The sequence below is a fragment of the Rattus norvegicus genome, chromosome 16 (assembly GCF_036323735.1).
Source record: "Rattus norvegicus strain BN/NHsdMcwi chromosome 16, GRCr8, whole genome shotgun sequence".
NCBI classification, from domain to species: domain Eukaryota; kingdom Metazoa; phylum Chordata; class Mammalia; order Rodentia; family Muridae; genus Rattus; species Rattus norvegicus.
Window position 1 is genome coordinate 16,000,897 of NC_086034.1, and position 72,089 is coordinate 16,072,985.

General features: G+C 38.3%; 1 protein-coding gene and 1 pseudogene across 1 annotated transcript; one reads left to right on the forward strand and one right to left on the reverse strand.

Moving 5' to 3' along the window:
• Nucleotides 1-31,382: 31,382 nt before the first annotated feature.
• Nucleotides 31,383-38,689, reverse strand: Hspa8-ps3 (heat shock protein family A (Hsp70) member 8, pseudogene 3; annotated as a pseudogene).
• A 117-nt stretch (nt 38,690-38,806) lies between these two features.
• Nucleotides 38,807-40,859, forward strand: Entr1l2 (endosome associated trafficking regulator 1 like 2). Its single transcript, XM_006252792.4, has one exon. The coding sequence runs from the start codon at nt 38,890-38,892 to the stop codon at nt 39,967-39,969; it is 1,080 nt and encodes a 359-aa protein (XP_006252854.1). The 5' UTR covers nt 38,807-38,889; the 3' UTR covers nt 39,970-40,859.
• Nucleotides 40,860-72,089: the final 31,230 nt, after the last annotated feature.

A 72,089-nucleotide genomic window follows, 5' to 3' on the forward strand; every position in this document is an offset into this window, starting at 1 on the left:
AATGGAAAGGAAGTCATGGCTTCTCTAAGACATGATTTTGTTTTTTCTTACATAGTCTTTTCATCTGGGAAAAAAAATAAGCCAAGACAGAGACATATTGTTTCTTAAAACATTCTTTCTCGACATGTGATATTGGAGCTAAACACAGCGATATGTGAGCTATGTAATTGGACAGCAGACTCAAGAAGACCAACGGAACTGTGAGGGTTAAATCAGTGACCTCCTCAGTACAAATATAACAAATAAAATGTGGTAGCTGGGTTTTATGTCAATATCGCACAAGCTAGAGTCATCTGAGAGGACAGAACCTCAGTTGAGGTAATACTCTCATAAAATATGGATTAAGCAAATCTGACGGACGTTTTCTTAATTAATGATTAATGTGAAAGGACCCATAGGTGTCCTGGGTTCTCTGCGAATGAAGGTTAAGCAAGCAATGAGGGGCAAGCCAGCTGATGATGCTGATATGAAGGGTTTAGAGATTTTTTTTAGAAAATGGAGTGTTGTTAGAGGACATGGTCATGGTGGATGGGGGGGATACAGTGTTATTACAAATATAAATTTTTGATTAATATAGTAAAAATGGCCATTTTACCAAAAGCAATCTACAGATTCAATGCAATCCCCATCAAAATACCAATCCAATTCTTCAAAGAGTTAGACAGAACAATTTGCAAATTCATCTGGAATAACAAAAAACCCAGGATAGCTAAAGCTATCCTCAACAATAAAAGGACTTCAGGAGGAATCACTATCCCTGAACTCAAGCAGTATTACAGAGCAATAGTGATAAAAACTGCATGGTATTGGTACAGAGACAGACAGATAGACCAATGGAATAGAATTGAAGACCCAGAAATGAACCCACACACCTATGGTCACTTGATTTTTGACAAAGGTGCCAAAACCATCCAATGGAAAAAAGATAGCATTTTCAGCAAATGGTGCTGGTTCAACTGGAGGGCAACATGTAGAAGAATGCAGATCGATCCATGCTTATCACCCTGTACAAAGCTTAAGTCCAAGTGGATCAAGGACCTCCACATCAAACCAGACACACTCAAACTAATAGAAGAAAAACTAGGGAAGCATCTGGAACACATGGGCACTGGAAAAAATTTCCTGAACAAAACACCAATGGCTTATGCTCTAAGATCAAGAATCGACAAATGGGATCTCATAAAACTGCAAAGCTTCTGTAAGGCAAAGGACACTGTGGTTAGGACAAAACGGCAACCAACAGATTGGGAAAAGATCTTTACCAATCCTACAACAGATAGAGGCCTTATATGCAAAATATACAAAGAACTCAAGAAGTTAGACCACAGGGAAACAAATAACCCTATTAAAAAATGGGGTTCAGAGCTAAACAAAGAATTCACAGCTGAGGAATGCCGAATGGCTGAGAAACACCTAAAGAAATGTTCAACATCTTTAGTCATAAGGGAAATGCAAATCAAAAAAACCCTGAGATTTCACCTCACACCAGTGAGAATGGCTAAGATCAAAAACTCAGGTGACAGCAGATGCTGGTGAGGATGTGGAGAAAGAGGAACACTCCTCCATTGTTGGTGGGATTGCAGACTGGTAAAACCATTCTGGAAATCAGTCTGGAGGTTCCTCAGAAAATTGGACATTGAACTGCCTGAGGATCCAGCTATACCTCTCTTGGGCATATACCCAAAAGATGCCTCAACATATAAAAGAGACACGTGCTCCACTATGTTCATCGCAGCCTTATTTATAATAGCCAGAAAATGGAAAGAACCCAGATGCCCTTCAACAGAGGAATGGAGGGGTTGGGGATTTGGCTCAGTGGTAGAGTGCTTGCCTAGCAACCGCAAGGCCCTGGGTTCGGTCCTCAGCTCCGAAAAAAAAAAAAAAACAGAGGAATGGATACAGAAAATGTGGTACATCTACACAATGGAATATTACTCAGCTATCAAAAACAACGAGTTTATGAAATTCGTAGGCAAATGGTTGGAACTGGAAAATATCATCCTGAGTGAGCTAACCCAATCACAGAAAGACATACATGGTATGCACTCATTGATAAGTGGCTATTAGCCCAAATGCTTGAATTACCCTAGATCCTTAGAACAAACGAAACTCAAGACGGATGATCAAAATGTGAATGCTTCACTCCTTCTTTAAATGAGGAAAAAGAATACCCTTGGCAGGGAAGGGAGAGGCAAAGATTAAAACAGAGACTGAAGGAACACCCATTCAGAGCCTGCCCCACATGTGGCCCATACATATACAGCCACCCAATTAGACAAGACGGATGAAGCAAAGAAGTGCAGACCGACAGGAGCCGGATGTAGATCTCTCCTGAGAGACACAGCCAGAATACAGCAAATACAGAGGCGAATGCCAGCAGCAAACCACTGAACTGAGAATAGGTCCCATATTGAAGGAATCAGAGAAAGAACTGGAAGAGCTTGAAGGGGCTCGAGACCCCAAAAGTACAACAATGCCAAGCAACCAGAGCTTCCAGGGACTAAGCCACTACCTAAAGACTATACATGGACTGACCCTGGACTCTGACCTCATAGGTAGCAATGAATATCCTAGTAAGAGCACCAGTGGAAGGGGAAGCCCTGGGTCCTGCTAAGACTGAACCCCCAGTGAACTAGTCTATGGGGGGAGGGCGGCAATGGGGGGAGGGTTGGGAGGGGAACACCCATAAGGAAGGGGAGGGGGGAGGGGGATGTTTGCCCGGAAACCGGGAAAGGGAATAACACTCGAAATGTATATAAGAAATACTCAAGTTAATAAAAAAAAAAGTGATTTCTGCAAAAAAAAAAAACAAAAAAAAACAAATATAAATTTTTGCACAGTGTTATTACAAATATAAACTATCACAGGCTGCATTTTTATTTATGCCTATATCATAATTTTATAAATTATCAAATATCATCAAAAAAGCATAGATACCTGGCTCCTAGAGGAGAAAAAATACAATATGCTATTGAAACTTCCAGTGCTATTAATATAAATATGTGTTGGATGTTATTCATAGAAATACCAAAGTTAGTAAGAGGGGATCTCTGTGATCAAACAGAACTTGGTAGGTTCTTATACACTGCATATTCTGGAGGTGTAGGGCATTTGTCTCCTTCCTTGAAGGAATGTACGTTATTGTGCCAAGTACATTTTATTAGCATATATGATAGCAGTTCTTCAAACAAATTAAATTTAACATTGTTCTTCAACATGTGTGCATGTACACGTGCATCTTAATGCATAGGTGTGCATGAACATCTGTAAATTCATTTGCAGTCCAGAGGAAATCCTTGGGTGTCATTCTCTGGTGTCATCCATCTTGCTTTTTCTTTTCTTTTCTTTTCTTTCTTTTTTAGGCAGGGTCTCTCATTGGTGGAGAACTTGCCTATGGGTTAGACTGGCTGGCCAGTGAGCCTTAAATATCCTCCTACTCTATCACCTCAGTAGTGGAATTGCAAGCATTTGTTAATCATTTCTAGATTTTTTTGTTTGTTAGAGAGTCCCCGTGCTTAGAAAGAAATCACTTTACTGTCTGATCAACAATGGAATGACTGCCTGGGACTGTTATACCTATCAGAGGGTATTGTCAGTACTTTCAGTGCAATATAAACATCACTACATTTTTTTTAAGAAAAACTACAAAAGACCGAGTAATTAATACTTTCCATTCCAGATTCTTCTAGGAGGCTATTCTGGTCAATGAGAACCATCGTGTCATTTGATTTTTATGGTGACCAAATATCTGACAAGAAACAACTAAAAAAAGTAAGAAGATTGGTTTTTTGTTGTTGTTGTTTTGTTTTGTTTTGTTTTGCTTTGTTTTTCCATTTGAGGGGAGAGAGAATATATCATGTGGGGAAATGTATCAGAAGGAGCAGAAAGCAATTAGTCACTGCACACAAAGACAGGAAATAGAAGATTGACAGAAAATGATTCTACACTGTAGAGAGTATCTCCTGTGACTGTGTGTATGTCGATTAAAGCTGATTGGCGTGTAGCTGAGGCAGGAAACAGAAGGAGGGACATCTGATAGGCAGAGAAATTTCTGGGATAGAGCTAGGTGAGGGATGATTGCCCTGCCCCTCCGCCCCCCACCCCCAGGAAAAGGAAGATAAGCTTGGAACCTGAGCAGAGGTAACCTACCAAACTGCAGAACTTACAGAAAAAAAAATGGTATATGAATTAGCTGGAGAATGATCCAATACTTATGGCCTTGGTCTCTAAATATAATTTGAGTCACAAAGTCATTATTATGGATAACGTTGGATCAACAGAAATAGCCTGAAACACTGTAACCCTGCACACAACCCGTCCCCTGTGAGCCACTTCCTCCAACAAGGCTACATTTTCAAAAGATCCTCAAATCCTCCATGTCCGCATCATCAGTTGGGACACAAATATTCAAACAATGAGCTTAAGAAAAAAATTCAAATTTAAACCAAAACAATTGTCGTTAGGTTCAGTTCATAAATTAGTGTTGTCTGAAATGATATACCACTCATTCATGAGGTGACTTTTGACATTGACCAGACAGGTACCCTCTCTACCTGGTCTCTTATACCTATACCTTATTTCTTACAGGATCCCTTCCATTGGCTCACTTTCGTTATATACATTTTATTAGCATCATATTGGTTGGCCTCTCCTTAGCATCTCTTATTCTCAAATGCTATTTTGAATTGCTTTTCTTATTTCATTCAGTTATTTGTTTCTGCTCCCTTCACACACACACACACACACACACACACACACACACACACACACATTCTTGTACTTTTTGTGTTATTTAAACATATTTGCGATCATTATTTTGAATTCTTTGTTTAGAAGTTATTCCAAGTCACTCACATTGGCTACTATTACTCGGGGATGGGAGAGTCTTAGAGTACACAGGCAGTCTTGATGTATTTATATTGTTTTTGTTTCTGCTCTAGAATTTACAGAGCTAGGATTAGTTTTTTGACTGAGTTTTTTGTTTTTGTTTGTTTGTTTGTTTTGGGGGTTTGTTTGGTTGATTGTTTTTGTTTTTTAAGTTACTTTTATTCAGTGGAATTATTTCTGTCTTTATTTCTGGCTTAATTGTTCTGGAAAAGCTGGAAGTTCACATATAAAAGAAGGATAGGTCTCATATTTCACAGTGTAATTATCTCTGTTGCATTAAATAATAAAAAGCAATCCAGGCTAAGGCCAGCTCCTCTCTGCCCCCGGTGGTCTCGCCACCTTCATGGCCTCCAAGTACCCATGCTATCACTTCAGGGCAATGGCGGGCCTGGCCTGTTCTCTCACAGAGACTCTCTGAGCTGGTGCTCCAAAATCTCTCCACCTAACTCAGTACATTCTCATGGCGGGTCACTGCCACACCAGCCCCACACATTCAAGTTCACATGGCTGGCTGGGGTGCCCTGCCACCATACCTTTCTTTGGAACTCAGAAGGAAAACACCACATAATCTTAGTTTAGAATCAACAGGTAACAATCACTGAGTGCAACATCTAACATCCTAATTTGTAAGCCGTTCGAAGTTAAATTCTCCAGTGGCAAATCCTGGAGGATCCGCCATCTGAACCGGGGGCCTCCAGTTGGTTATATTTTTCCTCCAAGCTTTCCTTGTCCAAAAGCGAGTCCCTTTTTCTGCCTCCTCTCTTCCCTCTGTCCAATTGAAAGTCCCGCCTATTCCTCGCCCAGTGATCAGTTCTTACAAATCTTTATTCATGCATGGAGTTGTGTCAGTGGAAGGTTGTGTTGATTTGATTGTACAGCAAGTCTGTGCTTCAATCCTGAACTGCACAAAAAGGAGGAAGGTCCCCGACCACTACTCTTCACATCCCTCTGCTTAACTAGGCACAATGGGAGCTTCTTGCCTTACGCTCTTGCCAAGAACATTTCCACACTATGACAGCTACAACCTGAAAACGTGAGGCAACGTGAGGCCTGTATCCCGTAAATTGATTAGGTCAGAAAATTCTTCATAGCAACATAAAATATACCTATAATAGCAGGCAATAAAAGAGAATAAAGTAAACTAAGAGGACTAGCATTGTTAGAAAAAGTCTAAAAATTTTGAAAGTGTAGGGTAAATAAAGTACCATGAACGTCAGATAACAGTGTTTACATTTCAGAGATTCACCTACAATGACGTGAAAGAATGAAGAAAACATGAAGCCGTTGCAGCCATGAATGTGCTCATTAGTACCAGAGTGAAGCTGGAAGATGAAGGAGTGGGGTCTGCATTGACAGGGATCACGTTTCTTTCCAACCTTCAGCACAATATTATACAGAGGATATTAAAAGAATACATCTGAGATATATATCACTATCTTGATGGAATAAATATTCTGTTTAACAGTTTTTAAATCACCTTTGTTAAATGATGTTACATACTAGCAAGGTACAGAAATTAGAAAATCAACAAGTAACATTCTTTGCATTTTCTGTGTATCCAAGGTTCCTGAAACTGAAGTTACAGAAGGTTATGAGCCAGCACCGGGGTGCTAAGAGCCAAATACAGGTCCTTATAAGACCTTCTTTGGTTTTAAATGCTGAGTCATCAGTCCAAACCCTAGCTGATAGCACTGTTGTGAGAGGTAATAGCCAACATTCTGTAGTTAAAATTAGAAATGTTATGACAAAACGTACATTTTTCAGGTGCATAATTTACAAAAATTTACTGCTTCTGGAAGTCCTCTGGCCCCTCCCCCACCACACACAAACAAATCTGAAATGTTAACAGTAAAATAAAGATTTCTAGATTTCTACAGTTAGGAGAAGAAAACAGGGTGAAAGACAATTTAGTGACATGCAAATAAATCCACAACAGCGCAAAAGCAGTAAAATTTTCTGAGGGATTAAAATAATTGGAAGGAATTATGCAACTATCTCCAGAGTAAAACACGTAGAAAGCAAGGAGGCATGAAATTAATAATTATTTTCAAATGCCAAGATATTGAATTCATTTTAAAGCCTGCCTTTAATAAGAAAACTAAAAAAGAACATTTTTGCACAATTAGATAGTAATAGAGAATTGGTAAAATACCCATTAATAAAATGTAGCAAAGTGAATATTTTTTAAATGAACATTAAAAACCATTAGGTTGAGATAAAATTATTTTAATATGATGAGGGAATTATCTCCCTAATTTGACAAAAGAATTTATTTTGAAATAGCAAAGTAAGGTAGAACAAGACTGCAATAAGGAAGAGCACAGACTGTCTGGTTCCTTAGCCGAATACACTAGCCTACTGTGTAAATTAATTTATTAAAGATTTTAATGCAAACTTAAGTATTAATGTAGGAAAAGTTACAAAATTGGGTGCCCATAACTATGTCTAAGCTTGAGTTTGTACACATTCAACGTATCCACAAATACTTACTGTCTCCCAACAGTATTGGATGTTCCAAAGCAACAAACATAGGAATTTTAGTTAAATGAACACACTTTGTTCTCTGCCAGAATATAGATGCTTCAAATATTAGTTTTTCGGTTGAGCTTCCTTGAATAAAGTAAGCTGGTTTACCTACCTTCGTTTATTGGATGTGACGTCTCAAGTCAAGTCTACCCCAAAATAGATCTTCATACTTTGCTTCCTATCGCCCCATTCTGTGTCCTTCAAGAGACACAGAAAGTGTTTATCAAGAGAACCTTAAAACCACATGGTTATATCCATTTGAGAGGAAAAGGGTGTTTGCTGCAGTTTTGTAGAAAATACTTTCAATTTACCCACTGAAAACTTTATTTCCAGTAAGTTTGAAAGTCAAATTAATGAAAACCATTCAAGCAAAAGCTTGTCAGTTACAAAAATTGCAGACAGAAGTCACTGTAAGTCAATGAAACTGGTTTTAATAAAGTGTCAAAGTACTTTGCTGGTCACTGCATTTAGCCTGCTCCCTTTCATTTATTGACCTTTGTCTTTAAGCAATGTCCGTTGATGTCTTTTGTCCAGTTAAACAGAGTACACGTTTTATTGCTGACTGAGAGTTTTAAAGTTTAATCTAGGTACCCATCATTTATCTGATATATGAAGTACAAGTACAAATATTTCTGTATATAACAGTCTTGTTCTTATTCCTCATATCAGAATAGCCAAGAAGAAAAAATAATTTTGATATCCAAGTTGTTACTGCTTTGTTTATGAACTGTTCGTGACATGTGTGATAACCTTTGCTTAGCTCTAGGTCCTAAAGATTTTCTTTGCCTTTTGTTTCTTCTCCCACTTCTATGTGTATTTTGTTGACATTGACACTCGTTTGTGAACAACACACCTAAAATTTCCGAGTATATGAGAATAATCGGAAGGATTCCCTTACTTCCATCACATCACCTACCTATCAACACGCATGCTCATGAACTGGGTCGTCGTCACTTCTTATTTCTCATATGCATTGAAGCACTGCTACTCTATTTCTAGTTAGTGTTCCCTCCCTCAAAATTTGCACCTTACCATTTCTGATGGTCTTTTCGATGAAGTCATTTTTTTTTATCCTGCAGAATTATTGACCATAAGCTGTTACTCATACCCTTACCCATGATAAACTCTAGCATTCTATAAAAATATTGTCTGTTGGCCCAGTACCAAATGTACTCTTCCTAAATATAAAATAAAATGCGGCAATACATTTTGAGCAATTGTGGGAAGAAAAACATTGAAGTAGTTGGGTACTGCAACATTCTTATAAAGTTCAATAACCATAGTGATGAAGAATATATATACATATTCCTGCCTCAGAAATAGTATTCTGGTTGTAGGTGAGATCTAACAAATAAAACAGTACATTTCAAATAGCAAGAACCTTTCCCCTTCTGTACCAGTATTCAGCCATAAATTCACTAATTTTATCTTTCTTATCTTCTTTCACATAAGGATTTTAAAATGCCAACAACAAGGCATGACAAAAACATTTTCATATCACATAAATTAGCAAAGAACTCAGATAAATATGTGTAAAAACCACTGAGTCCGTCTTCAAGTATCACTTTTCAAGTGAGTAGATAGAAGAGGTTTGTAGTTTCATTCGTACATGAAAAGAAACTTCAATTGATTTCATTTTCAGAGCCAGCTCAACCCTTTGACTATCATTTAATTGATACCCAATATGAAGAACTAATCAATATTCACTAGTACCCATAAAGAAAACAACTTTCTGGATCAACTACTAACATCTAGAAATTATAAGATATTAAAAAAACCTAACCAATCTTCTTAAAGGTCAGAATCAATCAGCTTTTTAGACACCCTTTATGCAAATGTTAAGCATATATTTTCTTTTGCTTTCCAGCACCATGATCACTGACCCTTGGAATTCTAAATACACAGTACTTATTCAAACTCAACTTACCACCAGACAGTTCAGATAGCAAGTTCCACAGAGGGGAACAGATAGATAAAAATAAAACATGGGGAAGTTAGGAATATTTGGCATCAAAACTGTCTCCGTAGGATCCAAATAAGTTAAGCATGGGGTGAAATGAATTGGAACTGAATCTATTTGCATTATGGATTGAACATGATGTGCTCAGTAGGGAAGCTTGAAACACTTCACTGAACAATAGAAAAATAACTTGAAAATTTCAGCAGTGTTCCAGAATTCACAAGTGAACATCAGATGTAAGTCCCATTTTGGCCATTTTATTTCTAAAGCTAGGGGGGCTTAATATAGCTTTTAAATCATATATTTCTACTGACTTTAAATGTAGCTATGAGTTCTAATGCAATTGAAGCTTTGCCCTGGATAACACCTCTGTTTGCTAGTTTTGTGTTTATTATTATTATTATTATTATTATTATTGTGTTTATAGTTTCTTGATGTTAATATGTGCTAACTTTTCATTTCTGCTGTTCTATTTGGTTCACTCTGGAGGTAGGTGTGGTCTGAAATATGGAGCAGGTCCTAGATCTTTCAGGAAAATCTATGTCCTTCTGTGAAACAATTAACTTCAATAATAACATTTGGCTTCACGGGATTTACTGTTTTGTTTGTGTGTATGTATGCTGGCTAAAAAGTGATATAGCAGGCTGGCTATTTGGATAGGAAAGTAACAGACACTAGATGTCAAGACAGAGGAGCTGGCAGATTGATAATCTAGAACCTTCTTTTCTTCACTGGAAAGCAGCCATGTTTTCTGTGTCCTAACTTGATTTCTTTTCTACATATTGAGGCATTAACTGATAGTGAAAGACATTTCATTTCTTGCTCTGGCTTCTTTGTGAGCATACTAGTATTCATGGACATGTGTCACATGCAGACAACCCTGTTGTCTTCTTATTACCAGGGTACCCAGTTATGTCACACAATATCATTGAATATTTTTATAATTAGTTTTGACATTACAATATAATTTAGAATATTTCTTCCTTACCTTTCTTTTTTCTAAATATTTGGAGTTACTAATTCTAGCCGTCTTTCAAACTATAGCTCCTTTTAAAAATTAATTTTAATACATGCATATGTGTACATATATTCATAAATATAATTAGCTTAGTCAGAAAATAAAACTTGTTTGTATATTTTCAAGGCTAAGCACAAAGAATATCCTAGTTAGGGTTTCTATTGCTGTGATAAAACACCCTGACCAAAAGGAACTTGAAGATGAGAGGGTTTATTTCAGTTTACAATTACACATCACAGGAGGTCAGTGCAGGACCTCAAGGCATGAAGTTGTAGGCAGAAACTGAAATAGAAACCATGGAACAATTCTGTTTACTGGCTTGATCATTATGGCTTGCTAGCTTGAATTCCTATCTATCTAGGACCATGTATTCAGTGGTGGTACCCCCACCCATTCCCATGATCTGGGTTATCCAACATGAAGAGTTTATCCAGAAAATATCCTACAGACTTGCCTTAAGGAGTTTTCCCTCTTCTCAAATAACTCTTACTTCAGTCAAATAGACACAAAACTATTCAACACAAAGGTTTATTTCCAAATACAACCAATATTTAGGTCATTGAGATCTAGAGTTTTCAAACATAAATGGGAAGGAAAGGAGCTAGTCCAGTTTAGAACTATTATTAGATATTATCTTTTCAAGTAAGAGAAGTATAAAATACAGAATGATAGTGGACAAAACATTCAAGGATTTCATGAACAATCTGTGCTTATGCTTATAACCACCTTGTTTAGAGTTCTCATCCAGGCCTAGAATGAGAGGTCAGAGAGTGAGAGCCATTTCAAAGCATGAGAACTTTAGTTTAAATACTCAGAACCCATAAAAATAAACAAGCAAGTAAACAAACAAACAAACAACAACAAAAATCAGCCAGTGCTGAACATTCCTGTGATGCCCTGAAGGGGGATCTTGAAAGTTCACTGGCTAAGCAGCCAAGAGGAAAAAAACAAGCTTCACATTCAACAAGAAACCTTGTCTCCAAATAATAAGGCATTGAGTGATAGGAAAAGGCATCTCATTTCCTGCTCTGGCTTCTGTGTGTGCATCCCTGCAGACATGGACATATGCCACACACACAATATGCAACATACACACACTGGCAGTCTGTGGAGAGTTAGGCCAAAGAAGTTGCAGCATAAAATTTAAAAAAAATACACAAAACAAAGAACAGATGTTAAAAGCAGTAAGAAAAAAAAAGGTCAAAGAAACATATAAAGAAGAACCTACCAGAATTGAACCACACTTCTCAACAGAACACAAATACCAACCCGGGCTACTATATCCAACAAAACTCGAAATTAACATAGATGGAGAAACCAAGATATGCCATGACAAAACCAAATTTACACAATATCTTTCCACAAATTCCTCGGTACAAAGGATAATAGATGGAAAACGCCAACACAAGGAGGGGAACTACACCCTAGAAAAAGCAAGAAAGTAATCTTGCAACAAACCCAAAAGAAGAGAGCCAGACAAACATAATTCTACTTCTAACAACAAAAATAACAGGAAACAACAATCACTATGACTTAATATCTCTTAACATCAATGGATTTAATTCCCAAATAAAAATACCTAGACTAACAGACTGGGTATGTAAAGGAGACTCAGCATGTTGCTGCATACAAGAAATACACCTCAGACACAAAGACAGACACTACCTCAGAGTAAAAGGCTGGAAAACAATTATCCAAGCAAAGTTTGGTTGCAAGAAGCAAGGAACCTACATTGATAAAAGAAACCTTAATAAAGCTCAAAGCACACACTGCACCTCACATAATAGTCGGAGACTTCAATACCACACTCTCATCAAAGGATAGATCACGGAAATAGAAACTAAACAGAGACACAGAGAAATTAACAGAAGTTATGAAACAAATGGATGTAACAGATATCCATAGAACATTTCATCCAAAAACAAAAGAATGTGTTTTCTCTCAGCACCTCAGGGAACCTTCTCCAATATTGACCATACAATCAGTCATAAAACAGGCCTCATCACATACAAGAAAAATGGAAAAAAAATCCCATGAACCCTATCAAATTGCCAGGTATTAAGGCTAGATTTCAATAACAATAAAAAAGGCAGAAATTCTACAACGTTCTACTTACTAATAACTTGGGCAAGGAAGAAATCAACCAAATAGAAAAAAAAAGAACTATACAAAGAATCAAGAAAACCAGGAGCTGGTTCTTTGAGAAAGTCAACAAGATAGATAAACCCTTAGCCAGACTAACCAGACGGCAAAAAGAGAGTATCCAAATTAACAAAATCAGAAATGAAAAGGGAGATATAACAACAGAATCTGAGGAAATTCAAAAACATCAGCAGATCCCAATACCAAAGCCTGTACTCAACAAAACTGGAAAATCTGGGTGAAACAGACAATTTTCTAGACAAATACTAAGTACCAAAGTTAAATCAGGATCAAATACACCATGTAAACAGTCCCATAATTCATAAAAAAATTAAAAAAGTCATTAAAAGTCTCCAAACTGTATGAAATTAACTTAAACAAATCAGTAGCCTTTATCTACTCAGAGGATAAACAGGCTGAGAAAGAAATTACAAAATGACACCCTTCACAATAGTCCAAATAACATACAATACCTCAGTGTGACTCTCACCAAGCAAGTCAAAGATATGTACAACAAGAACTTCAGGTCTCTGAAGGAAGAAATTGAAGATCTCAGAAGATGGAAAGACCTCCCATGCTCAGGGACTGGCAGGATTAATATAGTAAAAATGGCCATTTTGCCAAAAGCAATATAAAGATTCAATACAATCCTCATCCAAATTCTAATTCAGTTCTTCATTCACTTAGAAAGAGCAATATGCAAATTCATTTGGAATAACAAAAACACAGGATAGTGAAAACTATCCTCAACAATAAAAGAACTTCTGGGGGGATCACCATCCTCTATATCAAACAATACTCTAGAGCAACAGTGATAAAAATTGTATGCTGTTTGTCAGAGACAGGCAAGCAGATCAGTGGAATAGAATTGAAGACCCAGAAATGAACCCACAAAAATATGGTCACTTGATCTTTGACAAAGTAGCTAAAACCATCCATTGGAAAAAAGATAGCATTTTCAACAAATGGTGCTGGTTCAACTGGAGGTCATCATGTAGAAGAATGGAAATCGACCCATTTTTATCTCCCTGTACAAAGGTTAAGTTCAAGTGGATCAAGGACCTCCACATAAAACCAGATACATTCAAACTAATAGAAGAAAAAGTGGGGAAGAGCCTTGAACACATGGGCACTGGGGAAAATTTCCTGAACAGAACACCAATGGCTTATGCTCTAAGATCAAGATTTGGCAAATGGGACAACATGAAACTGCAAAGCTTCTGTAAAGCAGTTCTGTAAGGTAGTTCTATGTCCAATTATCTGAGGAACAACCAGACTGATTTCCAGAGTGGTTGTACCTGTTTGCAATCCCACCAACAATGGAGGAGTGTTCCTCTTTCTCCACATCCTCTCCAGCATCTGTTGTCACCTGAGCTTTTATCTTTGCCATTCTGACTGATGTGAGGTGGAATCTCAGTATGGTATTTGATTACATTTTGTTGATGACTAAGGATATTAAATATTTATTTATGTAATGCTCAGCAATTCGAGGCAGCTCAATTTTTGGAACCAAAATTTGCTTGAAAAATTATTTTCCAGTGTTTTACTTTGAGGTAGTCTCTGTCTTTGTCACTGAGGTGTGTTTCCTGTGTTTAGCAAAGTGCTGGGTCCTCTTTATGTATCTAGTCTTTTAGTCTATTTCTTTTTAATGGGGAATTGAGCCCATTGATTTTAAGAGATATTAAAGATTAGTGATTTTTGTTTCCTGGTATTTTTATTGTTAGAGGTGAAATTATGTTTGTCTGGCTCTCTTCTTTTGGGTTTGTTACAAGAAGATTACTTTCTTGCTTTTTCTAGGGAGTAGTTTCCCTCCTTGTGTTGGAGTTTTCCATCTATAATCCTTTGTAGGGCTGCATTTGTGGGAAGATATTTTGTAAATTTGCTTTTGTCATAGAATATCTTGGTTTCTCCATCTATGTTAATTTCAAGTTTTGATGGATATAGTAGCTTGGGCTGGCATTTTTGTTTTCTAAGAGTCTATATGACATGTGCCCAGGATCTTTTGGCTTTCATAGTCTCTGTGGAAAAGTATGGTGAAATTCTGATAGGTCCGCTTTACATGTTTCTTGACCTTATTTTCTTATTGCTTTTAATAGTCTTTCTTTGTTTTCTGCATTTGGTTGACTATTATGTGACAGGAGGATTTTCTTTTCTGGTCCAGTCTATTTGCAGTTCTGTAGGGTTCTTGTATGTTTATGGGCATCTCTTTATTTGTCTTTGGGAAGTTTTCTTCTATAATTTTGTTGAAGATATTTACTGGCCCTTTAAGTATGGAATCCTCCTTAGGTGTGATATTGTCACTGAGTCCTGGATTTCATGCATGTTTTGAGTTAGCAGCCTTTTACCTTTTACATTTTCTTTGATGTTTGTGTCAATATTTTCTATGGTATCTTCTGCCCCTGAGATTCTCTCTTCTATCTCTTGTATTTCGTTGGTGATGCTTGCATCTGTGACTCCTGATCTCTTTCCTAGGTTTTCTATCTTTAGGGTTGTCTCCCTTTGTGATTGATTTATTGTTTCTATTTCCAATTTTAAATCCTGGATGGTTTTATTTCAATTCCTTCACTTGTTTGGTTGTATTTTCATGTAATTCTTTAAGGAATTTTGTATTTCCTCTTAAAGAGCTTCTACTTGTTTACTTGTGTTGTCCTGTATTTTTTTATGGGTGTTATTTATGTCCTTCTTAATATCCTCTATCATCTGCATGAGATGTGATTTTAAATCCAAATCCTGCTTTTCTGGTGTGTTTGGATATCCAGCATTTGCTTTGTTGGGAGACTGGGCTCTGATGCTGCCAAGTAGTCTTGATTTCTGTTGCTTAGGTTCCTGCGCTTGCCTCTCGACATCAGGTTGTCTCTAGTGTAACAGTGCATCAGGTTGCAACTAGTGCAAAATCAGGGTACAGAGAGCTTTGTCACAGGATCAGCTCCGAGCACAGGCAGAAACTGGAAGGATTCTGTCCCAGACTGCTGCTGGGTCCCTGTGTCCTGAGGGCTCCAGGTGGGTCCCTCCAAATAGAAGTGGTGTCTTACCTCTGCTCTCAAGTTTGTCAGCATTATTGGAAACAGACTTTCAGCTCTGGGCGCAGGCAGACACTGGAAGGATCCTGTCCCTGACTCTCCTAGGTTCCTGTGTCCACGTGGCTCTAGGCGGGTTCTTTTTGGTCCAGGAATGTGAGCAGAAGTGGTGGTCTCCCCTGAGCTTTCAGGATTATCTGCACTTCCAAGAGTCCAGCTCTCTCCCCCATGGGATTTGTGTACAGAGAGTTGTGGGACGGGTTCAACTCTAGTTATAGGCAGAAACCTGAAGCAATCATGGAGTCAAAAAAAAAAGCTTCTATTATTCAGGCTCTTACAAAAGGTTTGTTTATTGCCATGATCTCCTCACTACCTGATTTTGAAAAACTAATATGCTTTCTCTGTAGTTTATGTGCTACCCAGGTAAAAATTAGATGTTAATCATGCCTGTTTAGAATCCTCACTACATTAAGAAGCATCACCAGTTCAAAACTTGTTTGCACTAAAGACTACCTGGCTGACCTAATCCTTTGCTTTGACTCTATTGTATTTGTGCGTGTGTCTGTGTGTTGTATATATCCATATAAATTCTATAATCTGTATGCAGAAAATATTGAATCACATTATACAGAGATACATACATATTTCTAATCATATAATACCTGTGTCTGACCTCCCAGAATATGTTATGCAGATTCCTTATAATGTTCATAAAACACATTTAAATGTCATTTGGTAATCACATAGCTTCTGCATTTAATCTTTATTTTTATATTTGTATTGATTAAAGTGTATTTTAATGTTCCACTCTTAACCTTTCTTTAATACATGCAGAAACAGAAGTCCCTGCAATATAGAAACACATGTAAAAGATAAACATTAAACAAACAAACAAAAACAAGCACACTGCAACTCTTCACAGTTTCTCTACTCCCGAAACTTTCTCATCGATGTGTGTGTATATAAGCATTTGTGTATCTGTTTGTGCATATGACTTCACAGACTCACTTTTCATTACAGGATTAAAATAACCCTTGGTTGCAAACTTACCATTTCTTATGTTTATTCCTACAGACTGATTGACATAGGCAGTGTCAATTTAATGTTTAAACAGTTAAACAGTTGTCCTTTAATGTTTTCCACAAATGTGCCAGCATTCTCTCCTCCAATGAGTACACTGTCTGATCTTCACCCATAGGTCAGTCTGGGTCCTTTGCTTCTAGTAGTGAAGTGTGAATATCTGTGACTTGTCTAGAAAACTTTGGGAAAGAAATGATAACTTTAGAATATGCTCGCCTTCCTTTTGCTCTGACAATCTGCACATTAAAAAGGGAGAAACACTCTGGATATCTCTGATGACAAATCATGGGGACAAGTAGGAAAGGCTGTTATTTTAACACAATGAGACTTGTAGATTGTTATGGAAGAGCATCAAGTTTATTCTGTGCCAATGCAAGCAAGGCAAAGCCATCTATTTTTAATATTGCATGAGTAATTTACAGCCATATGTCTATTTATGTTCATTTTTTGAGTGCTGGAATATTCTTCAGGTAACAGGCAGATATATATATATATATGTATGTATATATATATATATATATATACATATATCCAATATTTCAATTAGTGCAAGACATCATTCATGGTTTTTTTTACACTCCAGATTTTATTCCCCTCCCAGTCCCAACCCTAAATTTTCTGGGGCCTCTGGTCTCCTGAGGGTAAGGTGAATCTTCTCTGACTGAACCCAGACCCGGGACTCCTCTGCTGTGTATGTGTTGACGGCCTCATCTCAGCTGGTGTATGCTGCCTGGTTGGTGATGCAGTGTCTAAGATATCTCAGGGGTCTAGGTTAATTGAGACTGCTGGTCCTTCTGTAGGGTTTCCCTCCTCCTTAGCTTCTTCCAGCTTTTCCCTAATTCAACCAGAGGGGTCAGCAGCTTCTGTTCATTGGTTGGGTGCACCTATCTGCATCTGACTCTTTCAGCTGCTTGTTGGGTCTGTGGAGAGCAGGCACGGTAGGTCCCTTTTTGTGAACACCTTGTAGCTTCAGTAATGGTGTCAGATCTTTGGGCCTTCCCTTGAGCTGGGACCTTCTTTTGGCCTGTCGCTGACCTTCTTTTTCTCAGGCTCTTCTCCAATTTCATCCCTGAATTTCTTTCAGACAAAAAGAATTATGGGTCAGAGCTTTGACTGTGGGATAGCAACCCCATCCCTCACTTAATGCCCTGTCTTTTTGCTGGAGGTAGATTCAGTAAGTTCCCTCTCTCCACTGTAGGGCCTTTCATCTAAGGTCTCCCCACTTTGAGTCCTGAGAATCTCTCACTCCCCAAGTCTTTGGTACACTCTAGACTGTCTTCCCAACCTCCGTCCTCCTGAGGTCACCTGTTTCCATTCTTTCTGCTGGCCTCCGGCCTTTTCCCTCACACAATACCAGATCGTGTTTCCCTCTCTCTCCAACCCCAACACCTTTCCTCTGTCCTGTCCCTCCCTCTTCCTCCCCACTTGTTGTTGCTTTCTTCACCCTCACAAGTGGAACTGAGGCATCCTCACTTGGGTCCTTCAGCTTATTGACCTTTTGAGTTCAGTGGACTATATCTTCAGTATTCTGTAGGATTTTTTTGGGGGGGGGTGGCACAGATAATGTCCACTTCTTAGTGAGAACATACTGTGCCTGTCCCTGTCCTTTTAGGTCTGAGTTACCTCACTCAGGATGACATTTTCTAGTTCTATCCATTTTCCTGCAAAACTCAGGATGTCCTCATTCTTAATAGCTGAGTAGTATTTCATTGTGTAAATGAACCACATTTTCTGTATCCATTCTTCTGTCGTGAGACATCTGTGTTGTTTCCAGCTTCTGGCTATCACAAATAAAGCCACTATGAACATAGTGGAACATGTGCCCTTGTGGCATGGTGGAGCATCTTTGGGGTATATTCCCAAGAGTGGTATTTATTTCCAATTTTGAGGAACCTCCAGATTATTTTCTAGAGTGGTTGTGCCAGTTTGCAATCTCACCTGCAATAGAGGACTGTTCCTCTTTCTCCACATTCTCGCCAACATGTGTTGTCACCTGAGGTTTTGATCTTACCCATTCTGACTGGTGTAAAGTAGAATTTCAGGATCATTTTTATTTACATTTCTCTGATCACTTTGAATGTTTTGATCATTTTGAATACAAGGACTTAGAGCATTTCTTTAGGAACTTCAAAACCATTCGAGATTCCTCTATTGTGAATTCTTGGTTTAGTTCTTTACCCCATCTTTTGATTAGGTTGTTTGGTTCTTTTGGTGGTAAGATTCTTGAGTTCCTTATATATTTTGGATATTAGCCCTGTATCAGATGTGGGGTTAGTGAAGATTTTTTTCCCAATCTGAAGGATGCTGATTTCTCCTTTGCCTTACAGAAGCTTTCCAGTCTCATGAGATCCCATATATCAATTCTTGATCTTAGAGCATGAGACATTGGAGTTCTGTTTAGGAAATTTCTGTCTATGCAAATAAGTTCTAGTCTCTTTTCCACTTTCTTTACTATTAGATTCAGTGTTTCTGGTTTTATGTTGAGATCCTTGATCCACTTGGACTTGAGATTTGTGCATGGTGACAAATATGGGTCTATTTTCATTTTTCTACATACAGAGAGTCAGTTAGACCAGCACCATTTATTGAAGATGCTTTCTTTTTTCCACCATATATTTTTGGCTTCTTGTCAAAGATCAAGTGTGTATAAGTGTGTGGTTTTATTTCTAGGTCTCCAATTCTATTCCATTGATCAACCTGTCTGTCTTTGTACCAATACCATGCAGTTTTTATCACTATTGCTTTATAGTAGAGACTGGGGTCAGGGATGATGATTCCACCAGAGGTTCTTTTATTGTTAAAATTGTTTTCTCTATTCTGGGTTTTTTGCCTTTCTGGGTGAATTTGAGAATTGCTCTTTCCATGTCTTTGAAGAACTGTGTTGGGATTTTGATGGAGATTGCAATGAATCTGTAGACTGCTTTTGGTAGGATGGACATTTTTGCTATGTTAATTCTGCCAATCCATGAGCATGGGAGATCTCTCCATTTTCTGAGATCTTCTCCTATTTATTACTTGAGAGACTTGAAGTTCTTATCAGAGACAATATTCTTAAACGAGACCAGGTTTATCTGGAAACTCTAAGGCAGTGGTCCTTAACTCAATAACTCTTTCACAGTGGTTGTCTATGACCAGTGGAAACATAGATATTTACATAATGATTCATAACACTAGCAAAATTATAGTCGTAAAGGAGCAAAAAGCAATTTTATGGTTGTGATCACCACAACATAAGAAACTGTACTAAAGGGTCACAGAATTAGGAAGGTTAAGAATCACTGGTCTAAAGTGTTCTTATTGTTGACAAAAATGATATTTAGACATTAGAAGGGATGAATATATCACAGAAACATGAGAGATAATGATAATTAATGTATTAAATAAGTATAAAACCCAGAACACTGAAATTTATCATGAAACCTGTCCAAGTACCTGTTTAATTACTTTGTGTTGTGGGATGGCTACTAATGCACACCCCATTTCACAGGTAACTTTCATAAGAAACAAATTAAGAATTGATTTTCCTGAAGCAGCATGACTCCAAAGGAATGAAGCTAGTGAATTCAAGCAGAAAGAAATCAGAGTGTATATCCACATAGACCTAACCTCACATGCACATGCAAGTCCTCACAGATTCACATACTCTCCTACACACACACACACACAGACACAGACACACACACACACACACACACACACACACACACACATACACATATATAAGCTATTGTCCTGATAATAATTTTTCAGCAATGGGCATTATGAATGAGTAATAAAAATGTGGTATATATGCTCCATGATGTTTTACTCAACTGTAAAAATATAAATTATGAAATTTGCAGATAAATAGATAAACCAAGCAATTCTCTCTGAAGAAATGCACAGCAGATCCAGAAACACAATTGCCGCATGTTCTCTCTTGTACCTGGATTCTAGCTTTGAATCTTTACATGTCTGTAATTAACTTGGGGGTACCTAAGGACATCAGAAAACTAGATAAGGCCATTGCTAAGTGGGTTGGAATGGGGTTTATTCTAAAAGAGGATGATTTCAGGAAAGACTTCAGTGGCAATGGGTTGAAAGGAGAGGAAAGAGGACAGAAAGGGCCAATAACAAACCATAAGTATGTTTGAAAAGCCATCTTAGATCCTTCTGTTCATACGTATGGGTTTATGTGGAGATGCCTCACGAAGAGTGAAGTGGAAACTTAAGTGTTCTTTGGAAAGTCAGTTGTGTTGGTAGGTATTTTGAAGGAGCAAACATGAAGGAGTGTTTTCCTGAAATGAACACAGGTGAAACACTAAGGCAGACTCAGGAAGGAATGTTTCATTGAAACAGACACAGGAGAAAGATTTTCTAGTAAAGCAAATATGTGAACGTAAACATGAAGAATTCTTTGCTAAAAACATGGATGTATTGGTCTGCCTTACATTTTGTAGTTGGGCTGCATTCGTCAGAACTCCATAGAGAGAAATGCTCCAAAAATAAAATAAAATAAATAAATAACAAAAACCTTCTGGTGGTATGCCACAGTTTCTTGCTGCATGTGCTGAGGCAAGACACATAGAGGACACTGATGTTTGGAGAGAATATTCAAAGGACTCTAATGACAGTGATGGAGGCTGGGCTTGCTTCTGAAGCCAGCTGTGCAATGCTCATAAGTCTTGCATCTTCACAGCTGAGAACTTTTCCTGTTGGCTCTGGTCCTTCCTGCTGTCTTGAGCCAAGGCTGAGGCCTGGCTTTCTCTGCTACCTAGTAACACTGCTGGTGATTTGTGTTTGCTATCCGAACTCTACTGAACCGAACTGTCAATGTATCCATGAAGTGTTTGTGCAAAGTGGATCCAGCTGCCACTGCTGACCTGAGAACTAAAGGTTAATTATCAGACAACACATATGGGAGTTGCTCCAAAGAACCTTTCTAAACAGGTCCATTCCCCCATCCCCACTCCCATATACATTCGTTTTCCTATCTCTGGTGGGTAGTGGGCTAAAAGGGAGGATAAAGCATTTTCAAACTATCATTAAATATAAGGTTTGTAAAAGAAAAAGGGATTGTACCTTTCTTTAGATTGTAGGTTATCAAACAAAATCCCCAGTGCTAGGCTTGGAATTTTGCCCTTCTACCTTTTCATCAATGGGCCCCAGAGACACCCAAATAATATAGCTTATTGCCATTGTTCTTGACTGGAAACTCCCTTTCTACTAGATGGCTTTTATAGTGATGAAAGGTACTATATAGGCTGCTGAGGAAGAACGTAATCAACAATCTTACTCATCTTTGCATCCTGTGAGCTACAATAATTAACTCCCTGAAAATATGTCCGTAAGTAAAATAGTGTGGCAAATTTTATGAGAGTAACTAACCATAGTCTAATTGAATTTAACTTTTGATCCATAGAACAGAACTCTTGACTGGTACCATAAACTGGCCAACAACCCATAGCTAAGAGATCATAAACTTGAGCAAATAATCTACTGCTATCATTTTGCTAAATGAAAACATTAGCAATATATCCATAGATTAGTACTCAAAAATCATCATCTTACAATGAGGGGCAACTAATACTGGGAAACCTCAGCTAGTCAGAGTATAGAATGTGAGTAACACTGAAGTACTCAGCCTTAAAAAGGACATCTTTATCATGCCCCCTCTTCATGTGGCCGAGGGAATATGGTAAAAGAAAGGGTAAAGATTTTAAGAGTCATTGTTAGAGAAGACTCTTGATAACATTGTCTTCTGGTTGTGCCATGGGCAAATTGCTCTTGTGAGCTCATAGTTTTTGTAGTTACCTTCACAGGACCTACACGAGATCAAGACAGCAAAAGTTCTTGCATAGACAAGAGAGAGAGAGAGAGAGAGAGAGAGAGAGAGAGAGAGAGAGAGAGAGAGAGAGAGGAAGTTTCACCACTAGTCAAGAACCTTTGACAGCTGAAGGCTGCTAAAACAAGGTGAGTCACTTTTCTTCAAGAGAGTGGTCTCTTGGGATGTGCATTATCCTGTGGTCAAATGTCTATGCACAGAAGGAAAGCACTGGCCAGACTGGTGGAAGAAGAAGGCAGTGGACATCTGAGAGGATGCTGAGGCGGGATCGAAGGGCAATGTGATCAAAACCCCATGTACAAACTCTGAAATTCTCAGGAAGTGTAAACGTCTTGAGGCAAACAGCCCTTTGAGTTTAGTGTCTTTCCATACCCACTCCTCAGCCACAAATCTTGGTCCTCGTTCTCCCTTAGAAAAGGTGTCAATTTATGAATAGGCTGAGGATCAGAATTCCTTGTGTATATAAAATCAAGCTGTATCAAATATATAGAAAATGTACAGAAGATAAACTTGTATGAATTGGGAGATGGTTATGAAAATGCAAATCCAGGAAGCAGGTGTTACGACCACTGCTTTCATATTGTTTTATTATTCTGTGGTGAACGTTTACTATTTCAATACTTCTTAGCTAGTGTTTCCTTTTACTTCATGTATATGTTGATTAAAACAAACCACTGTTTCTGTAGCATCTTTAGAACCAAACACTTGACAGGGATCATTCAGGATGCACAATTTTCCAAAACTAAAAATTCTTTTACTGTTTGAACTAATTTACTATAAGCTACTACATTTAGTGGTTTTACTTTTCTTTTTTTTTTTTTTCCTCCGGAGCTGGGGACCGAACCCAGGGCCTTGCGCTTGCTAGGCAAGCACTCTACCACTGAGCTAAATCCCCAACCCTACTTTTCTTACTCATGATTATACAGCTGTTACCTGGAATGTTTTCTTTATTATGCACTGCATTCAGAAGTAAATTACCTATGCGTTTCTGAGTTACATATTTTTATCTTTATTAACTTGGATATTTCTTATTTACATTTCGATTGTTATTCCCTTTCCCGGTTTCTGGGCCAACATCCCCCTAACCCCTCCCCCCTTCTCTATGGGTGTTTCCTTCCCCATCCTCCCCCCATTACCGCCCTCCCCTCAACAATCCCATTCACTGGGAGTCCAACCTTGGCAGGACCAAGGGCTTCCCCTTCCACTGGTGCCCTTACTAGGATATTCATTGCTACCTATGAGCCCAGGGTCAGTCTTTGGGTAGTGGTTTAATCCCTGGAAGCTCTGGTTGGTTGACATTGTTGTTCATATGAGGTCTCAAGCCCCTTCAAGCTCTTTCAGTCCTTTTTCTGATTCCTTCAATGGGGGTTCCGTTCTCAGTTCAGTGGTTTGCTGATGGCATTCACCTATGTATTTGCTGTATTCTGGCTGTGTCTCTCAGGAGAGATCTACATCCGGTTCTACCATCCACATATTTTGTATAAGACTCCAGTTTTAAAAGTTATATATAATTCAAAAGCACTTAGCAATACAAATCAACATTTTAATGTTTTATTTTTAATTTATCTTTTGTGTATGGGTGTTTTGCCTTTAGCAGTCAGAAGAAGGTATCAGGTGCTATGAAACTGGACTTTTATATGCTGATGAGGAGTGGAACCTGGTACTCATGAAAGACAATAATTTTTTTTAACTACTGAACCTTCTTTGTAGTTCCTCAATAAATATTGTTAATTGAATAAACTAATTTACTTGATTTTCATAAAATGATATGACTAGTAAGATGGCTCTGTGGGTTAAGGTACTTTGCCACTAAGCCTGAGAGCTTGACTTTGATCCCCAAGACTCCTATGATGATAAAGGAGAACCAATGAGAATCAATTCTCACAGAATTTCCTCTGTCTTCCACATGCAGAAATTTATGTATGCATTTACACACAATTCATTGTGCATGCACACACATACAAAGGTTTTATAAAATTTATAAAGAAAAATACTTAAATTATGAATTGAGAAGAGATGAGTAGACATAATAAATTACTCACTAATCAATTAATTAATTAATTAATGCATCCATGAAAGAATAAGAATGGAGAAGAAACTTAACAGAGGCAAAGAGAATAGGGTCGTTTCCAAGGCTCTCATGTAGGACTTTCACTGTCTCATAATAGAGGCACAACGGGTTTCACCAATCAATTGGTACATAAAAACAAACGAGAAAAGAGGAAGCTTTGGAAGGTTAACTCTATTGCCAAAAGCCATGATAAAAATGTAATAAATCTTGCTTCCAAGCTCATGTTCATTTTATCATCCCAAGAGCCACCAAGGACTAAAATATAATGCAAGCTATAATTTCAAGAAGGAAAATAACACCAGGGGAAAACAAGGCGAGGAAAGGACAAGAAACTGTCTGTATATTTATAGTGTCCAGGACACTAGGACTTTCTGAAACTCTCGTGAGAGGAGGCTGATTCTGTCTCACTTATGGAGATGAAAGCAGGAAAATATATTGCAGAAACTGCTCTCTGAATCATCTCTGTAGAGGGTAAATAAGAAAAGACTCCCTATAATCTGCACATTTTCAGCATGTATCAGGGAACCAGCTTCAGCCTGTTAGGAGACCAGAAGTAGAATAAGTGGGTCTTTTTTTTTTGAAAAGTAGGGCACCAAGATTCATGTGGGTACATACTGCATGCGTTTATTCAAAGATTTTTACATGCTGCCTCCAACACTCCGTTTCCAGTCATTGTATATATTCATAGCCATTTTAGTGTAAAAGAAAACAAATATGACTATGCACATTAAAGAAAAAGAGTTGTCTAGGTAAAAAGTAAAGCTCAATAAATGACAAATTGTTAGAAAAATTTAAATTTGAATTAAAGATTAACACATTCACATGGATGCAAACTCATACACACACAATTGCATGGGTACATTTCTTTCCATAAATTCTTTTTTTTTATCTTTATTAACTTGGGTATTTCTTATTTACATTTCGATTGTTATTCCCTTTCCTAGTTTCCAGGCCAACATCCCCCTAGCCCCTCCCACTCCCCTTCTCTATGGGTGTTCCCCTCCCCATCCTCCCCCCATTACCTCTCTCCCTTCAACAATCAAATTCTTAATAGAAGTTAAAGACATGGGTTCAGAATTTAATTTCCTGCTTCACATTGATGCTTTACCTACCTAAATGATTTTAAACAAGTGAATAAACATCTAAACAGGAAGACAGAAAATGCACAAAATTAAATTATCATGCCTGTAAAAGCTCGTTTAAAAGCAAATTGATGCTACATCTATAAATCTAAAACAGGATAATAAGCGGCATAAAAAGATACAGTTACATTCGTCTCAGGAAAATGCAAATGCAAGTGCTAAGAGAAATCTATCTCTCCCCTTCCCACCATTGGCTGTGATGTGACCAACCGCAGGCTCCCACCGCTCAGCTGCTGCGCTTTTCCCACCCTGAAGCTGTGCTCTAAAATAAGTCCTTCTCCTCCTGAGCTGCTTCTTGTCAGGTATTTTTGGTGACATTAACAAGAGAAATAATAAATATTAAAAAATCTGTACTGAGAAATAGAGGAATTGCTGCGACAAATCTTTCCATATGCTTTGTAGGCATTCAAAACTGGTTTGTAGGAAGGACTGAAAAGGGTATGGAACGGTGGACTGAAGAGACGTTAGAATGCTGTGGGTAAAGCTTAGCGGTTCGTCTTCATGGGTGTGGAAGACTAGAATGCACTCGGGTAGGTAAAGAGGAAGATTGTCCTTGAGAGAGCAACAATAACCTCATTGGAAATAAAGTAGGGCTATTTTGCAGCTTTTGGATATGAATGCTGGCTACAAGGCTGGAGGTATAATTTACTTGCTAAGAGCATTTTTCCTCTTCCAGAGGACCCAAGTTAGTTCAACTCCGAGAACTCACATCATAGATTGATCACAACTCTAACCCCAGGGGACGTGATTCCCACTTCTGATCTCTGTGATCACCTGAGCACATTTGTGTGCACACAGACAAACACATACCTATCAATGTATTTTTAATCCAAAGGGAGAAAAATTAGATATAGCTGCATTCTTTCTAAATCCTTTTAAACAGAGTGAAACTGAATTTTAAATTAATGGACTACATTGTTCAGAGTGAGTAATTTTAAGATAAAATAACATATATTTATCTTCCGTTATTTTTTCACCATATTTAGTGACCTTTATAATGAAAATCGAAGGCAAGAAATTTGTGTGAACAGAGTATCCAAAGTGCATAGAGGTGGAGGTGGGTAAAGTGCTGTAATTGCCAAAGAAATCGAAACTGATAAAGAGAAATTCAGCACAAGATTTTTCATAGTAATAATGGGAATTGTGCCTTGAGAGCAACACACATGTACTAAAGCTACAACTTCATAGAAGCAAAGGGTGTGGGGAGGAGACCAGAACTGAGAAGGTCACTGCAAGACGTCCATGAGCAGAAAACCATGGCCATCTAAGGATGTGAGTTCCCATCATCCATAGGGATTCATTGTGGTCATTGCGGATAAAGGTGCCAGGCTCCAACTTGAGCCAGGAGTAGAACTTGGCAGCACTGTCTGCAGTGTATTGGTTTCTGAATGCCTGCAAGTTGGCAAAATCAAGGTGATAATAGAAGAATGCACCAAAGTTCCAGGGAGCAGCTCAGGCCAGACAACGTGTGACAGGATCAGATTCCAAACTAGAAGGAACGTTGAGGCCATTGCATTAGGCTGTGAAGGTGAAGAACACACTAGAATACCTGGACAGTAAGAATTGGCTTCCAAGAGTATATATGAGACAATGTTGGGTGAGTAGTGAAGGGGGTGAATTTGGGAAGAATTTAGGGATCACGAATCTCTCAATGGACTAATAAAAACCTGAAGACAGGTATATTAATTCCCTAACAACTTACAGATCAAACCTTATATGTATAGACAGAACATTTGTTAAGGGTACAGTGCAGCTAATCCTACTTTACATTAAACAAAAATACCTCACTAGTGTGCTGTTCATATTTCGATTTTAGTTAATTCCAGATGAAGTCAAGCTGACAAACAAGAACAGCCACAGAGTATGGCTAGAGGCAGTTCATTGGTTAGGGACATCCACTGCTCTTGTTGATGTAAGGTCAGATCTCAGCTCTAATGTTGAGGTCAGATCTCAGTCTCATGTCAGCTAGCTCACGACAAACTCTAACTCTAGATCTCGGGCATCTGAGACCCACTTCTGGTCCCTGAAAGCATTACACTCATGTCCATAAATAGCGTCCTTCCCATATATACAAATATTCAAATTTTTTACCTAAAAATCTGTTGTTAAAACACAAAGTTACATCAAGCAGTATTACAGAGCAATAGTGATAAAAACTGCATGGTATTGGTACAGAGACAGACAGATAGACCAATGGAATAGAATTGAAGACCCAGAAATGAACCCACACACCTATGGTCACTTGATTTTTGACAAAGGAGCCAAAACCATCCAATGGAAAAAAGATAGCATTTTCAGCAAATGGTGCTGGTTCAACTGGAGGGCAACATGTAGAAGAATGCAGATCGATCCATGCTTATCACCCTGTACAAAGCTTAAGTCCAAGTGGATCAAGGACCTCCACATCAAACCAGACACACTCAAACTAATAGAAGAAAAACTAGGGAAGCATCTGGAACACATGGGCACTGGAAAAAATTTCCTGAACAAAACACCAATGGCTTATGCTCTAAGATCAAGAATCGACAAATGGGATCTCATAAAACTGCAAAGCTTCTGTAAGGCAAAGGACACTGTGGTTAGGACAAAACGGCAACCAACAGATTGGGAAAAAATCTTTACCAATCCTATAACAGATAGAGGCCTTATATCCAAAATATACAAAGAACTCAAGAAGTTAGACCGCAGGGAAACAAATAACCCTATTAAAAAATGGGGTTCAGAGCTAAACAAAGAATTCACAGCTGAGGAATGCCGAATGGCTGAGAAACACCTAAAGAAATGTTCAACATCTTTAGTCATAAGGGAAATGCAAATCAAAACAACCCTGAGATTTCACCTCACACCAGTGAGAATGGCTAAGATCAAAAACTCAGGTGACAGCAGATGCTGGCGAGGATGTGGAGAAAGAGGAACACTCCTCCATTGTTGGTGGGATTGCAGACTGGTAAAACCATTCTGGAAATCAGTCTGGAGGTTCCTCAGAAAATTGAACATTGAACTGCCTGAGGATCCAGCCATACCTCTCTTGGGCATATACCCAAAAGATGCCTCAACATATAAAAGAGACACGTGCTCCACTATGTTCATCGCAGCCTTATTTATAATAGCCAGAAACTGGAAAGAACCCAGATGCCCTTCAACAGAGGAATGGATACAGAAAATGTGGTACATCTACACAATGGAATATTACTCAGCTATCAAAAACAACGAGTTTATGAAATTCGTAGGCAAATGGTTGGAACTGGAAAATATCATCCTGAGTGAGCTAACCCACTCACAGAAAGACATACATGGTATGCACTCATTGATAAGTGGCTATTAGCCCAAATGCTTGAATTACCCTAGATCCCTAGAACAAAGGAAACTCAAGACGGATGATCAAAATGTGAATGCTTCACTCCTTCTTTAAATGAGGAAAAAGAATACCCTTGGCAGGGAAGGGAGAGGCAAAGATTAAAACAGAGACTGAAGGAACACCCATTCAGAGCCTGCCCCACAGGTGGCCCATACATATACAGCCACCCAATTAGACAAGATGGATGAAGCAAAGAAGTGCAGGCCGACAAGAGCCGGATGTAGATCGCTCCTGAGAGACACAGCCAGAATACAGCATATACAGAGGTGAATGCCAGCAGCAAACCACTGAACTGAGAATAGGACCCCCGTTGAAGGAATCAGAGAAAGAACTGGAAGAGCTTGAAGGGGCTCGAGACCCCATATGTACAACAATGCCAAGCAACCAGAGCTTCCAGGGACTAAGCCACTACCTAAAGACTATACATGGACTGACCCTGGACTCTGACCTCATAGGTAGCAATGAATATCCTAGTAAGAGCACCAGTGGAAGGGGAAGCCCTGGGTCCTGCTAAGACTGAACCCCCAGGAACTAGACTGTGGGGGGGAGGGTGGCAATGGGGGGAGGTTTGGGAGGGGAACACCCATAAGGAAGGGGAGGGGGGAGGGTGATGTTTGTCCGGAAACCGGGAAAGGGAATAACACTTGAAATGTATATAAGAAATACTCAAGTTAATAAAAAAAAAAAAAACAAAGTTACAAATATAGCAGAGTTATGGGGAAAAGTCTTTGCACATTATTTGAGGAGGGCAAAACCTAGACAAATTATTTCAGAAAAAAGTCGATGCTTCCTAAAGACACTTATAACTCCTATGTGATCTAGTTAAATGTTCCTTACACATATCTTTACTGGACAAATGTTTTTCAGGTGTAATCAACCAAGAAAAAATTTCTTCTTTTTGATATCTTACAGTGTCTTCTAAGAAAATTTTACTATTATTCAGTTTTAAAATTTTATACTTTTTTAAAAGTATGCACACCCCATTATTGTGGAAATTGGACCATTTTCCCTTATGGTTTCTATGTTTTATTTTACATCAAGCTCTAAATTTTCATTCAGACAAAATAAACCATAGGTATTTCTCATACCATGAAAGAGTTAGCCATAAGAGTTCACTGACCTACACTAAATTACAAAACTTTTAACGTGGAAAAGGAAGCTTGTGGTTTATGCCTCGGCATTTTCCGGGCAACGGGAAAGGGTAAACTAAAAATTTGAAGTCTGTCACTGATAAGAAAGTATAAGCTACAGGCTGTGAAAAATGCATGTCATTTACAATTCTGAGTAAACACTCATGTCCATAACATAAAGAAAACTTCATAGTACACTTATAATAAAAGCTCATTACTGAACATCCAAAGGCACAGATGGCAAATACTCCTCTGAAGACATATTCAATATCATTAATTAGCAGTGATAGGAAGATTAACACAATCAAGTACCAGTACTTGTTCACTAAAGTTGGCAATATTTAAAAGACTAACAGAAGGGCTCAAGAGATGTTTCAACAGATAAAGTAGGCATTTCTCTGGCTGAGGACCAGAGTTTTATTCCCAGCACCAATATTTAGGAGGTTGACAGTATTCAGTAACCCCAATTCTAGGGGACTTAGTGTCCTGTTGTGGTGTACATTGCATGCACGCATGCGTACACTCACTATTATAAAGAAAAATGAAGTCTGAAAAGATTCACAGCATACTTTATTATATGTAAGTTTTCCTATTTAAATTTATTTAAAATGCACAACCTGTATTTTTACATTTTTTTATTTATTTTCATTCTGAAAGTTGCCCCCTCCTCATTCCCAGTCTCCCCTTGCAGAAGACTTTAACCCATCTCCCTTCGTTTTTTTCTCTGAGAGCGTGCTCCTAACCTACCAACCTCATCCACCCATACACCCCTACCTCATGCCACCCCCCCCACACACACACACACATCTCCCTTCCCTGCAGCATCAAGTCTCTACAAGATTAGGCACATCCTCTCCTCCTGAGGCCAGACAAGATAGTCCTCTTCTGCATATGTGCCAAAAGCCATTGACCAGCCCATGTATGCTCTTTGACTGGTGGCTTAGTCTCTGGGAATTCTGAGAGGTCAGGTTAGTTGATATTATTGGTCTTCCTGTGGGGTTTCCATCCCCTTGAGCTTCTACAATTCTTCCCCTAACTCTTGAATAGGAATCTTTGACCCCAATCCAATTGTTGTCTGTAAGTACCTGCATCTGTCTCAGTCAGACAGTATCAAGAACATACTTGACACTTCTGTCATTTTTGGTGCTAATTTATATAGTTTTATTATTCCATGTTACTTGTTTTGGATTCCCGTGAAACAATTCTACACCCTCTACTTGGACAGACTTAATCCACCTCTTCAATGGTGGGGCTGAAGAAGCACCACCAGATGGAGGAACTCCTCCACCAGGGAAGCCACCACTCATTTCTCCAGGCATGCCACCTGCACTCTGGTACTGCTTGGTAATGCTAGGGTTGCAGACCTTCTCCAGTTCTTTCTGTTGATGCTCAAATTCGTCCTTCTCTGAACTCTGGTTCTTATGCAGTCAACTGATGGTTTCATTGTACTTGTCAAGAATCTTCGGTTTGTCCTCATCATTGATCTTGCCTTGAAGTTTCTCATATTTAGTTGTAGCTTTCATGTTGAAGGCATAGAACGCCAGTGTATTCTTGGAGAAAACCTTATCCTTCTGCTACTCATCCTCAGGTTTGTACTTCTCAGCTTCTTGGACCATGCGCTCAATATCTGCCTTACTCAAGTGGCCCTTGTCATTGGTGATGATGAACTTGTTCTCCTTTCCTCTGCTTTATATTTATTAAATATTTTTATTTATATTTCAAATGTTATTCCCTTTCCCAGTTTCCTGTCCATAAGTCCTTCCCATCCCCTTCCCCCTTCTTCAATGAGGATGTTCCCCCTCCCTAAGCCCCTCCCCTTGCCAGTCTGGCATTCCCCTACACTGGGGGGTCCAGCCTTGGCAGGACCAAGGGCATCTCCTCCCATTGGTGCCCAACAAGATCATTCTCTGCTACATATGCAGCTGAAGCCATGGTTCTGTCCATGTATACTCTTTGATTGGTGGTTTAGTCCCTGGTAGCTGTGGTTGGTTGGTATTGTTCTTATGGGATTGCAAACCCCTTCAGTTTCTTCAGTCCTTTCTCTTACTCCTCCAATGGGGACCCATTCTCAGTTCAGTGGTTTCTTTCAAGCATTCACATCTGTATTTGTCATGCTCTGCCTGAGCCTCTCAGAAGACGGCTATATCGGGCTCCTGGCAGCATGGACTTTTTGGCTTCATCAATATTGTCTGCGTTTGGGGGCTGTATATATGCTCCCCAGGTAAAGCAGGCTATGAATAGTCATACCTTCAGTCTCTGCTCAAACCTTTGTCTTCATATCTCCTCCTATGAATATTTTTATTCCCCCTTTAAAGAAGAACTGAAGCATCCACACGTTGGTTGTCTTCCTCTGAGCTTCATGTGGTTTGTGGATTGTATCTTGGATAATACAAGCTTTTTGGCTAATATCCACTTATCAGTGAGTGCATACCATGTGTGCTTTTTGTGATTGGGTTATCTCATTCAGGATGACATTTTCCAGTTCCATCCATTTGCCTACGAATTTCATGAAGTCATTCCATTTGATAGCTGAGTAGTACTCCATCTGTGTAGATGTACCACATTTTCTGTATCCATTCCTCTGTTGAAGGGCATCTGGGTTCTTTCTAGCTACTGGCTAATATAAATAAGCCTATTATGAACATAGTGGAGCATGTGGCCTTGTTAGAGGTTGGAGCATCATTTGGGTATATGACCAGGAGTGGTATAACTGGGTCCTCAGTTAGTACTATATCCAGTTTTCTGAGGAATCTGCAGACTGATTTCCAGAGTGGTTGTACCAGCTTGCAATACCACCAACAATGGAGGAGTGTTCCTCTTTCCCTACATCCTCTCCAGAATCTGCTGTTACCTAGATTTCTTTTTATCTTAGACTGGTACAAGGTGGAATCTCAGGGTTGTTTTGATTTGCATTTCCTTGATGACTAAGGTTCTTCAACATTTCTTTAGGTGCTTCTCAGCCATTTGATATTGCTCAGCTGAGAATTCTTTGTATATAGCTAAGTATCCCATTTTTAATATAGTTATTTAACTCTCTGGAGTCTAACTTCTTGAGTTCTTTGTATATATTAGATATTAGAACTCTATCAGGTATAGGATTGATAAAGATCTTTTCCCAATCTATTGGCTTCCAGTTTTTCCTAATGGCAGTGTCCTTTGCCTTACAGAAGCTTTGCAATTTTATGAGGTCCCATTTGTCGATTCTTAGAGCATAAGCCATTGATGTTTTGTTCAAGAAATATTTCCCAGTGTCCATGCGTTCGAGGCTCTTCCCCACTTTTTCTTCATTAGTTTGAGTGTATCTGGTTTTATATATAGGTTCTTGATCCACTTGAACTTAACCTTTGTACAGGGAGATAAGAATGGTTCAATTTCCATTCTTCTACATGCTGACCTCAATTTGAACCAACACTATTTGTTGAAAATTCTCTTTTTTCCACTGGATGATTTTAGCTCTTTTGTCAAAGATCAAGTGACCATAGTTATGTAAGTTCATTTATGGGTCTTCAATTCTATTCCATTTATCTACCTGCCTGTCTCTGTACCAATACCATTGAGTTTTTATCACTATTGCTCTGACCTACAGCTTCAGGTAAATGATGGTGATTCCCCTGAAGTTCTTTTATTGTTGAGGATACTTTTTGCTATCCTGTTTTTTTGGTATTCCAAATGAATTTGCATATTGTTCTTTCAAACTGAATGAAGAACTGAGTAGGACTTTTGATGGGAATTGCATTGAATCTGTAGATTGCTTTTGGCAAAATGGCCATTTTTATTATATCAATTCTGCTGATTCGTGAGCAGGGAAGGTCTTTCGATCTTCTGAGATCTTCAATTTCTTTCTTCAGAGACCTGAAGTTCTTGTCATACATATCTTTCACTTGCCTGGTTAGAGTCAAACCAAGGTATTTTGGGACTAATGTGAAGGGTTTCATTGCCCTGATTTCTTTCTCAGCCTGTTTATCCTTTGAGTACAGAAAGGCTACTGATTTGTTTTATTTCTTTGAGTGTGTTTACATACTGGATTATGTTGATGGATTTTCATATTTTGAACCATCTCTTCAACCTTGAAATGGAGCCAACTTGGTCATGATGGATGATCTTTTAGATATGCTATAGGATTCAGTTTGCTAGAATTTTACATAGTATTTTTGTGTCAATATTCATAAGGGAAATTGGTCTGAAGTTCTCTTTTTTTGTTGGGTCTTTGTGTGGTGTAGGTATAACTGTAACTATGGCTTCATAGAAGAAATTGAGTAGTTTTCCTTCTGTCTCTCTTTTATGAAATAGTTTGGACAGTATTGGTATTAGGTCTGCTATGAAGTTCTGATAGAATTCTGCAATAAATCCATTTGTTCCTGGGCTTTTTTGGTTGGGAGACTTTTAATAACTGCTTCTAGTTCTTTAGGAGTTATGGGACTGTTTACATACTTTATCTGATCCTGATTTAACTTTGATGCCTGGTATCTTTCTAGAAAATTGTCCATTTACTCCAGATTTTGGAGTTTTGTTTAGTATAGGCTTTTGTATTAGGATCTGATGATATTTTAATTTCCTCAGATTCTCTTGCTATGTCTCCTATTTCATTCCTGGTTTTGTTAATTTGGATGGACTCTCAGTGCCCTCTAGTTAGTGTGGCTAAAGGTTTATCTATCTTTTTTATTTTCTCACAGAACTAGTTCCTGGTATTGTTGATTCTTTGTATACTTCTTTTAGTTTCTACTTGGTTGATTTCAACACTGAATTTGATTATTTCCTGCTGTCTACTCCTCTTGGGTGAATTTGCTTCTTTTTGTAATAAAGCTTTAATTGTGTTATCAAGTTGCTAATGTGTGCTCTCTTCTGTTTCTTTTTGGAGGCACTCGGAGCTATGAGATTTCCTCATAATACTGCATTCGTTATGTCCCAAAGTTTGGGAATGCAGTGCCTTCATTTTCATTAAATTCTAAAAAGTCTTTAATATATTTATTTCTTCCTTGACAAAGTTATCATTGAGTAGAGTGTTGTTCAACTTCCATGTGTATGTGGGCTCTCTGTTGTTTTTGTTGTTATTGAAGACCTCCCTTAGTCTATGGTGATCTGATAGGATGCATGGGATTATTTCAATCTTCTTGTATCTGTTGAGGCCTCTTTTCTGACAGATTATATGGTCAATATTGGAGAAGGTAACATGAGGTGCTGAGAAGAAGGTATATTCTTTTGTTTTAGAATGAAATGTATCAATATCTGTTAAATCCATTTGGTTCATAATTTCTGTTGGTTTCTCCATGTCTCTGCTTAGTTTCTGTTTCCATGATCTGCTCATTGATGAGAGTGGGGTGTTGAAGATTCCTTCTATTATTATTTCAGGAACAATGTGTGCTTTGAGCTTTAATAAGGTTTCTTTAATGAATGTAAGTGCCCTTTTATTTGGAGCATATATATTCATGATTGAGAGTTTATCTTGCTGCATTTTTCCCTTGATGAAAATGAAGTAACCTGCCCTATCATTTTTGATAACTTTTGGTTGAAAGTCATTTTTATTCAATATTTGAAAGGCTACTTCAACTTGTTTCTTTGGACGATTTGCTGGGAAAATTGTTTTCCAGCCTTTTCCTCTGAGATAGTGTCTGTCTTTGTCCTTGAGATGTGTTTCCTCTATGCAGCAAAATGCTGGGTCTTCTTTAAGTATCCAGTCTGTTAGTGTATGCTTTTAAAAATTGAGTCCATTGATGTTAAGAGATATTAAAGAATTGTGGTTGTTGTTTCCTGTTATTTTTGTTATTATTTCCTATGAAATTTTGTTTGGCTCTCTTCTTTTGGGTTTATTGCAAGATGATTACTTCTTGCTTTTCCCCTCCTTGTATTAGAGTTTTCCATCTATTATCCTCTTTAGGTCTATATGTGTGGGAAGATATTATATAAATTTGGTTTTGTCATGGAATATCTTTGTTTCTCCATCTATGTTAGTTGCAAGTTTTGCAGGATATAGTAGCCTGTTCTGGCATTTGTGTTCTCCTAGGGTCTGCATGACATCTGCCCAGGATCTTCTGTCTTTCATAGTCTCTGGTGAGAAGCTGGTATAATTCTAATAGGTCTGCCTTTATATTGTGCTTGACCTTTTTCCCTTACTGCTTTTAATATTCTTTCATTGTTTTCCATGTTTGGTGTTCTGATTATAATGTGACAGAAGGAATTTCTTTTCTGGTCATCTATTTGGAGTTCTGTAGGCTTCTTGTACATTTATGGGCATATCTTTCTTTAGGTTAGGGAAGTTTTCTTCTTTAATTTTGTTGAAAATATTTACTGACCCTTTAATTTGTGAGTCTTTGCTCTCTTCTATAGCTATTATCCTTAGGTTTGATCTTCTCATTGTATCCTGGATTTCTGGATGTTTTTGGGTTAGGAACCTTTTGTGTTTTACATTTTCTTTTAAGCTTGTGTCGATGTTTTCTACAGTATCTTCTGCCCCTGAGACTCTCTCTTCTATCTTATGTATTCTGTTGGTTATGCTTGCATCTATGATGCCTGATCTCTTTCCGAGGTTTTTCATCTCCAGGGTTGTCTCCTGTTTTGATTTCTTTATTGTCTCTATTTTCATTTTTAAACCCTGGATGCTTTTTTTTTTCAATTCTTTCACCTATTTGGTTGTGTTTTTTCTGTAATTCTTTAAGGGACTTTTGTGTTTCCTCTTTAAGGGCTTCTACTTGTTTACTTATGATGTCCTGTATTTCTTTATGGGAGTTATTTATGTCTTTCTTAAAGTCTTATATCATCATCATGTGATGTGATTTTAAATCCAAATCTTGTTTTTCTGGTGTGTTTGTGTATCCACTATTTGCTTTGGTGGGAGACCTGGGCTCTGATGATATTAATTAGTCTTGATTTCTCTTTCTTTGTTTTCTGGAACTGCCTCTCGCCATCAGGTTGTTTCTAGCATTAGCTTGCCTTCCTGTCCCAGACTGTCCCGGGTTTATGTGTCCTGAGGCCTGTAGTTTGTTCGCTTGGAGCAGAAGAGTTGGTCTTACCTCTGCTCTTAGGTCTTTCAGTACTTCTGGTGACTGGTTTTCAGCTCTGGACATAGGGAGAAAATTCCTGTGCTCTTATCTACAGCAGAAATGTTAAGGATACTGTTGACATCAATGTCAAAAATAACCTCAATCTGAGGAACCCGATGAGGTGCTAAAGGTATGCCTGTTAGCTCAAATTTTCCAAGCAGGTTGTTGTCCTTGGTAATGGCCCTTTCACCTTCATACACCCAGATGAGTACACCTGGATGGTTGTCAGAGTAGGTGGTGAAAGTCTGAGTCTGCTTGGTGGGAATGGTGGTATTGTGCTTGATAAGGACAGTCGTGACTCCACCAGCAGTTTCAATCCTAAGGCAAAGAGGATTAACATCCAAAAGCAGCAAATTCTGAACATTTCTCTGACTTATCTCCAGATAGAATGACTGCCTGGACAGCTGCACCATAGGCAACAGCTCCATCTGGGTTTTCTTCTTTTCCTTTGCAGAAGTCTTGCAGAAGTTTTTGAATCTTGAGGTTTCTGGTACAACCACACACAAGACAATATCATGGATCTGTGACTTGTCCAGTTTGGCATCTCAAAGGACCTTCTCTAGAGGGTCTAGTGTACCACAGAACAGATTGCATTCAATTTCTCAAATCAAGTATGGGTAATGGAGGTATAGAAGTCAATTCCCTCATAGAGAGAATCAATCTCATTATTGGCCTGGGAGCTGAAGGAGAGGGTGTGCTTGACCAACTCACAGGTAGTGCAGAGATGCCGGATAGCTCTCGTGCTCTCACTGTTGTCCTTTTTGTGCTTTCTCTTGAAACCAACAATAAAATGTTTGACACTCGGTTGTCAGTCTTCTGCAACCCAGTAGGTGTCTCTAGCTGTTGATTTGACTTCAAAGATTCCATCCTCAATAGTGAGGATTGACAGATCAAAATTGCCACCTCCCAAGTAAAAAAAATCAGCACATTCTTTTCAGGTTCGACTTTCTTATCTAAGCCATAAGCAATAGCAGTAGCAGTTGGTTCATTGGGTAATTCTAAGTACATTGAGGCCAATAACAGTTCCAGCATCTTTAGTTGCCTATTGCTGAGGGTTATTGAAATAAGCTGGAACTGTTACCTCAGCATTAGTAAGAGTCTTCCCAAGGTAAACTTCTGCAATTTCTTTCATCTTTGTCAGAACTTCCTCTGGATAGAAACTTTTTGTCTCCTCTTCGTATTCGACTTGGACCTTGGGCCTGCCTGCATCATTCACCACCATGAAGGGCCAGTGCTTCATGTCAGACTGAACAGCAGCAGCAGGAAACCTACATCTGATCAGACATTTGGCACCAAAAACTATGTTGGTGGGGTTCATTGCAACCTGATTCTTGGCCACATCCCCAATTAATCTTCTGTGTCAATAAAAGCAACATAGCTCAGCATGGTACAGTTACGCTGGTCATTGGCAATTATTTCCACCTTTTCATGCTAGAAGACACCCACACAGGAGTAGGTGGTGCCAAGATCAATGCCAACTTCATGTCCCTTAGACATGGTGTCTTGAATGTAGGCCTGGCTGTGTTGATGACCAGGCTACCCAAAAGCCCAAGAGTTGGCTCCGCGTTCAGTGAGTGACTTTTGTCATTCTTAAGAGTGTGAAATATTGGCAGGCTTCCGGCCGGCCGCGCCGGATGAGGCAGGGGCTGGCGACGGCGTTGTGGGCCATGGGGCCGCGGCCGGGTTAGGGCGCGGCGATGTCTGGCTACGCGCGGCGGCAGGGCGCGCCCCCACTATCGCGGACGCGGAGCCTCGTAGTTCCCGACGGTGACAAACTTGAAGACCTTGAAGAAGCCAATCCATTCTCCTTCAAAGAGTTTTTGAAAACCAAGAACCTCAGCCTGTCAAAAGAAGACACAGCCACCAGTCGAATTTACCCGAAGGAGGCCTCGAGGCACCCACTGGGACTAGACCACAACTCCCCTGTCTCCCAGCCCATGGGATATGGCCTGGAATATCAGCAGCCATTTTTTGAAGACCCAACAAGAGCCAGCAACCTAGAGGAGGATGAAGAGGACGGGTGGAGCAGAGCCTACCTGCCGTCTGCCGTGGAGCAGACTCACTCCACGAGAGCCACGCAGAACTCATCGCCCTGTGGCACCTACCTTTCCTTCTTTTCCAACGCGTCAGAGCTGGCAGGTCCTGAGTCTTTGCCCCCATGGACACTGAGTGACACTGACTCCAGGCTCTCCCCAGCGTCTCCAGCTGGGAATCCTAATGTAGACTTTGCAGCTCATGAAGAATCCTTAGGGGACAGACACCTGCGGACGCTGCAGTTAAGTTACGAAGCACTGAAAGATGAAAACTCTAAGCTCAGAAGAAAGCTAAGTGAGGTTCAGAGCTTCTCTGAAACTCAAACAGAAATGGTGAGGACGCTCGAACGGAAGTTGGAGGCGAAGATGATCAAGGAAGAGAGTGACTTCCATGACCTGGAGTCAGTAGTCCAGCAAGTCGAACAGAACCTCGAACTGATGACCAAACGGGCTGTAAAAGCAGAAAATCATGTCATGAAGCTGAAACAGGAAGTAAATTTGCTCCAGGCACAGCTCTCCAACTTCAAGCGAGAAAACGAAGCCCTGCGGTCAGGCCAGGGTGCCAGCCTTACCGTGGTGAAGCAGAACACCGATGTGGCCTTGCAGAACCTCCATGTTGTCATGAACAGTGCACACGCATCTATAAAGCAGCTGGTGTCTGGAGCAGAGACACTGAACCTTGTTGCTGAAATCCTCAAGTCTATCGACAGAATTACTGAAGTTAAGGATGAGGCAGACTCTTGAGAACACGACCTGCCGCCGGGTCCCGGCACCTCTGCACCGATGGCACCACACAGCTTCCAACTGTGCTCCTAACTAAGCAGTCCTCACCAAACCATCTCACAGCCTAAGCACGTGACCGGGCACCTGCAGTACAGGGCTCCTTTCCACCGGTTGCACCTAACAGTTTACATGAAGTCCTTTGGGGAAGTCCCACTGTTTGATAGACTCACTGATTTACTGGAAGACATTTTTATAAAACCCAGCAATTTTTAGAAAGCACTAAAGCTGAAACAACAGTTTGGTAAAAAGCTTCTTCCACTGTCCCCTCAGATTTACCTATAGGATGAGCTCGGGCTCAGGGCCAGTTTTACTAAGCAGAACACTAAGTGAGCCAGTGTGGAAGCGAGCAGCCTGTACAGGACTCTTGCTGTCACTCTGCCTCACGAACAGACGTTGACATTGTGGCCTTCACGGACGGCTCCTGCTGTCAGCAGCCTCACCGAGGCAGCACCACTCGGTAGATGCTGCTGTCCTACCAGGACCCTAGTACCAAAGTCACAGACTGCATTGCAGAGCGTCACACACGCACTACTCTGGGCTACCAGCTTCGGGAAGCCATTTGAGGCTGTTGGTTTTGATGAGTGTTAATGTGTCAGTGCATCTTTTGCATAGTGCGGTTCAGACTGGAATTAGAGCACACACCTACCTGCCTCAGGTCAGCACCAGTTCTTTGCGCTGGCTGGCTGGTTTTGAAGGACAAGCAGACAAAAGCAGCACCCTGTGCTGTGCTGAGGGGTCAGGGTTTGGGGACCACTTTCCTATAGATTTTTTAAATTTCCCTCTTCCCCTCCTGTTGAGATCAACAGCTTTCTTATCTAAATAAATCTTGAAGATCATTTAAAAAAAAAAAAGAGTGTGAAATATTTCTGCTGGACAGTAAAATTGGTAGCTGCTTCTCAGGTCAGACCCAAACAAGAGTATTTATAGCACAAATTGACTAAATACAACTTTAAAATCCACACCATGTTCAAGAATTGGAATTTTAAACACTAAACACTCGTAAACCACTAAGACTTTGAGAGTTCCCACTTAACACAAAGGGAGACTCTTTAAGTAAAGTAAACAATAAATACAAAGTTATCATGTAATATTTTGTTGATTGCTATATTAGATATAATCGCTTCTCGGCATTTTGGCTAAGATCAAGTATGGTATATTAGGTATATTCCCCTTAATCTCATCTCTAAGTTACTAAGCAAATGATGATGTGTCAAACATTTGCCAAGATTTTGTTTTCATGATAGCTATGCTCATTTTGCACCCATGGGCTCATGTGAGCAGTTGTATAGTATCTTTCCTAGAATGAAGAACCCCATTCCAAAAACCAAACATGTCAGGAATATGTGATGTTGTCCAGATTTGTAGTATCCTACTACATATACAATTTAAACATTTTCTCCCAGTTTATACATATTGTCTCTGTATGTTTTCACAGTATCTATAGACAAATATCTTTATTTGTTGCTGTGTTTCCTAATGTCCCACACTCTATGTTTATTCATATTTATCAATAAATATGAAAACTTGCATGAGTACTGGAGGGATCATCTTAAGTTAAATTATTGTTAAAAAAATGTATATTAATTCTCATATATTACATTTACATGTTTAGAATTTTACTCATCATACTATTGTTATGATGTGTATAATGAAAGTTAAACATTCTGACTAAACTAACAATTTGACTAAATGGAAATAAATATTTTTCTAGTGACCCTCGAAGTTAGAGTTGATAACCTCTGAAATCTATTCAAGATTTTAAATGAATGTTTTATTTTTCCTTCTCATAGGAATTCAAATGGCATAGAAAAATAAATAACTCTTCATGTAGGCTCTGTGGATAATGCAGTAACCTCAAGACTCAACTTCTGACTTTCATGGTCATCCTCCATACTGGCACAGGTCCAGTTAAAAGGAAAAAAAATGTTATAAGCTTTGGCTAAGCCATGACATCTCTGTCACTTTCCCAGTATAATGACAGAAAGACTTATTGTCAAAGGAAATGAGCATACATTTACATAGTAAATAAATATATTCATTATTCTTTGGAGAAAAATGTCATAGACCACTTATTTTCTTATTTTTAGTCTGTATATGTTTCTCTCTCTCTCTCTCTCTCTCTTTCTCAGTATGTGTGTGTGTTTGTGTGTGTGTGTGTGTGTGTGTGTGTATGCATGTGTGCACTGAATTTGTGGAGATGTTTCTTATAATGTATGGGTATTTACAGATGTGGAACTCAGAACCTACAACAAGTATTTTCTTTATCTCCCTCATTTTTTGTTTAAGGCAGGGTCTCTCAGTGAATCCAGAGCTCAGGGATTAGCTAGATGTGTGACTATCATACTCTAAGAAACTGCCTACCATTCCACCAACACACTTAGTTCAATACATGTCTGCTGAAGATCTGATCTCAGGCTTTATTCACACCTATGAAATACAATCTTAAACCCTACTTATTTTTTTTGAGACACGCCCTCCTCAAGCAGTAAAGTCTGCCTTGGGTTTGCTTTGTCATGCACACTGACCTTGAAACCATGATGACTGACTATTAACAATCTCCAAAGTGTTGAGATTATACTTAGGTACCATTATGAAAGACTCACATGCTATTTAACTGTTTTTAGTTTTACAGTTAATATGACAAAAAATCATAACAAAAATCATACACTTGCAAACCTCTCCTCTTTCTAACTTTATTTTGCTTTACAATTAGAAGTTTCTGTTCACACCGGTTTTCTGAGGTCAAAAATGCATAATTTAGTCCATAATTACATATTACAAAGTCAAAATATGCTATCTCATATTGAAATCCTACAAGAGTAAATTAGGAAGCCCCTGTGGTATCATCAAATTGTAGAGCACTCATATCCTCACAGCAAGCTTCCTAGAACTTAATTTATCATTTTCATGTTAAATAGAAATTACACAAAATGTTTTCTCACATTTCACTGAATCAGGCTTCTCTGCTGCCTTTGCTAACCTCAGCTCCCTCAAAAAACTACTAAATTCACTGTTTACCAACATGTTAATTAAGGGTTGCTCTGACCCTACTCATGAATACTGAGTTAACTCATTATAAATATGTTACATACTGTTATCACATATAGTCAGAGTTTTACTGTTTATAAAAGAATAGTTTCTCTAACACTGTTTTGGTTTTTCTCATGTTTTGTAATCATTAAGCCAACTATAACTTTCAATATGATAATCTTAATCAGTATAGCCAAATTAAAATTCCTCAGTCTTTGTAACATTACAATTCATACTGAAGATATGCATTAATCATCTCAAAGCTATAATACCCTTTACACTTAAATGTTTAACTCCAAGAAAGTTTTGGGGAAAAGGTAATCCAGTGATGCCAGCTTTGACCTAGCCTGAGCCACATGTGACCTCTTAAGCACACAAACATGTCTAACAACTATTTCAGCCAACTATTTTTAAACTACAGAGCTTGAATGCCTTAGAGATCTCAGCACCAATTATGGGACACATAACAATGGGGTTACCCAAGGGAATTCAACTAAAGCTTCTTAGTTTGAGTGCTTTATATACTGTGTGACTAGAAGTGAATTTATTGGGAAAATGCAATCTACTCAACTGGAACAAAACGTTCAACAATTCCTGTTATAGACTGATGGTGAACACAGTAACCTAATTAATCAAGTCTATTCTTCCTCCATGGTTTTCTAATGAGTTGGGTTTCTATGAGCAATCATCCTTGTCTCTGAATTGTCTTGTCACAGAAGATAGCAACAGCATACTCTGCTGTATTGAAGACACAGAGAAGATTTCAAGTGAGATATGTTCAGTATAGTGAAAGGCTGGTCATAATTACTGTATTGATGCCAGTATAGGATTCATTCCACAGGAAAACTTTAATGGGTATATTATGTTTTGTATCCCATGATGGCTCAGAATTCTGGTAGTGCCTTATATAAAGGTGCTTTTTCGTCTTTGTAGAACTATATGGGATATTATAGCAAGGTGAAATAGGCAATAACTTTTGATAAATTGATCAACCAACTAGATTATTAAACATATAAAATTAAAACTAGTGGAAAATATCATTATCAAATTGGGTGTTGAGAGTCAGTCACTGAGTTCAATGAGGCAACCTGAAAGCATTGAGTATCTGAAGCAGGAATTGCAGCTATAAATATGCAGACTAAGAAAGAGGAATATTCAAAAATATGTGCTCTAAGAAAATTTCAATCAGTGAAAGAAAAATAAAAACCTTAGGAAAGAGGGAAAATAGTGAGTGAAATTTGAAATAGAAAAGCAATGTTTGTGAGAACTGGAGGCACTAATAAACATAAACTGAAACTTTGTAATACTTGAAAAGGTTAAGAGGAATCCCACGGGGGAGAGAGCTGAACCCTCAGAAGTTCGGACAATCCTGTGAAGTCAGAGAAGACAACTACTCGCTGCCTATATTTCTGACCCCAGAGGACATCTCCTAGTGCCATGTGTGCCCTCTAGGCACAGGGACCTAGGAGCAGTCAGGGGCAGGACCCTTTGAGCTTCTGCCTGCACCAATTAGAGCTAAAAGCCAGTCACCAGTAGGCCCTACACACCTAAGAACAGAAATAAGACCAAATCTTCTGTGGCAAGCAACACACCTGGAGGCTTCAGGTCAAACAAACCAAGAAGCAACTCTCTGTTCCCAGATCTGGCTGAAAGAACACAGATCTACAGGAGTGCTGACACATGGCCTACAGAAGGGTCAAGCCACTGTCAGAGACAATAAGACAAGCTAACTCCAGAGACAACCTTATGGCTAGAGGCAAAGGCAGGAACCTACACAACAGAAACCAAGAATACTTGGCATCATCAGAACCCACCAAAACACATACTGAATATCCAAACACACTGGAAAACAAGATTTGGATTTAAAATAACATTTTAGAATGATGATGGAGGGCTTTAAGAAGGACATAAATAATTGCCTTAAAGAAATAGAGGAAAAGACAAATAAATAAGTAGAAGTCCCTAAAGAAGAAACACAAAAATCCCTTAAAGAATTACAGGAAAACACAGCCAAATAGGTGAAGGAATTGAAAAAAAAAGTCCAGGATTTAAAAATGGAAATAGAAACAATAAAGAAATCACAAAGGGAGACAAACCTGGAGATAGAAAACATAGGGAAGAGATCAGGAGTCATAGATGCAAGCATCACCAACAGAATACAAGAGATATTAAGAGAGAATCTGAGGGGCAGAATATACCATAAAAAACATTGACACAATCATCAAAAATAATGTAAAACACAAAAAGCTCCCAGCCCAATACATCCAGGAAATCCAGGATACAATGAGAAGATCAAACCTAAGAATAATAGGTATCAAACAGAGTAAAAGATTCTCAACTTAAAGGGCCAGTAAATATCTTCAACAAAGTTATAGAAGAAAACTTAGCTAACCTAAAGAGAGAGATTCCCATAAACATACAAGAAGCCTATAGAACTCCAAATAGATTGAACCAGAAAAGAAATTTCTCCCAATCCATAATAGTCAAAACACCAAATGCACAAAAAAAAATATTAAGAGCAGTAAGGGGAAAAGTCAAGTAACATATAAAGGCAGACCTTTACACCAGAATTCTCACCAGAGACTATAAAAGACAGAAGATCCTGGGCAGAGGTTATATAGATACTAAGCAAACACAAATGCCAGCCCAGGCTACTATATTCAGCAAAACTCTCAATTAACATAGATGGAGAAATAAAGATATTCCATGACAAAACCAAATTAACAAAATATCATTCTACAAATCCAGGCTTACAAAGGATATTAGATGAAAAACTCCAACACAAGGAGGGAAACTACACCTAGAAAAAGAAAGAAAGTAATCTCCTTGCAAAGAAACCAAAAGAACAGAGACGCACAAACAATTCCACCTCTAACAACAAAGTAACAGGAAACAACAGCCCTTAATATCTCTTAACATCAATTGACTCAATCTCCAATAAAAAGACATAGAATAACAGACTGAATGGATAAAGAGGACCAAGCACTTTGCTGCATACAGGAAACACACCTCAGAGACAAAGACAGACACTACCTCAGAGTAAAAGGTTGGAAAACAACTCTCCAAGCAAATGGTCTGAAGAAACACAGCTAGAATAGCCATTCTAATATCAAATAAAATAGACTTTCAAAAGTTATCAAAAAGTTATCAAAAGTATAAGAAAGGAAACTTCATAGTCATCAAAGGAAAAATATACCAAGATGAACTCTCAATCCTAAATATCGAGGCTCCAAATACAAGGGCACCTACGTTCATAAAAGAAACCTTACTAAAGCTCAAATCACATACGGCACCTCACATGATAATAGTAGGAAATTGCAACACCCCACTCTCACCACTGGACAGATCATGGAAACAGAAATTAAACAGAGACATAGAGAGACTAGCAGAAGTCATGAACCAAATGGACTTAACAGATATTTATAGAACATTCCATCCTAAAACAAATGAATATACCTTCTTCTCACCACCTCATGCTATATTCTCCAAAATTGACCATATAATCAGTCACAAAACAGGCCTCTACATATAGAAGAAGATATAAATAATCCCATGCATCCTATCAGATCACCATGAACTAAGGCTGGTCTTCAAGAACGAGAGAGAGAGAGAGAGAGAGAGAGAGAGAGAGAGAGAGAGAGAGCGCCTACATACAAGAAAGCTCAACAAACTTCTACTCAGTGATATCTTGGTCAAGGAATAAAGAATAAAAGAAAGTAAAGACTTTTTAGAATTTAATGAAAGCAAAGGCACAACATACCCAAATTTATGGGACACAATGAAAGCAGTCCTAAGAGAAAAACTCATAGCCCTGACTGCTTCAAAAAAGAAACAGGAAAGAGCATACATTAGCAGCTTGACAGCACACAGAAAAGCTCTAGAACAAAAAGAAGCAAATACACCCAAGAGGAGCAGAAGGCAGGAAATAATCAAACTCAAGACTGAAATCAACTAAGTAGAAACAAAAAGGACTATACAAATTATCTATCAACAAAACCAGGAGCTGATTCTTTGAGAAAATCAACAAGATAGATAAACCCTTATCCAGACTAACCAGAGAGCACACAGAGTGTATCCAAATTAACAAAATCAGAAATGTAAAGGAAGACACAACAACAGAATATGAGGAAATTTAAAATGTCATCAGATCCTAATTAAAAAAAAAACTATGCTCAACCAAACTGGAAAATCTAGAGGAAACGGACAATTTTCTAGACAAATACAAGGTACCAAAGTTAAGTCAGGATCAGATAAACCATCTAAATAACCCCATAACTCCTAAAGAAATAGAGGCAGTCATTAAAAGTCTCCCAACCAAAAACAGTCCAGAACCAGATGAATTTAGTGCAGAATTCTATCAGACCTTCATAGACCTCATACCAATACTGTCCAAACTCTTTCACAAAATAAAATCAGATGGAGAAATATCTAGTTCCTTCTATGAAGCCACAATTACGCTTATACCTAAACCACACCAAGACGCAACAAGGAAAGTGAACTTCAGACCAATTTCCCTTATGAATATTGATGCAAAAATATGAAAAAGTGACCCAAATTATTAGAATTAAAACTGAAGCTTAGAATATTGCCAAGCATTACATAATAGAAAAGATTGTAAAATTACTAAAAGGTACTCCATACAAGCAAATTACAATCTACATAAAACTGGTAAATTTGCAGAAACACAAACCACGCATACTGCTGAAAACTCATAGTAAATCTGAATGGACTAATAACTAGTGAAAATTGAATTAACCATCTAAAAATATACCTGTAAGCATCTGGCAAAGCCATGTTGTTTAGATAGTAAATTCTTACATGCAAATAATAAAAACTGGTCTTTACCAAAATATCCTCAAACTAAAGGAAAATAAAACCTTTGGCAGTGTTTTTATATGCTCAGCATTTTCTTGCAAACAAAATCAGAGAAAGTATTACAAAAATTCAATCTATCTAAAACATATATAAATAAGAACCCAAAACTCTTCAGTTAATGTTAGAAATTGAACCCAAGCATTTATAAATAGTATTATGTGCAATGTCAAGATTTATAGCAAATTTTCAACATGATTTTTACAGTGAATATTTAATTAACACAATTCATTACTACTATTTTAAAAAATTAAACTTTACATGATCATCTCTGTAGGTGAGTTAAACCACTTCAAATAATAATGTGGTATTTCATGATAAAAAATGCTCAATAGGCTAAGAATAGAGTGAACTCCGGCAGGTATGACAAAAATATTTGCAAATGCTTCTCTGATTTAAAGAAAATACTTTTCTCCAGAGTTGTTAAATTATTCTACATTTCAATAATAAAAGGGTAATCTAGTTTAAATATTAGTTGCAAAATTGTTGTTTGTCCCACAAAGACATAGACACATACGTACTAAGTATATGTGAAGGATTTTAATATCATGGGTCACCAGAAACACGTAAACCAAAAGTAGGCTTTCTTTGACCAGTTAAAATGGAGAAAAGGGACAGTCTCTGGATAGCCTTTCCTTCAGTCTCTGTTCCACATTTTGTCTCCACATTTCCTCCTGTGAGTATTTTCTTCCCCCTTTTAAGAATGTCTGAAGCATCCACACTTTGGTCTTCCTTCTTCGTGAGCTTCATGTAGTCTGTGAATTGAATATTGGGTATTATCTGCTTTTGGGCCAATATCCACTTATCAGTGAATGCATACCATGTGTGTTATTTTGTGATTGGGTTACCTCACTCAGGATAATATTTTCTAGTTCCATTCATTTGTCTAAGAATTTCATGAAGTCATTGTTTTTAATAGCTAAGTAGTACTTCATTGTGTAAATATACCACATTTTCTGTATCCATTCCTACATTGAAAGACATCTGGGTTCTTTCCAGCTTCTGGCTATTATTAATAAGGCTGCTATGAACATAGTGGAGCATATGTCCTTGTTATGCGTTGGAACAGTTTTTGGGTATATGCCCAGGAGTAGTATAGTCGAGTCCTCAGGTAGTACTATGTACAATTTTCTGAGGAACCACCAGACTGATTTCCAGAGTGGTTGTACCAGCTTGTAATCTCACCAACAATGGAAAAGTGTTCCTCTTTCTCCACATCCTCGCCAGCATCGGCTGTCACCTGAGTTTTTGATCTTAGCCATTCTGACTGACCCAGACAGTATTGAGCATGCCAAGAAGTGCATGCTGACAGGAACCTGATAATAGCTGTCTCCTGAGAGGCTATACCAGAACCTGACAAATACAAAGGCTGATGCTAGCAGCCAACCATGGGACTGAGAATGGATCCCCAGTGAGGAGTTAGAGAAAGGACTAAAAAAACTGAAGGGGCTTGCAACCCCATAGGAAGAACCACAATATCAATCAACCAGCCAGATACCTCAGAGCCCCGGGGACTAAACCAACAATCAAAGAGTACATATGGAGCAACCCATGGCTCCAGCTGCATATGTAGCAGAGGATGGTCTTGATGGATATCAATGGGAGGACAGGCCCTTGACTCTAGGAAGGCTAGATGCACCAGTGTAGGGGTATATCAGGTCAGGGAAGGTGAGATCCAATGGGTGGGTGGGAAGGAGGGGACAGGTGGGACAGCATCCTCATACAATGAGGATGGGATAGGGGGGTTAGAGGAGAAAACACAAAAGGGGATAACATTTGAAATGTAAATAAAGAAAATATCTGAGAGTTGGGGCAGGAGCATATTCCTAAGGGAGTTGCAGGCTCAGTGTCCATGACTTCTCTTTCAGTGCTTCTTGTGGTGGCTGAGCGGCACACAACATTCTGAAATATTTTGGTCATTGTAACGATCTTGGTTGGGCGATGACTAAGTGCTTGAAAAATCAATACACAGAGAAGAGGACCAGAAACAGGGAGCACAGTGTTGCTATGTGAAGGAGGCTTTCTGATCCTCCAGAGGATGCTGAAAGATTGGCACATTGGATGCCTCAGCTTGGGAGACCTGAAGGTGTCCGGTAGCTATAATAATAATAATAATAATAATAATAATAATAATAAGAATAAGAAGAAGAAGAAGAAGAAGAAGAAGAAGAAGAAGAAGAAGAAGAGGGAGAGGGAGAGGGAGAGGGAGAGGGAGAGGGAGAGGGAGAGGGAGAGGGAGAAGAAGAAGAAGAAGAAGAAGAAGAAGAAGAAGAAGAAGAAGAAGAAGAAGAAGAAGAAGAAGAAGAAGAAGAAGAAAGAAAAGGAAGAAGAAGAAGAAGAAGAAGAAGAAGAAGAAGAAGAAGAAGAAGAAGAAGAAGAAGAAGAAGAAGAAGAAGAAGAAAGAAAAGGAAGAAGAAGAAGAAGAAGAAGAAGAAGAAGAAGAAGAAGAAGAAGAAGAAGAAGAAGAAGAAGAATCCCTTCTTTTTGGTCTCTAGGACTCTCTGAGTGAAAAGTACTCTCTATGAGGAAGAGCCATGGAGAATCATGAAAATATGGATTCTCAGAACTTGCTGAAATTACTGTGCTCTGTGCCTGTGAAAGTTCCCCCTGCTGCTGCCCTGAGTCTGCATCCACCAAGTCCTGACTGGCCCCCTGCAATAAAGTCATTGAACCTGTGTTCCTCCATTCTTTAACCCTCTTGAGGCTAGAGTGAAAGTGGTTCCTGCAGGTTCCTCTGTTTGAGAACATGGTGGTTAAAGATTACACAGTGAAGACACAGAGTAACATGTCAAGTCTGGGGAACTATACTGACATTCCCAGTTTTATTGTTTTAAAGAGCCATTTTCTGAAAGGTCACATATTCCTAGTTAGCTTTCAAATTATGGATGGGAAATATTTGAAAAAAGAATGGGCCTGTAGTGAACAAGTGCATGTCCCATGTCATTCTTTAAATAGTACAATGCAGTAATCACTTATACAGTCTATCTATTAGGCATTAAGTAAGCTAGAGCTAGTGTGGCCACAGGTGGCAGTGTGTAGGTTTTACACAAATACTTTTCTCTTGAGGGACTTGAGCCTTTTCAGGTTTGAATATAGAGGGTTCTAGAAACAGCGCTGCCTGGACCTCTAGGCGATGCCTAATGTGGATAAGATTGCATCCAGCTATGTTTGGTTAATTGTTCTCACCATGGGTACCAGTTGCTGAGCTCTAACCTAGAACCCCAGTTCTCTTCTTGTGTTCACCCCCATCACCTCCTCACAAATACTACTTCCGGTGGTTTCTAAGACCTGTGAGAATGTGGAACCCAGCAACTTCAACAAGAGCAGCAGCAGGGTGTCAGGGGCCTTCTCAGGAGCCATAAGACAGACCAAGCTATAAACTTCTAATAGCTTATAGCTTGATGTATATGATGTTTGTATGAGACCCATTGGTCTTTCCTATTGAAAAAAAATTTAATTAAAGAAAATATCCAAGAAAAGAAAAAAAAATTGGAGAAAAGGTTCACCTGAAATCATCTTAGTACAAATTCAATCCACTCCTCCTTGGGGTAGCCCCTCTTGAGAAAACGAAATTAACATCAAAATACAAACAACACCAGGGCAATCCACAACAACTCCAGGACCAGTAAGGAAGAGGATTCCTGGAGATTTTAAAGCTAGATGTGGTGAAAAGAACTCTATCCAGATACAACAGGACTAAAAAGCATATGAATTACAGAGATGTAAAAGCACAGAGCACTGAGAATGTGAGGTGAACACAGCTTTCTAACTCTAAGCAAGAAGCTATTTGCTACATGTATGGCTAGAGCCATGGGTCACTTCCTGTGTACTCTTTGGTTGTTGGTTAAGTATCTGGGAGCTTTGGGGTGTCTGGTTAGTTGGTATTGTTGTTCTTCCTATGGGGTTGCAAACCCCTCAGCTATCTCAGTCCTTTTACAACTCCTCCTTTGGGGACCCCATTCTCAGTTCAATAGTTGACTGTGAGCATCGGGCTCTGTATTTGTCAGGCTCTGCCAGAGCCTCTCAGGAGACAGCTATATCAGACTCCTATCAGCATGTACTTCTTGGCATCAGCAATAGTGACTGGGTTTGGTGACCGCATGTGGGATGGATCCCATGTGTGGCAGTCTCTGGATGGCCTTTCCTTCTGTCTCTGCCTCACACTTTGTCTCCATATTTCCTCCTGTGAGTTTTTTGTTCCGCTTCTAAAGTACTGAAGCATCTACACTTTAGTCTTTTTTCTTCTTGAGCTTCATGTGGTCTGTAAATTTTATCTTGGGTAGCAGAGGATGGCCTTGTCAGGCATCAGTGGGAGGAGAGGCCCTTGGTCCTGCGATGGCTCGATGCCCCATTGTAGGGGAATGCCAGGGTGGGGTGGAGGCAGGAGTGGGTTGGTGGGTGAGTGGGGGAGCACCCTCATGGAGGCAGGAAGTGGGGGATGGGATAAGAGGTTTTCAGAGGGGAAACGGGGAAGGGGGATAATATTTGAACTACAGATAAAGAAAATATCCAATAAAAAATGAAAAAAGAGAAACTATTTGCAACTTAGTCTCCAAAGACATGTCATTGGACAATATCACCCAACTCTAGAGGGGGCTTCCTACCCAGGGGTAGCTGGCCAACACAAATCAAATCCTGGGTGTGTAATGTGCTATTTGACCTGATGTTTTTGTCTTAACTTAGGTTTGTTTGTTTGTTTTTATTTTCAGGCTTGGGAAGGGTGAGAAAGACACAAATCATACACACACACACACGCGCGCGCACACACACACACACACACACAAACATACACACACACACACAAACAGAGGTGGGAGGATGAAGTTGGGTTAGTAGGAAATAGGAAGAATCTGGAAGGAGTTATGGGAGGAAAAAATATGATTAAAATATAAGAAATTTGCTACAACAAAAACACCAGTTTTCTAAAGATATGAATGGAAGAAAAAAGAAAGAGAAAATGGGCAAACCACACAAATAACATTTATCAGTGATGAATTATTCTAAACTTTCGTTCTGTTACTCGTTTCCTAACTTTATAACTTAACTAAATGCATCCTATTTTACATACAACGGAATTAGATGTTTAAATTACACATCAGTAGACTATTTTAAAGAAACGATTTTTTTAATTTTTTCTTTTATAATATAAAACATCCTATTAATTATATTGACTAGAGTGATAATAATAGATATTTTTGCCTTTGTCCCAATCTTTGTGTTAAGAGATTCTTTTCTTTCATGATAAAGTATTATTGTACCTACGGCTCTAGGGTTTCTTGGTCAAAGAACTACATCCTACACACAATGTGATGAGAGTCTGCTCCAAGAATCACAGTTTTGATTTTGATGCCGAGTTTTGGCAAATATATTGCTGTTTAAATCGAGGGCCTTATTTTTAATAATTTACCTATTAAAATAATTGAGAATATTGCTCTTTTAATTCATTTTAACTACTCACCCCTCCCACTCTCTTTACTCTACCCCCTGTTCCCCTCCTCCTCTAAAGAAGTAGGGGTCCCTCTGGATGAGCCCTTATCCTGGCACACGAAGTCTCTGCAAAGCTAGGTGCATCCTCTCCCTCTGAGGCCAGACAAGGCAGCCAGGTTTTAAAACAAAACAAAAGAAAACAAAACAAACATACCCACATAGAGGCAATAGCTTTTGGGATAGCCCCTGCTCCCAGTTGTTCAGAACCCATATGAAGACCAAGCTGAACATCTGCAGCATATGTGTGGGAAGGCCTACATTCAGTCTTTGTATGTTCTGTGGTGCAGACTCTGAATGCCACAAGGGTCCAGGTTAGTTGACTCTGTTGGTGTTTCTGTAGAGTTCCTATCCCCTCCAGGGCCTGCAATCCTTGCTTCTATTCCTGCATAAAAGTCCCCAAGCTCCATCCCATTTGGCAGTGGGTATCTGATTCTGTTTGAGTCAGCTGCTGGGTGGGGCCTCTCAGAGGACAGCCCTGCTATACTCCTGTCTGCAAGGGTAGCAGAGTATAATTAATAGTATCAATGATTGGTGATAATAGTATCAATTGACCCATGGGATAGGTCTCAAATTGGATCAGTTATTGATTGGCCATTCCCTCAGTCTCTGCTCCATCCTCAGTGCCTGCATTTCTTGTAGACAAGATAAATTTTGGGTGGAAAGTTTTGTGGATGGGTTGGTGTCTCTATCACTCCACTAGGGTTCCTGCCTGGATACAGGAGGTAGCCTCCTCAGGCTCCATATCCCCAGAGTGTGAGTCACAGGTAAGGTCACTTCCATTGATTCTTGGGCACATCTCATATCCTAGATCTCTGTCTCATCTCCTACCTCCCCAGCCCTATCAGTTGGAGATTTCCATTTACTCTCATGGCCATCTGGCCGTCTGGCCATCTCTCCTGTCTTTCCCCACACCTGATCCTGACACCCCCAATCCCCTCTCCATTTCCTCACTCATCCAGTTCACTCCTTACACCTGCCTCTTATGACTATTTTATTCTCCCTTCTAAGTGAGATTCAAGTTTCCCCTTGTTTAGCTTCCTTAGGGTTCTGCAATGTAGCATGGATATCCTGCATTTTATGGTAAATATCCATTATAAGTGAGTACATACCATGTATGCAAATAGATCCACATTTATCACCCTGCACAAAACTCAAATCCAAGTATTTCAAGGACCTTGACACGATACATTAACTCCCTTAGAGGAGAAAATGAGGAATACCTTTAAATGCATTGGTACAGGAGACTTTCCTGAACAGAACACCCAATGGCTCAGGCTCTAAGATCAACAATTGATAAATGGGTCCTCATGAAATGGAAAAGTTTTGTAAGGCTAAGGACGCTTTCAATAGGACGAATGGCACCCTACACCTTGGGAAATGATGTTCACCAACCTTACGTCTGACAGAGAGAGCTAATATCCAAAATTTATCAATAATTCAACAAGTCAGACTCTAACATCCACATAACCCTGTTAAAAATGGTGTACAGAGCTAAACAGAGAATTCTCAACAGAGGACTCTCAAATGACCTTGAAGCATTTAAAGAAATGTTCAAAGTCCTTAGTCATTAGGAAAATACAAATCAAAACATAAACACCCATCAGAATGACTAAAATTAAAAACTCAAATGATAGCACATGCTGGCTAGAATGAGGGGCAAGAGGAAACTTCTACCACAGCTGGTGAGAGTGTAAACTTGTTATAACCATTTTGGAAGGCAGTTCGGTGAGTTCTCAGAAAACTGGGAATAGTTCTACCTCAAGAACCAGTTATACTATTCCTGGGCATAAATCCAAAAGATGCTCTACCATCCCACAAAGACAATTGCTCAGTTATGTTCATGGCAGCTTTATTCACAATAGTCAGAAATTGGAAGTAACCTAGATGTCCCCTAACTGAAGAATGGATAAATAAAATGTGGCACATCTACACAATTGAATGCTATTCAGTTATAAAAATCAAGACATCATGTATTTTGCAGGCAAATGGATATGACTTGAGAATATCATCCTGAGTGAGGTAACCCAGACCCAAAAGGATGGGCATGGTGTTGTTGTTGTTGTTGTTTTGTTTTGCTTAAAGCTTATGCTATATATGCACATACTTGAAAATGATGAATTACACTGTTTATAACTAGGGGACAGGCTATTTTATATAATTTTGAAAATACTGTGTCCACGTGCATAAAATACATTTATTTATTTGTATATTTTTCTCAGGCTTCATCCTTATCTGGTATTCTTATCAATGTATTGTCGACTTAATTTTTGAGAATTTCTGCCTTTTTCACTTTATTGAGAAGTCTGTGAGATGGCATGCCTTCTCTCAGCATTTTGACAAAATTAACTAGAAAGAATGAAATTCCTTCTTGAAGATTTCAAACTGAGATGCATGTGCACCACTGAACGTGAGGCTGGCTGCATACCCACATGATTCAGCCTTGCTAGCTTTTAGTTTTTCAGGAATGTATCCGTGTCACAAAGATATACATCTAGCATCTTTATAAAGCTCTGTGGCTTTGAAGGAACAGCATCTGTCATTATTAATTGTAATTTGTTATTGTGGTAAATGTTTAAAAAACCTTTATCCCTCGATAGCACTGCACTGGTGGGGCCACATGGCACTGCGGGATACTTTAATGGCTAAACCTTTTCTCCCAGGCTACACTAGCCCTGGCATCCGTGGAGCCACATAGCACTTGGTTCCTTCCCATGCATACTGCTCTGAAATTCTCTCCTGGGCTGTCTCTGATCGAGGCAGTCGCTTCTCACTAGTTCCAGCTCTGTCAGGCCATAGGAAGCTAGCACTAATTTATCTCAGTGGCTTCATGCTGGCCCCCAAGGTACTCTCTGACCCAGGCATTCTGCGGCCGTTCCAGCATGGTACCTTGCCACATTGGTCTCTAGTGTTAGTTCCCGCACCCATGGGACCAAATGAAACTAATGATAATATATCTCTGATTAGTATCTCTCCCTGTGGCTCTCTGCTAACCATGGAACTCTCTGATTCCAGCTACCTGGTAAAATCAAGATTCAACAAACTGCAACCCAATAATCAGATTTATATGTTAAAGTCTCAACCCACAATACATCCACACAATAAGTTTACAATCAATTGATAAGGATATAAATCACCCACCTGGATAAGATAAATTTGCCTACAGAAATCCATGCCTTAAGAAATACACATAACTACCTTGGCAATTCACGACCACCTGGATCTGGGTCCTCATTCTCCGTCTCCATCTTGATTCTCCTCCTCCTTCCCCTTCTCTCCTGCCTTACAAAAGCTTTGTCCCCACCTTATATTTTTTTACTGTCCAATCATGGCCTTTACCTAATTTGTGCCAGCCTTCACCTGCATATAAACATCAATCTACAATTTGTGTTTTTTTACTTGTCCTAATTGTTAGTTGTTTTATGCAGGAGAATTTTTTTTCAGTTACTCTGTTTGGAGACAAGCATAAGTTTTTTTGGGAGCCATTTATAATTTCCGACTAACAACATTATTACATCAAAAGTGCAAAACTTACTACAGAGAACTAAGGCCATATACCTGTGGTGGATTGAATATGCTTGGCCTAAGGAGCAGCACTCTTAGGAGGTGTGGTCTTCTTGGAGGCAGTGTGTCACTGTGTGCGTAGACAATGAGACTTTCCTCCTAATCATGTGGGAGCCAGTCTTCTCCTTTTTGTTTTTGGAACAAGATGTTGAACTCTTAGCTCCTTCTGTACCATGCCTGCCTAGATGCTGCTATGCCTCCACCTTGATAATAATGGACTGATCTTCTGAACCTGCAAGCCAATTCCTTCCAATTAAATATTGCCCTTATAAGAGTTGCCTTGGTCATGGTGTCTGTTCACAGCAGTAAAACCCTAAGACAATACCCAAGAAGAAAAATCTTTCTGGTATTTAATAGTTTATATGCAGAAAGACAATTCCATATGCAAATGTACAATTTTGATGTAATTTCTTCCTCTTCATATTTATGAGAATATATGAATATATTATCATAATCACTAGTCTTCATTTACTTATCTTTGCACACAGTCAACTTTCAATATGACTTAGTCATATTTTGATATAAATTGTTATATATTGTTTTCTCAGGCTCTTAACCTCAAAATGCTTATATTTGTCATCCACTAAAATATTTATATTTTAAATACATATATCCATATGTGTTTGTCCCTGGGTATGACTATATACTTACATTTAGAAAATGTATTTTACTAATTGGCCCTGAAAGGTATAAGATAACATCATCTCTATGCATATTATTATAATTTACATACATATATGCACAAATATCTGTGCTAATCCTTAAACTTTCTTCCTGCTTCCAGGTATCATTGCTTAAAAAGTAGAATTTAACTTATGACTGAAGAATTTTTAAACATGTATCTGGCTTACTGTAATAGCTGACAGATTATGATCAGAATTTATTAATATACCTTTTCCATGATGAATTTCAAAACTTCTTTGTGAACAAGAATTTTATTTATATATTTCTCTATAAACCTCCCATTCCAAATTCCCTAAATAAATAATAGGACAATAGTTTGGTATCAAGGCTTCCTCTCTTTCTTCCACATTAATTTTTTTTCAAATTTGGAAACTATTAATTATGGTTTGTATTTTTCTCCCTCTGGGCTTTTAAACTGCCATTACGTACTTTTGAGGCAGAAGACTACTCTGAACATATTATCATGTCCTTTTCCTAAATAAAATCCATATTACATACTCTAAAGTGTATTGGTTATAGCAAATATATGATATATGAAAATTAGAAGAGTTTATGACTTTTACAAGTTTTTATATAAATATACAGATTTTATATTTTATATATTTATATATACATATTATATATATTGCATACATATATTATATTCATATATATTTATATATGAATATACAGATAGATTGAGTAAAGAAAGTCCAACAGCATAGCATATAAGGTGCAGAGTGATCAATATCTCTGAACATAGGGGAACGATGCCATTGGCTAACCACAACTATGAATTAGAGTTGGCTTCACAGCAAAGCAGCTTGCTATGAAAATTCATGTAGGTAAGATTTGTGAAGCAAAAGAAAAGACAAAATGTGCTCATAAGGGAAAATGGAACTTTAAAACAGAGCATTAGTTATGATTTGTGGTTTTACCCTATTGTTTGAATCCATATTTTTTATCTTTGTTTTTAAATAATTGTATTTTAAGCTGTCTTACAGTCATCCTCCACATTTTGTTTATTTTGATATTTCTTGGTTCTTTCAGCTATGGTTCTCCTTGATTTAACGTGGTTTGTGTGTCTGAACAACACCCATGGGTGTAGATGTGTGTTAAGGTTGTATGTAAAATGCCCCTCAAAGCCCTTGTGTGTGAACCTTGGCCATCACCTGATAGTGCTGTTTAAAAGAGCCTTTATTTGGAATGGTAGCTTCTAACTGGAAGTTATGAAAGCAACAATAATATTGTAGGACATTTATCAATATGTTTATGTGAGTAGGTTTTTGATGGTCACCTTTATCTTGCTGTGCCATAATTTCAGGAAAATTAGCTTCCTGGAGTTTAGTCCAGTATCTGGGTTTGTGAGCTTTAGAACATAGTTGTAGAGAGTATATGGTAGAATAAGGTTACATATATCAGGTCAGTTTCAAAGGGAAGAGAGAAGGGGAAAAATAAGGAGTCTTAATAAACAGTATCCTCCTTCATGGACATAATCTAAGGATGAGCTTCCTTCAGAGAAGCCCCACCTACCGAGGATCTCTCCTAAGAACACCACCAACAGGGGTCCAAGCTTTTTCAGCAATGATAGCTTTTGGTGGTGGTGGTCATTTAAGTTCCAGGCTATAGCAAAGCTCTTTGAAGAAAATGAACCCATAAATGATGGGTATTGACTGCATATAGCAAGTTCACACAGATTTGAGACCCATCTGAAATAAGAACCTTTTAGATCAATTCATTTTTAGATCTATCTCCTTGTGGTATGCTCCAACCAAGTCAATTAAATTCTCTCACTTTCAGAAACTGGCTCAAAATCTTACCTACTGATATTGTCCATATTGTTTTATTATTTCTCTAGATGGAATTTTGATCTCTATGGTTTCATTCCATTAGGGACGTGGTAAATACAAGACATTTATTTTTGCAATGTATTGTGTAATCTGTTTAGTCTTACTGGCCAAGCAAATCCACTACACATATTTCAGTTCGGGAAGGGGTGGGGGACTATGAAAGACTCATGACCAAGGCAAAGTCCTTCCTACCATCTTACCAAAGATACAAAACCCATACAGAAGGGAGTTAGCACAGAGAACATAATGAAAGATGGCATTAGTAAACTTCTCAGCCTGTATTTCCTGTTTCGAGCTCAAATGACCCACAGACAAGTCTTAGAGAACAATCTAGCCCCATAGGACACATACCACTAGATTAAAATATGTTCTCAAACAGAATGTGCACATTTATTTTTAAAGATCCACAAAGAAAATATTAAATTTAAAGGTTTCAAAATAATCAAGGGAATATGAGTTAAAGTTCTGGAAAGAAGCACAACCTTGCACAGAGCCCTCTACAGTGCCAATTAACTCACAGAAACATGAACTAGTGTGGAGAGGTTACAATGTTACAGGGTCAGAGCCTAACTAAAATTTATCTTGAGCTCTTTGACCCCTTTATCAGCCACTACTTTTCAAAGACTGTATCTGGTAGAGGAGAATCTTTCTACTATTAAATAAAGCATTTTGAAATGTGTTAATGAAGCAGACCATTAGCTTCCACCAACCCCAAAGCCAAGAGCACCATCAAAGGTCTCTCATGTTTTGTGTTTGTAACCTGCCTAGCAGATGCTTCCACAAATGCATCTATAAAGTATTTAATTTGTGACCTTCTTTGTTTGGTGTCTACATAATCTTTGTGAAACTGCTCACTGGGACATGAAAAATATAAATCTGTGTTTCCAGGACAACATAACTCATGTTTGAATACATAATGAACTATCCTCATCTCCACGTAGACTACATGTGTGTGTGTGTGTGTGTGTGTGTGTGTGTGTGTGTGTGTGTGTGTGTGTGTGTGTGTACAGGGAGGAAAACTATTATGAGCTACTCAGTATTCTGCTAATGAAACAAATATCTAAAATAATTAGCTTTTATAGGGAAATTTTCTTTTGTCTCATAACCTCAGAAGTGTCAGTTAAGGATAAATTTGGTGACTGTGGAAAAACAGAAAGCCATAGAAAGAAGTAGGGAATGCAATATATGTGTGTGTGTGTTTGTGTGTGTGTGTGTGTGTGTGTGTGTGAGTGTGTGTAATTTTACCTCATAGCTATGGCAAGGAAGAAACCAGGTTGCATCCATACCCATGAGGGCCTATATGACAACTCCTACAACTTCTACCTACCCATTGCCTTACCCACTGCTCTCTACCCTTGGCTCTACCTATTGCCCTCCCCATTGTTTGCAATTTCTACCTCCTTGCAATAATACTGCTTTGGGTATAAATTTGAATCCCACGGGTCTTTGGAAGAACACACAAGATTCCTTTTTTGTTTCCTTCAGTTTCTCAGATTAGCATAGAATGGGTTCTGCTATGATATTTTTATACATGCTCTGTGACTATAGGTAGGTCACCCATCACAAAGTCCTTCCCTTTTCCCTCTGTTTCTCCCCTGCTTATCTCCTGCTTATCAACCTCTTTCACAAACATGCAAACTTACATACCTCTTCTTTCTTTTAGATCATATGTCACTTGTTCCCCTCTGTTTTACACACACACACACACACACACACACACACACACAGAAAGAGAGAGAGAGAGAGAGAGAGAGAGAGAGAGAGAGAGAGAGAATTTTTTCTCCTCTCACGGTTTTATTTCTAGGTTTTTTGTTTTGTTGTTTTTTTCTGGCCTTTTAATGGCATACATACAAATACATAGGAATTGAAATCTAAAGTTTACACATGTAAAATATATAGCATTTGTCCTGAGTTTAGCTTATTTATTTTTGTTTGCTTGTTTTTTATTGGATATTTTTATTTACATTTCAAAGTTATCCCTTCTCCTGCTTTCCTGTCCATAAACCCCCTATCCCATCCCCTCCCCCCTTCTTCTATGATGGTGTTTCCCCACCCATCCACCTACCCCTTCCCACCTCCCCACCCTGATGTTCCCTATACTTCATCTAACAATCATTTATAATATCATCCATTCTTTTCCATGAATTCATGAATTCATTTTTCAATATAGTTTAATAAAATGTCATTGAATTTCCTACCACATTTTCTTTATATATTTCTGCTGATGGACATCTTATCTTAATCTGTTTCTTTGCTGTTGTGAACAGTGCTGCGGCAAAAAATGTGCTATTATTTCTGAGGTAGACTTATAAATACCGTGGATGGGAGTAGGAGCATCCTACGGAGCTCTACACTGACAGCACAGCAGCTGTGCCATGAGCATCCCCACCAGTTGTGTCTGAGAGCTCCTCTTTCTCATACCTTCATCAGCATCAATTGTTATTCCTCTTCATGGTGTGAGTTACTAGAGTGCAGTGGAAGCTCCAGTCAGGATTAATTTGCTTTTTCTTGTTTGCTATAGATGTTAAATACTTTCAAAATACTTATTAACTGTTTATTTCTTTTTGGGGGAATTTTATATTCAAATCATTTTACTGGAAATGATTTTATTGTTTAGTTTTTATACTTCTTTGCATAGTCTTGATATTAGCCCTCTGATATACAGTTGGTAAATATTTTCTCAAGTTCCCTGAGAAGTTTCTTTGTTCTGATGGTCGTTTCCTTTCATTAGATTGTCTAGGGATTAGTAAAGGCTCCTTATCTTTTCAGATACATAACTCTGGGGTTGGAAATGGGTGCATATCTATAATCCCAGCACTTAGAAGGCAGAGGTAGGTAGACTTTATGAGTTCAAAGATAGCTTGATTTATAGAGCAATTTCTAGGGAAAGCCAGGGTTACACAGTGAGACTCTATCATAAGAAAAAATAAATTTAATATCTTTGATTTGTTTCATGTTTTCTCACTTTAATCTCCAGTTCCTTAGTTTTCATTGTCCTTTTCTATGTCTTATGGTTATGGTGTTAGGGCTAGGAACTTCTTTTTCTATGCTGGTTTAATTTTCAGTTTAGCTTTCTTGCTTCTACCTTTATACTTACCACATGCAAAGAGGAAACCATGTGATAGCAGAAGTGGGCCCTTAATTCTCCATTTGTAATTGAAGACACAATTTCCATAAGAGCTCCAGAAGATTTATATATTCCTAGCCCTTTTAGTCTGATTCATATTCCCTAACTGTAATACTAAGAAAAGGAAATTTTATGTTGGATTTGACCAATTAGAATTTACTCTGAGATAGAATTTGTAAGACCAGTCTTGAAGGGTGATACAATAGGAGATGGATAGATGGATAGAAAAGTGATTTAATGAATAGACTGATTAGTGAGAATGCAAGAACACTCTTGAAAACATTTCCAAGAATGATTTGTTCCTATATGTGTAAATTATAAAGCTTTGAATAAATACATACTCAAATATGAAGCTAATATTAGGACCACTATTGCTAATTTCTCTATAAATCAGATGTATGCATACAAGAGTAATTTATAATTTTTAATTTGGCTCTTATTTCATTTTAGAACTAATTCTTGGTATTGCCACAATTGATCTCTTGAAAGAGAATGTGCTTTTAGACATGTTAGATGAATCTTTAAAAGACACATAGTCACATATCACTGACTTTCTATTTGTGGGATAAAGTATTAATAAGAATAATTCGGGCAATTTGTTATAGAAAGCATATGGATTTTGCATGCTGAGTTTGTATCCTGCTACTTTGATGCAAGCATTTATTAGACCCTGGAGTTTTCTAGTGGCATTTGTAAGGTCTTTAAAGTATAAGATTATGGGCTAGTGAGATGAATCAGCAGATAATGGTGGATTAGTGGTACAAAGAAAGTGACTTTATGTGACTCGGTGAAAGATAAGAATCCAGGTGCAAAACAAGAGCCTGTATTTTTATAAGATAAAGAACTAAAGAAAAAACATAAGTTAGCCTAGGTGGATTTTCTTTGGAAAATTAGACATTAGCAGATATGTACCCGAATCCTACTGCTTGAACCAAGCCAGTATCAACAGTCCTTGCTAGAGAGGTTGCATGCTGGGACACAGGTACCTCTGCTCTATTTTTCCAAGGAACCAAGACTATCACATTGCCGTCTAAACTATGGTTCAAGGCTCCATGAACCTGTAATTTATTTATTTTGTATGGCTTAAAAAGGCACTTGGAAGGTACTGCCAAAGTCTACTGCTAACTTTAATTGTAGTCTGGCCATTTTCTGACATGGCTATAATGATAACCATGTGTCTTGGCAGCTGAATCTATTAAAATACTTTCTTGGGTCCTCTTTTCCCTGAGTAAAGAATTCCTTTAGTGTCACTTTCTCTTCAGAGGCTCTTTTAAATGCATTTGTATTTTCACAAGTTGAAGCCTCTGGCTTGTAGAGTCTTGTTTTGTGGATACTGTTCTTGCTTCTTTCCCAGATCAGAAGTATTACTTGAATGATGTTAATTTTCTTGAACATTACAGATGCTTTCTCAGTTCCACCCTTTCTGTAGCTTTAAGTTTTTGTGAGATTTTTCTCACTAAACGGCATCATATAGATGTGTGATTCTGTGCTTCCTCACTATGTAGACTATTTGGTACTGTTAAGAAACAAACATGCCAGACCCCACCAGAGCCCCCAAGGACTAAGCCACCAACCAATGAGTACACATGGAAGGACACATGACTCCAGCTACATATGTGATAGAGGATGGCATTGTCCAGCATCAATAGGAGGAAAATCCCTTGGTCCTGTGAAGGCTCATTTCTGCAATGTAGGGTAATGCCACGGCATTGAGATTGGAGTGGGTAGGTAGGAGTGGGAGCATCCTCGTAGAAGCAGGGGGAGGAGGAAGGGTGTCTGGGAGAGGGGGGAAAGGGAGTAACAATTGAAATGTAAATACATAAAATATCTAAGAAAAATAAAATTAAAAATATATGTATACACACGGGGAGTGGATGTGATTGAGATACATTACATATGACTTTGTCAAAGAATAAATAAGAATTAATTTTGAAACAAAAGAAATAAACATGCTAAAAGACAAATGTTATGCTGTCTTGAAATCTCATTCACCAAACAACTTAACCCACTGATTCAGAATTCTGACTTCCTCAGATTTTCAGGACATGGAAATAATGTGGCCATATTCTTTGCCGGGCTATAACATAAATTGACTCTAACCAGTTCCCATTTCTGATAGCTTGTATATACTTGGCCCAGAAAATGGCACTATTAGGAAGTGTAATCTTGTTGGAGTAAGTGTGGCCTTGTTGGAGTAGGTGTCTCACTATGGACATGGGCTTTAATCCTCTCAGCCTAGCTGCCTGGAAGCCATATCCACTAGTAGCCTTCAGATGAAGATATAGAACTCTCAGCTCCTCCTGCACCATGATGGCCTGGATGCTGTCATGCCCCCACCTTGATAATAATGTCCTGAACCTCTGAACCTATACAACAGCCCAAAATTAAATGTTGTCCTTATAAGAGTTGCCTTGGTTATGGTGTCTGTTCATAGTGGTAAAACCCTAATTTAAGACACCATTATAATTATGTTCTCCTTTGAAACTGCATAGTTGGGTGTCTACTGTCAAAATTCCCATCAGTATTATGGGCTTCATCACTAATGCCTGTCATGTCTGATTATAGCATTCTAAAGTTTCTCCAATCCACAGCCCCAAATTCTTGTATATTCTTCCTACAAATCCAATATCATATGGCCTGGACAAGTTGATTGGATAAACAATCTCTCTTCTGGAACCAATTGTCAATATTAGTTATTTTTCTCAATTGCTGTTCTAAAATGCCTGGCAAAATCAATTTAAGGAAGGAATGATTTGTTGTGTCTTCCAGTTTTAGAACAGATTTCATTAAAGACAGGAAAAGCCTGGAATGAAGAACAATTCTAGGTGTGGTACAGGTGCTTGAGGCAACTGGCCACATTTTGTCCCAATCAGGGAACAGGAAGATGGGTGTACGTTGCTTTCTCTATTTCTTTTCTTTAATTTAGTCTTAATGGCACCTGTTTCCAGGCCATTGGATGGCTGCTCACATTCGGTATGGATCTTGCATCCTTAACTAAATCTCCTCATATGACTTCACAGACACACCCAGTCTCTTAGGTACTTCCAAATATAGTCAATTTGACAATGACAATTTACCATCATTTATGAAAGAAGTCTAGATTTTCTTGTAATTGTTTGTCATGTTACATACTTTTTGCTTTTAATATAAAAAGCATTGAATGGAGGCTTCCTAAATATAATATTTTAGCAAACATATTTGGTACAATGGCAACTACTAAGATTATGCCTGGCTTCTGGATTTTTCTGAGTCAAAAACAAATTTGAATTCCCACATCGATGATACTGTGAAATGCCACCTCCTTGGATCTGCAAGAGAATGTCTTTAAAGAGGAATTAGAAAAATTCACTGCTCCCATTTATTTTCAGTCTGTCTACTCATCCTGCATGCAGCATGTTGATTTTTATAACTCACAAGGAAAGAAAATGAAAAATGATGCTTATTCAAAAGGGACCAAGCTAAGTAAGGCCATGCAAATATTTGCACGTTTGATTTGAGCTGAAACTGTCCCTTTTCTGTGACACTAGAATATATCAAATATTCTTCAAATCTAAGATTCATATTAATTTTCATCTTCACCAAGTCAACTTCTGGGAGCTCTGTCTCTTTTGTCTAGGAAAGGCATTGAGTGAGGATATCTCACATTTAATAGCACTCTATTAAACCCCATTGGCAACCAAGTATCTCATTGAGATACAGCAACAAGTTCTCTATGGCATAATTTCATTATGACATCCTACAAATGTCTTTTCCTATTACCACTTCCTAAAACCTTTGTGTATAGTTACTTTTCTGTTTCTGTTTCTCTGTCTCTCTGTCTCTGTCTCTGTCTGTCTCTGTCTCTCTGTCTCTGTCTTTGTCTGTTTCTCTCTCTCTCTCTCTCTCTCTCTCTCTCTCTCTCTGTGTGTGTGTGTGTGTGTGTGTGTGTGTGTGTGTGTGCAAGCAGCTCCTCAGAAAGTGCATGGAGATCTACAATAATAGAGGTTCAGATACACATTGGACACCTTCCTTGCTCCTGGGGAGGCTCCATAGTTCATCTTTTACAAATCCACAGGCCACCAGAAGAAGCTCATTTTCTCAGTGACTCCCAAAGTATAGAATATAACCATCCTTTGAGCATATTTTGTGAAATGAAACAGAAGGGATTTTCTCAGCTGCATAGTGAGCATTGAAGCACGTTGTTTGTTTATGGTTTTCTCTCCCTTAACAATCCAGAGAGAAGCTAGGGTTTTCCCTTGAGCTGAGCTGGGCTGCCAGAGCAAGGGATTGACCCAGGGAGATATAACTGTTCTCTTATGCATTTTACTAAGTCGATCTTCATGTGCTTATACAGAACACTACAACTTTTTATCTGTTTTTGCAATTATAGGAAAAAATATTTTACTAAATTTGATGGTCATCAATTTTTATTTTCACTTCTATAATTTATAGATTCTAATTGTCAGTGGTCTATTGAAATATCTACTGTTGAAGTTTATCTCTTTTAGAAATTTAAATACCATTCTGAATATTTTAAATGTTGCATTATTGGCATCTGCTACTTCTGTTCTTTCGAGTAATCTTAATAGTTCTTGAACCCATTGCTTTTTATTGGATGATAATTTGTGCATTTAAGTTGGAGAAATAAATACAGTCTAGAATGATATTTCTAGTTTTTCTTTCCATGAGGTTCTTGGGTCTAAAAAAAAGGAATACTTGGAAATGCTAGCAGACAGATGACCTACATCTACTCTCAGTAACATTATGTAAGCTCCCATTATCTTTGGAAGATATTTGTGCTAGAATGCATCTTCTTCTGACTGCCTGTTCATGAAGTTTCACCAGGGTTTCTTACAGAAGAAGGAGGAGGAGGAGGAAGAGGGGAGGAAGAAGAGGAGGATCAGGAGGAGGAGGAAGAAGAGGAAGAGGAGGAGGAGGAGCAGGAAGAGGAGAAGGAAGAGGAGAAGGAGGAGGAGGAAAAGGAGGAGGAGGAGCAGAAGGAGGAAGAGGTTTACTGTCTTTTCAAACTTTAGCTAAGGGGTTAAATAAGCATATTTTGGTTTTAAAGGTGTGTTAGAAGAAAATCATAGTGAGCACAGTGTAAGTCATATGGTGGGTTACAGTGGAATGCTTCCATTGCTTGTATATTTCTAAATGTGAATTTGAAATTTCTTCATTCTAAGTTAATTTCTTATGTAGAGACCCAGAAGCAATTGGATCTCGACAATAGAGAGCTCTTTACCACTATTTGTAACCCAAAATGCATTTATGACAAAGTAGAAAACATGTCCTATGGTTTTTCTTTGGGCACAGCAGCAAAGTCTCTAAAAAGGTGACACAACTTCATAGCTCATATGGTGCTCAAACAGCCATTCATTTAATCAGTCTACAAATTAGATCGTCTCATTTGATTTCAATGTGGTTGACTATAAAACAGACAAAGACATTATTTTCTCCTTTCTCTTTCTACATTTACCTCTTTCACACTTGAGATCAACACCTCACATAAATTTTGCCTTATTAATAGTTACATACTTTAAAACCAGTAAGGATATGTGGTGTTTATACTTTTACATCAAATGGCTAAGAGTAACTTAAGAAGAACCAGACATTTAGTAGTTAAAAAAAAGGGTAGAGCATAAAGTGCAAAGTTCTTGGTTACATGAGTGTTCACATCATTAAAAAAAAATAGTTCTCTTCTTTCCAATCTACTTGTTTGGCACTAAGCAGGACACATTTTAATTTTATGCTTAAAGGCTGGATGAGATCATATCTAAAATCCTTCAGCCTTACCAAAGAAGTGCTTTGTTTGCTAAATGAGTAGAATGTCTTTAAACGTCATTTAATGCAAGTAGGCCATTGCAAAGTCATAGAAGAGTATTTTAAAAAAGAATTAAGGAGAATCCAAATGAATTAAGCACTAGACCAGGAAATAGCAATACACTTAGTTTAAAGAAACACACAGCTATTTGTTCAAGGGTCGTGGACCAGTCAACAACTATGAAAAATGTTGTCATGCCAGTAGAGCCATGGCAGGACACTCTCACTTCCACATCTCCTTTGTATTCAGCATTCTAAAGCATACTTTCACCAGCAGATAGTGCACTGGGATTTTATTAGTGGATAAAATTGCTTTTGTGTGAAAGAGAGGACAAAGGAACATACTATCACCCTACAGTAATACTAAACGATGGATACATAGTTTATTGTAACTGCAATGAGTACTATTAAACTGAAGGTGGTAATTTATTTTTATTATTATTATTATTATTATTATTATTATTATTATTATTACTATCATCATCATTGAATGTGTAAATAGGGAAAAGATAGACACTGTAAGCTCATTGTTGATTGAGAATGGAGTAGCAGACTCCCTAGCCACTCCAGCCAGAAAAGCAGATAGTCTAATGGCTTACCTTCACTTACCCCTCACCTCTTCCATATCCAATCTTGCCTACCTCTCCAGCAGACAACCTGCTAAGGCCACACTTCCTGTCTGCCCACACAGATTTTTCCTTCCTAAATTATCTTCCATGATATATTCCTTTATCTCATCCCCCAACTCAAGCAGGCACTCCCTAGGAGTGGCAAAGGCCACTCAAGCTAGGGAACCCAGTGATGTGAAATATAATTCAGTAAGAGGGTACCTTTGGTACCCCAAGCCAAGGTGCAGCCCCAAGGAATTATAACTGCACCATGCAAAAGATCTGGTGCAAGGGGGATTATTGGGGGATGGGAAAAGTGAGGACCTGAAGAAGGGGTAGAGCCAAATGAGTAAACAAGTAGACAGGCAGAAAGACTGGAGCAGAGGCATGAAGGCAGAGAAAAAGGTGGCAATGAGGGGACATGTACAAAGAACAGAAAGAGGGGGAGACAGGATGCTGGGAACATAGAGAGATGCAAGGGAAATGAGAGAGAGAGAGAGAGAGAGAGAGAGAGAGAGAGAGAGAGAGAGAGAGAGATCTGGTATGGGTGGGGGCTGTTTTATCACCACACACATGGTGGCACACCTAGCTCTCTACACTCTCTGACCCTATTCCTAGAGCACTAAGCAGATCTTGGTAGAACACCTTGCTTTCCTCCCTCCTGTAGACCCCATCATACTACCACTTTCTAGTTCATCCCCATTCATAAGTGTCAGCTCCCAATACCTGGAAGTTCATTGCTCATACAAATTTGGATCTGAAAATAATTTCTATAAGGTAACACACAGCAACCACACTCTAAGAAACAGAGAAAGAAAGAAAAACCAAGGGAAAACACCTACCCAACAAAGACAAGACCAGATATCATCAAGTATAATTAAAAAATTTTCTGACCCCAGATGCCTAGATACAAGAGTAAAAACACAATCAGTGTTACGAACAAAACTTAATAGCATTGAGGACAATATATCTTCCCTAGAACCTAAAACACTACCACAGCAGGTCCTGAGTATTCTAATATAACTGAAGCACAAGAATAGGCCCCTAAACGGCCTAAACATGACACATGTCCTTGAAGAAGAAATATATAAATCATTTTTTAAAAATCTATTAAGATGCACACAAATAAGTAAAGTAGTTTACTTTAAAATAGTTTAATAAAATAATAAAAATAATAAAATAGTTTAAGGCCTGAAATTAGAAATAGAATCAATAAAAGAAAGCAAAATTGAAGGAATTCTTGAAATTAAAAGTTTAGTAACTCAGTAAACTTTGACCCAAACCATAACATCAAGATACAAGATATGAAAGAGAGAATTTAGAGCACTGAAGACACAATAGAAGAAGTGAATATATCAGTCAAAGGAAATATTAAATCTAAAAGTCTCTTTGCACAAAATATCCAGAAAATCTAGGATGCTATTAAAAGACCAAACAAGAATAATGAGGATAAAAGAAAAAAAAAGAAAGTCAGGTCAAGGGAACAGAAAATATTTTCAACAAAATCATAAAAGAACAATGTGAAAAAAAAAAACAAAGAGGTGTCTATGCAGCTACAAGAAACATAAAGAACACCGAATAGACTGGATTAGAAAAGAAAGTGCCCTTACCAAATAGTAAAACAGACACTAAGCATCCAGAAGGAAGTGAATATTAAAAGCTGCAAGGGGAAAAAAACAAGTAACACACTAAGGCAGACCTATTAGAATAACATCTGGTTTCTCAGTGGAGCATCTTAAAGCCAAAAGGCTTAGTTAGATGTTCTACAGACACAAAGAGACCACAGATGTTATCTGAGAGTACTATACACAGAAAAACTTTCAATCACAATAGATAAAGAAAAAATATTTAATGGAAAACCAAATTTAAGTAATTTTTCTTCAAGTCCAGCCCTATAAAAGATGCTAGAAGGAAAACTCCAACCTAACGAGGTTGCCCATAGCTAAGAAAACACAAAGAATATTAATCTAAGGCAAGAAAATATAAAGAGGGGCATACATACACATATCTACACCCACCCCACTCATTGATATCTGTCAGTATCAAGGGACTCAATTCCCCAATTTAAAATTTGAGATTAACAGAATGGATGCAAAATCAGGGTCCATTTTTCTGTTCCACACAAGAAACACACCTCAATATCAATATAGCCATTATCTCAAGACACAGGGTGGGAAAAAGATATTCTAACCAAAAGAACCTAAGCAGCAAGCTGATGTAGCCATTTTAATATCTGATAGAAATAGACTTAAAATCAAACCTATTTAGAAGAAATAGGAGGGACACTACATACTCATCAAAGTAAAAGTCCACCAAGAGGATATTTCAATTTTTCACATTTCTGCCCCCAAATCAAGAATACCCACATTTGTAAAAGAAACACAACTATAACTTATATCACATTGAAACTGACACATTGATAGTGTGTGATAGATTTCAATACTCTAACCAATAGAGACGTTATCTGGACAAAAAGTAAACAGAAAAATATTGGAGATGAATGATCTTATAAACAGAAAAGACCTAATAGATATTTACCAAACATTTCATCTAAACACAAAAGAATATATTTTCTTCTCAGCACCTCTTGGAACTTTCTCCAAAATTGGCCACATATTTAAACACATAGCAAGTCTCAATAGATACAGGAGAAATTACATGATGCCATGCATCCTACTTGATCATTACAGATTAAAACTGTATATCAACAATAGAAACAATAGAAAACTTGCAAACTTAAGGAAATTAAACAGCTCATTAGTGAATGAAAAAAATGCATTGACAGATACTAAGAAAGAAATTAAAGAAGTCCTAGAATTTTATGAAAATGATTTCACAATACAATAAACTTGTAGAGCACAAAAAAAGATGATTTGAAAGGGCAAGTTCATAGGACTAAGTGCCTACATAGAAAAATTGTAGACATCTCATACTAGTAACAACACACCTGAGGGATTTAAATAACAATAACAACACAGAAGAAATCATAAACAAATAGATCAGATAACAAAAAATAACCAAATTCAACTAAAATAAGTAAAATAGAAACAAAAAAGAGTCAATGAAACAGAGGGTCAGTTCTCT

Excerpts from the sequence above, each read along its gene's own strand:
- Entr1l2 (XM_006252792.4), top strand. The coding sequence starts at position 38,890 with ATGTCTGGCTACGCGCGGCGGCAGGGCGCGCCCCCACTATCGCGGACG.